The 72,089-nt window shown below is 41.0% G+C and overlaps 3 protein-coding genes across 3 annotated transcripts in view; all 3 read left to right on the forward strand.

Annotated features, from left to right (window-relative positions):
- Window positions 1-2,176: 2,176 nt before the first annotated feature.
- On the forward strand, window positions 2,177-55,939 carry galnt2 (UDP-N-acetyl-alpha-D-galactosamine:polypeptide N-acetylgalactosaminyltransferase 2). The gene is made up of 16 exons (XM_056379378.1): window positions 2,177-3,005; window positions 31,236-31,323; window positions 35,277-35,430; window positions 37,711-37,809; window positions 37,932-37,999; window positions 38,115-38,180; window positions 38,335-38,456; window positions 40,874-40,961; window positions 42,435-42,522; window positions 42,662-42,765; window positions 43,707-43,833; window positions 47,161-47,253; window positions 48,627-48,710; window positions 49,066-49,192; window positions 50,235-50,354; window positions 50,471-55,939. The coding sequence occupies exons 1-16, from the start codon at window positions 2,910-2,912 to the stop codon at window positions 50,624-50,626; spliced, it is 1,680 nt and encodes a 559-aa protein (XP_056235353.1). The 5' UTR covers window positions 2,177-2,909; the 3' UTR covers window positions 50,627-55,939.
- Window positions 55,940-57,673: 1,734 nt separating this feature from the next.
- smyd2a (SET and MYND domain containing 2a) lies at window positions 57,674-69,207 on the forward strand. The gene is made up of 12 exons (XM_056379865.1): window positions 57,674-57,964; window positions 59,558-59,621; window positions 60,382-60,492; window positions 61,146-61,206; window positions 62,212-62,339; window positions 63,343-63,410; window positions 63,875-63,977; window positions 64,515-64,625; window positions 65,006-65,126; window positions 65,316-65,490; window positions 66,112-66,220; window positions 66,470-69,207. Exons 1-12 carry the CDS (start codon window positions 57,792-57,794, stop codon window positions 66,551-66,553), a joined length of 1,308 nt encoding a protein of 435 aa, XP_056235840.1. The 5' UTR covers window positions 57,674-57,791; the 3' UTR covers window positions 66,554-69,207.
- A 1,621-nt stretch (window positions 69,208-70,828) lies between these two features.
- The window catches only part of cenpf (centromere protein F), a 19,173-nt gene continuing 17,912 nt past the window's right edge, over window positions 70,829-72,089 (forward strand). Inside the window, exons 1-3 of the mRNA XM_056382261.1 lie at window positions 70,829-70,859; window positions 71,569-71,743; window positions 71,907-72,032. Of these exons, the coding sequence (XP_056238236.1) occupies window positions 71,582-71,743; window positions 71,907-72,032 (288 nt within the window). The 5' untranslated portion in view covers window positions 70,829-70,859; window positions 71,569-71,581. The remainder of the gene's footprint in view (window positions 70,860-71,568; window positions 71,744-71,906; window positions 72,033-72,089) is intronic.

A 72,089-nucleotide genomic window follows, 5' to 3' on the forward strand; every position in this document is an offset into this window, starting at 1 on the left:
TATTCAAGTCTCAGGCCTCCTGCCTCGCAGCTTCTTCAGACCATGTGACCAGTTTTTTCTCTGCTCTATTAAGAATACTTCTGTGTACGCTACATATTTATACAGTGATAGTAAACCTGCACATTAACCATCATTTACCAAAAAGTTGATTAAAAGGGGATTTTAATGAAAGACACTGTTGGCAGTTTATTGATTTGGTCATGTTTTGGTACCATTACCTCCATAATTGGCACTACTTATTTCAGATTATTGCAGTGATATCTTTGATTATGTACCTATAATATACAGCATTTATATAATGAAACACACGTTAACTTCATTTAAAGTAACTCTTTACAGCTCCTGCAGCTGAAAAGTTCACAGCCAATAGACAGACTTGTTGCCTCTGCTCTCTATTTCTGGAAGACGAGTTGAATTCTTGAAAGCCTAACTGATCCTCTTCAGGGGTAATTTGAGACCCTCATAACAGTTGTTCAGGACATCCAAGGCTAAGGGCAAAAGATGAAAACCTCTTTTACCTCTGTGCACCTAAATTTGCACATCTGCTTCTCTCTGCTTCTTACTCCTCCACCTCTCTCTCTCTCTCTGACTTCCATCCATCCATGCTCTAACACTACTGTGGGTAACATAAACACACTGAGTGTCTCCTCAGACCACCGTAGTGGTAGCAGCAATGAATAAGTGTGTGTGTGTGTGTGTGTGTGTGTGTGTGTGTGTGTGTGTGTAATACTACTAGAACACTCTTTGAGGAACAGCACAAAGTGTGTATTGACAGCATTTTTTTTTTTTTACTTGGACTGCAGGGCACTTTGCTTTCCAGTCAAAATCACATTTTGTCACCATTAAAATGAAAGATTTCAGAGGCCGACTGAAGCAAGCTGAACATGAACTGGACCTTTTAGTTTAGTCAGAGGTGTTTCAGCTGAGAGAGAGAGTCGATCTGAGTGCTACAGACCGTAGAAAAATCTATTTGAACTGTGCTTTCAAATGGTTTAACAATGGCAGGTTGACTTGCTCCAAAACGTCTCACTGAATATTTAAAGGTTTTCAAAAGATGATCCATAAACTACAAGATTAGGCGACACAAAATGTTCCTTTTATGTGGAAGTTACTGAATGTTATAGATTTCTGCTGCTTTTAATGGCCCGAAAGCACTTTTATTCTCAATCGGCTTCTTACTACAAGCAATGAGGTCCCACATAAACATATGACTTTATGCCAGAGTAAGGACCGTTTTCGTTTTTCATGACAGAGTGTCGCAGTCTTTTTGGTTTGTTTTTTTTAGTCTGTGGACCTGAAAAAGGTGTTATCACACTTTTCTCTGCACCAATTACGATTTAACAACATCTGAAAGTTGTGGGGTTGTTTGCTCATGTTCCCGTGAAAATGCCAATCAAACCGATCTAAACCCACACAGTCCTGGTGAAGCAGATTAGCAATCTTTGTTTTTGTTTCGTCATGACTATCACTATAAAACCACATTTTCAGTTACCACAACCTAACTTCTTCATAATTTTGATTACTATGTGTTCTCTTCCTCATAATTAAGACACATCATCAACTGTATAGTATGTCATTGTCACGTGTGGTTTGACATTTTACTTAAAACTGTTGACTAACATTTAATGTCATTATTTTCTAGATGAATTATTCAAATAGTGAAAAACACCCATACCTTCTCCCGGAACCACAGGGTAATGTCATCAAATCACTCGTTTTGTCTGCAGTCGTAAAAACAAAAGATGGTGGTTGTGAGATCGTTTGGTCAACTCTTGTTTCCGAGAAGTAACTTATGGTCTAAATTTTAAAGCCAACATTGATGAGAAGTGCTCAAAGTGCTGAGAGACATGGACAAGTGAGCATCATGACTCTATCTGCTAATAGAGATGGTGCGATATGATCGAGAGCTCCAGAACAGCTACTAAATGGACCATTTGTCCGGTCAACTATCGATGTTCGGTTTATTTCCCACATATGACAAAGAAAAGCTGCAAACCATCACAACTGAGCCGCAAAGGAGTTTTTTGCATTTTTACTTCAAAATGATGTAAAGAAGTTTTTGATTATCAAAATAGCTGCAGATGTTTCTGTCAATCGACTAATCGACTGATCACTTTAACTGTAATCACTATTTCCAATATGTATAAAATACAACACACTATACTATGTTCGGAACAGAATGATAAAGTCTTAGGCTGATTTCTATTATTGCCCCAGATGTGTTCACCAGAATAACTTTCTTTTGCAACATGCCGACCACGGGACTGAGCTTCAGGACAGGAGAAGGAGGAAGGGGGAAGGAAACTAAAATATTCCAAGTCTTTCGCGCAGTGTCTTTAAATGTTCTGGGTTGGTTCTTTATGAGGCCAAGGAAGAACCAGAGAAATTAAGGGGAAACGCTTTTGTTTTCTCCCATTTAACCCAGTTCAAACTGTGTCTGGCGCCCCCAGTGTCTGCTCGGAGCACGTGCAGCTCCACACGGACTGAAATCATGGAGCTAGATGATCACAGAGCCTCTCTCTCAGCCCTCAGAGCTACATAACTAACATTTTACAACAATCCTTTCCTACAGGGCTGTCCCCACCCCTGTACTCAGCTTTAGCACGGAGCCGCACGGCACTGCACAGCTCGATTTGCAGCCAGCCCCGGCCCTCCTCCAGGGCTGCGTGAGCCGGTGTTTGATTGGATTAGAGTCGGCTAGCCTTTGCCCTCTAACCTCGCTGATGTTGGCTGGCTGCTTCCTGCTCCCTCCGCTCCCCCTGACCGACTGACGAAGCCTGCCGAAGCCGCACGGCGAAGCGCCCTGCACGGACACAGCCGACCGGGACGAGCCGCTACAGCCAGACTAGAGCCGAGCCGAGCCGAGCCACGATACACACAGGCAAGCGGGCGAAAAAAAACAGGCAGTCATGCGGAGGAAATCGAGGATATTGTTATGTTTTGCGGTGCTGTGGGTGCTGGGGATAGCCTACTACTTCTACTCGGGGACAGCGCTGAGTCGAAAGGTAGGTTTCCCGTTCCTCGACTGCTTTTTCTGGCCACACGGTCCGTCCTCTGGTCCGTGTGGATGTTTCCTTCCAGGACAAAGCGAAGATGGAGCGGGGAGACTCGCCGCTGTTAATGGCTCTTTCCCTTCTTTTTCTGGGTCTCGGTTTTGCGGTTTCACCGATGCTGTGAGGAATGTGATAAAGGGCCTGCTAGTATCAGTGGGCAGGCATTGATTTGGTGGAGATGAGTGTAGACAAGGGCAGCAGGGTAGCGGGGCTGGCCGGTCGGCGTGCACAGACCTCCCGCTGTGCCGGTGATTGCCTACCCGTGGCAGTGGGAGCGGAGCACGTCCACACCGGGCAGCCTGTTAACCACTGTATCGCGGCGGCGCCGGTTAATGAATAAAGGTGAAAAGCATTCAGAGTGATTGTTATTAATATTAGGCTGCTGGCCTGACTCACGGGGGTGGGTCGGTGGGTGGTGGGGGGTGTTTAGCCTATAGAGCACGTCAGCATAAGCTGCTGCTGCTGCTGCTGCCGCCCAGAAATGAGCAGAGATCAGGAAGTGTGCAGATACACACCGGGTTAAATCACTGATACACCATGCTGTCAGGATGAATGGTGGCTTTAAACATCTGTCTGTTTTTTCTACTGTGAGAACAACCTTGATCCAGTTTTAATTCACTGCTGTGGTGTGTAGGATTTCTGTCAGCTGATGTCCCTGTTGGGAAGAAACACATATAACATTGTTATTTGATAAACAGTCAAACGAATTCAGCCCAATCCAAGAGCCCTGCAATAAATCCTCTAATGTTAGGCTTGTGTTGAAACTGTTTTAGAGATTCAACTTTATGTTTTAAATATTTTACCTGTCCCATTTATATCAGTAAGACTAGATACTAGATATTAAAAACTAGAGCTGAAACAATTAATCGATTAGTCGATTGACAGAAAATGTGATCATCAGTTAAGTTATTTCTCAAGCAGCAATGCCAATCATTTGATGCTTCAAACTTCTCAAATGTGCTTTTCCTTTTTGTAACGTGTAGTAATTTGAATATCTTTGGGTTCAACAAACAGCCATAAGTATTTTTCATTGTTTTCTGATTTTTTTTTTTTTTTAATTATAGACAAAAAGATTAATCAAGAAATGCCTGACAGATTAATCAATAACCAAAATAATTGTAAATTGCATCCCTGTTTGTAACATCTGTCAGTATAACACAATACAATTAAACAGCATCACAACCTGCAGCCGTCAAAATGATCATACAGTTGAATCAACACTTCTCTCAAACAGTTTCAACAACAACTGAACATCATAACCTTCGTGACGGGAAGACAGGACTGTTGTGTTGGACCGCGTTAGTTTCAGCTGAGTGTACCTAATGAACTGGACAATAAGTGTGAGTTGTTGCCTTGACAACACAATATTCATCAGTTTACAATATGTAGTTGGTTTACAGGATCTTCTTCAACTGGTAGATCTTTAGGGTCATGTGACAGGACTCTGGAAACATCAGTAGTAGTATAATAGTAGTAATAATGAAAATAGCCAATGTGATTGGCTTGATGTATGTGGAGGCATGGATTCCATTCATAATATACCAGGCCCGTGCATGTGATAGCATGTCATGTGTGAAATGTTGCTGGTGTACACATATCTATATTCTGTGTGAGTGAGTGAGAGCGAAGGAGGGAGGGAGAGAGAGAGTCACTATTTTGTGTTGGGGGAGCATCCAGCTTGTGTTAACTCTGTCTGTGTCTTGCCTGAGCTAATGTAGGCCAGTGTATCCTGCTGTGTGTCTGTATGAAGTGTTCTGCGTGGGGGGTTGTGTGCACAGTACACTGCCTCTATAACCTCCTTATTTTTGGGTGTGTGTGTGTTTGCTTTTGTGCAGGTCCTGTGTGTATTCCACCTGTCTTTTATTTTGTCCTATCTGTCTCTCTTTGTTTGCTTTGCTCCAGTCAACCAGAGCAGCCCTTTTACTTTTCCATTAGGCTGATAAGTGTGTGTGTGTGTGTGTGTGTGTGTGTGTGTGTGTATGTGTGTGTATGTGTATGTGTGTGTGTGTGTGTGTGTGTGTGTGTGTGTGTGTGTGTGTGTGTGTGTGGTTGTTAAGAGGGTCAAAGTGACACTCCATGATAAGCAACTTTCCCGGGAGTTGTGTTGTGGGCAGTGTTAATATGGAGCCTGTATGATCGGCTGCACCTGGCCGGGGTTTTTACACAGAGAGAGATTTACTGTGTTTAAACAAAGGTGGTGCTGCATAAGCAAAGTGTTGTTTCCCATCTCATCTTTCTCCGCTTTGAAAGACACAAGGCATTTAATAATTTCTCTCTGCCGTCATGCAACTAACTTTGTAGCCGTACTTCAAAAGCACCCAAGGCTTAACATAGGTGGACTAAATTTCCCGGATCTTGGCTCTATGAAACTAATGCAAAACCAAAGGTTTTAATCCACCTCCAAGGCTGCTTCTCTGCATCTTTTTAAGTACATCCGAAATGCAAAATCTTGAATTTGTTACTAGTTGCGCTGGTGCTTTTTAGGCCTGCAATTAACTTTTTTTCGCAGCTAATTTTGTCCAGTTAATGCTTCAGTCGATAAAATGTGAGAGAAAAATATGAGAAAAATACAATGTTATAAAAAAGAGAAAAACGGCAAATCTCTATATTTGAGAAGCTGGGATAGTAGTTATTATAAACATTTTTAGTGGCACTGTCACTTTCAGTGTGCGTGCCCTCACCATCAACTCCTAATAATGCTGTAAAGGGCTCCACAGTGGTTCCCTGTTGTTCCTTTTCATCTCGTTTATTCCCATGGCAAAGGATAGGAGAATTAGAAAGGATGTGAATCTAATTACGTTACAATGTTGAAAGGTTTGAAAATATGGACAAATACTCCCCTTTGGGAGTTATGTTCAAAGTGTGATCACAAGTTTGCATGTTCATTCATTCATTAGCCATACTTGAGATAAGATTGACTTACCTAGTGTTTAGTGGGGCAAAGAAAATCAGACAAGTCATCTCTGTTCACAAGCACTGTGGTGAATTCAGAAGCAGCTCGGAGCTTGCCAGCGTGAGCTGGACTCTCACTATTATGGTAGCTAATTCAAATTCCCAGTTGTGAATACTCTGAAGGACAGTGTCCCTGCCAGAGGAATTAGTTCTGTCACACACACACACACACACACACACACACACACACACACACACACACACACACACACACCCATGATACTGTGGCTCTTAAGATCAAAGCGCTCTCCAAATAGCATTATCTGTTCAAAAGTATCCCATTTGGGAGAATGTCCCTCTTGTTGGAGTCTGTATGCCAGTTCAGAGACACTTCTTGAGCACAGTATCAGTGCCTGTAAGCTATCATCTGTTCCTGTGCAAAAATGAACGTTGCCATTTCTGACAAATTCCTTTGTAATCTTTTTAGGTAAGGCAATAGAATAAGGACTGAAAAGTGTTCCTCACATCTCATATCTTCATATCTGGTCATGAATCTCGAGATGCATTAGTTGGAGTTGAAAAGTTTGTCTTGCTTTAATTAGTTTTCACAGTGATGCAGCGAGTGTTCAGGAGCATCTCTGAGGTTTACTAGTTCCACTGACTTGCAGTGTAAAAATATGAAATTCTTTCACATGATACTCTAGAAATATGGATCATTTATAAATTCATTGACATGCTTTAAATCTTTGCAGCAAAGGCTCACAGTTTCTCTTGAAACCATTCATACTTTCAGTCCCCTGGCATCAGTTGGAAATTGAAAATACCTTTCTACATTTTTATGATGATAACTGTGAAGAATCCACTCCTTTTTTATGTAATTACATAATGTATAGTTGAAGTTTCCCCTCTTCTCCTTTCCCACACACAGTACACAGTAAGCATGTGAAATGACAGGAAACTTTGGCAGCTGGACTCCATACAGACCCACGTATCTCTAAGTGCATTGTTGTACACAGGAGGATAATGTTGCAACCATGAGCCTGCGCCTCACCAGGATGCCCCATTAAAGTCTTCCTTGTTGGACAAACCTCAGAGGGTTTTTCCTGTCGGCTCTTGAGAAGCCAGTGTCCCTCTTTTAAGTCTACTTTTCCTGCTAATCAGTGGTGTGAGAGGGGAGCTAGAGAGGAAGATAAAGGAGCAATGAAGCACAGGAAAGACCAACAAACACAGACTTGATTAAGAAAGTTATCAGCTGTTTGAGTCAAGCTCTAGATAGGCGGTAATTGGATTTATCAAAGCAGTGAGCAGTGTGAGTGTTTTTTTTTTCCTGCTCAGATGAGATGTGTTCCTCCTCGACCCATGTCACACACATGTCTCTCTTATAACAATACAGGTCAGAACAGATTTAATGAAATAATATCCTTAAATTCAGTTTGACAAAGAATAGCGGCAAGGAAAATAAATGCCACTCATGCCAGTTCCACTCGTCCATACATTGGTCCACAGCTGATATGTCTGTCAGCTTTGTTTGTTCCTGACACATTGTGTCTCAGCTCGGTTCTTACCCAAAGGTGGATCACAGTGTTGAATTGCAACTATTTCTCAGTGTGTTGTTATTAGCCAGAGGTTTGGATTAGTTTCTAGTCGGTGGCAGAGGATTCAGAAGTGAGTCTGGTGATTTTCCTCCAGCAAACTGAAGAGAGGAGAGGAGCAGACATGAACAGTCTCCGTAGGGATTCAGAGAGTTTGTAACGCTGGCTGGTCCAGAACTCATGAGTGAAAGTTGCTGTCTGTTATCTGAAGCTCTAGGCGCTCAGCCTCTGCCTGTCCATGCATGTCTCAAACTTTGGCTTTATCAATACATCTGTCTCTCATCATAGGCAGCGAGACTTCAGTGGCTCAAAGCATTTTGCTGTTGTAAAAGCAGAGCATGTTGATGTATGATGTATTTTTCAAGCATGTTGAAAAATGGAGCAGTTCAGTGACGGAAGATGAGGATGTTGCATTATGGGTGTAGATTGGAGCATGCTTTGTCTTTGGCCTGTTATCTGGTGTGCAGTGCAGGACAAGGTGGATGCTGATCTCTGCACTGTCTGCTGTCACCCTCATGTGTCTGTAATGTACGTCTTGTTTGTATATGCATCCTTCTTCACACACACACACACACACACAAACACACACACACACACACACACACACACACACACACACACACACACACACACACACACACACACACACACACAGAGCTTTACTCATTATACTGATTGCATGTGTGTGAGTTCCTGCTGTTGTGTAACTACAGCACAGTCATGTAGCTAATAGACCTGTGGCTTTGAAACCCCTTGAGGCCTCAGCAGGTCAATATGTTTGTAATGCCAGAATAAAATGTAATTTTAGACAGCAGGCAGATCCCTTGTTACTAACTAAATGCGGTTCTGGAGCAAACACTGAATCAATAAAAGGCTTAAATGAAGCTGGGGATCCCCAGATACTGAATCTTTCTCAGACATAGAGTTTTTGTTTGGAAGTATTGACTCTGTGTGCGTGTTGCTCCCGACAGATGTTCGACTGATTCATAGAGTAAGTAGAGTTACCAAAGAAGAAATCGTGTCACTGCTGTTTTTAAGGGTTTATTTTCTGAGGGTATGGTTAAATGAAAATCCTCCTTTGAACCAGGGAACAGCTTCACAGTCACTTTAGAGTCACACAAATTCACAGCTGGGAGTCCCAGGAGAGAGACGGTGTTGTTCCAGTAGAGCCACCCTGCTGATGGTTGGGGTGAGGGAGTGCCTTGCTCAAAGTACGCGTGGGAGGAGGGAAACTTTTCCTACTGTTTCATCTGTCACTAAACTCCTCCCCCAAACAGAGATTGCCCAATTGTAGCTTAGTAACCACATGCATGGGGATGTAGAAAGAGCGATACTCAGAACTTAAAGAGTTTGGACAGCCTTGTTTTTGTTAGCCTCTCGAAATCGATGGACTAAACTGTAAGGAGCCGGTTAAACGACACAGTAGTAATCCAGCTAGTGCTTCAACTAATGATTATTTTCATTATTGAAAGTTATTGAACTGTTTACAGTTTCACTAGTTTTTGCCACTGTCTGGATCCCAGTCCTCAATGCTATATCAGAGTTTAGGCTAACCTTAGCTGCCCTGTGCCGCTCTTCATTGAATTTAGGAAAGTTTATGCTTCAGCAAACCCAGCCAAACTTATTATCCAAGATAACGTTAGTCATCATCCTCAAAGCCTTTTTTTGCCACAAATACCAACGCTGAAGCACAGATCTTACCACTGTCATGCTTGTGCATATTTGTGGAGAACATGAAGCTCAACAGGCCTAGCAACAGTAACTAAGGAAGCCAGGCTTAGTGAGCAGATATAAATCAATTCGGAAAAAAAGAAAGAAAAAGGACAAAAGAATGAGAGACTGACGATGGAAAGTTAGAAAATGATGTGACGATGGGAAAAAGAGTGTCTGGATTCAAAACAGGAGAACATGGGTTGTGTCAGGTCTGGTAGATTTCACTTCCGCCAGTCAGAAGGAGTGGGTTCTGATCTACCAGCCTTGAAACCAAATGATTGACAGCTGTGGAGATAACAGGAAATATAGACTGAAACATCGGCAATAAAGAAGACGGATAGTTTAGGTAGACCTTTAAAAGCACAGTTCATAACCTTTGATATCTAACTGTCATCCTACTGCTAGCAGGTGGTTTCACAACATGCTGATCTGTGGCAAAGTGAGCTCCAGTTTGTACTTACTTTAATTTTATTCTGTCTTTCTCTCTTTTATACCCACCTCTCTCGATCATTATTAGGTTCCTTGTGCTTAAACACAAGAGCATGCTGCATCTGTGCGTGTGCTGTAAACTGGATTATTTTCTTCTTATGAAGATTTTGTTCCCTGGCAGACGACGGGTATTCATGGATTCATGGAAAAGTTGAAAGGGATGAAGACATATCCATTGTTCATGGGATCAGTACTGAGACAAGAGCATTTCAAAGAACTGCATTTTCATTCAAACACGAAGAGAAAACAGAGCAGCCCTCCTTTTATTCTATTTGTTACTGAGAAAACTATTGTAGCTGCATCACAACATTGAAGTTGACGTGTGCAGAGCTTCACAGTCGGGCCAGCCGTAATCTGTGTTCCTGTTATCAGGCTGAAATATTTAAATAGGCCTGATATGGAGTGGAGGTGGTCATGGTGTTTTGACTGCCCTATTTGCGGCAAGGACATTCAAATCGCCAAACAAATGACATGTATTATACATCTAATTGCAGCAACCACCTGTGTAATTTAGTCGGTGCTCTTCCAGTCACTTGCACTGGGCTTTGATAAGACTTTAGTGGAGGTGATGTACTCTGTTTTATGTGTGACTGGAATAATGAAAATGATGTGCACAATTTTTGAGAATAAATGATCAAATCTTTTATTCTTTTACATGAATTCACAATTTGAATATATTTTTATATTATTCTTTTTTAAATCAGGAGAAAAGTTGAGCTGTACTTTTGCCACTGATGACTGGCCTGTCAAGAGTAAAGGTGCGTGAGCTATATTGTGAAGTTGATATGGCTTTATGTTTTTATCTTTCACATATTTAAAAATCCAGAAGACTTACAGCCTGCACCATGACATGTATCAGTTCTGCATAGGGTTTTTTTTAGCTCAACCTGTTTTTTTGAATGATACAAAATCTCTGTCTGGATGCTCCATCTGCCCCGCTCTTAGCTTTTTGTTATTGCCGATTAACGAAGCAAATATAACGCAGAGCGGATTGAGGCACATGCAAACAGGCATCCTGGCCAACCACCTCATCCTCCTCCAGAAACATTCACAGTAGACGTGTACAGATCTGTCACATTCAGGTCACAGAATCCTGTTGCCGACTTTGTGCGTTGGCCTCGACCTCGAATGAAGAGCAAATCTTTGTTTAATCTTTCTTTTCTGAACAGTATGTTTTGACATTTCTCTCTGGGCTGGGTGAAAAATTAAAATCGTAGTAGATAGTCGTAAGAAATTGCTTTGATATGTAATGACATCTGCTGACATGGAAAATCAAGTCAAATATCGAAATACAATGATCATTGCAAGAAATGATATTCTCAAATTTATTTCAGATGTTAAGTATTATTTCATAACAACACGATTCATTGAAGATAATACTGAAATATTATGCAGTGATGGCTTCTCTCGCATTAATCAATCAGTTAACACTGTAGAGAGAAGGTATGGACCAGGGCCAGTCCATTAGACATGCAGCACAGAAAAATCCCCTCTGTGATGAAACTCAGTAGCTTAAGTAAAAAAATTTAAAATAATGTCTGGCTATCTGCCAAAGTAGTGGGTAGATAGATGTTTTAACACTGGTCTGGTGGGAGGTGTTAGTTTCTCACCCTGCATCTCATCATGGCCATTCAATAACAAACTGGTATTTGTTGCAGTTATCCTGTGAGACACATCCACTAAAATCACTCATAGTGCCCCAGATATATGTGATGCACTTTGTCTTTCAGATGTTTCTTACATTGATTCTTTATGCTTATATTGTCTTATGACTGTTTAAGTCTTAGTTTCAGTTAGTCCTGGTTTTTCATTGATGCAAGTGCGATTGAAGGCTGCACAAACTTGGCCTGACTCCTCGGCCCTTTGTTATTTGGTGCTATTAATCATAAACTTCAGCCTGTCGGAAAAAATGAGCAAAGTTTTCTTTCTTGTCATTTTGCAACATTGTCAACAGCTGTGCAGGAAGAAGATGCAGATATTGTGCAACCAAATGGAATATATTGATTAAACTAAATTTAAACCCTTTATCTACATACATGACATGGACCCTTACTTCACTGCTACTCCCTGTGACCTCTCCACCCTCATAAGCCTGTCAGGCACATTGCTGCACGACTGAAATGAACGCACTACTACACACAAACACCCATAAAAAGTCCAAAATCCACAGTTAAGTTTGTAATTTTACTGGCCAGTACTAGTAAAGAAGAAGCTTGTAAAGTGTCTTTTCTTGCAGTCTGTTGAAATGGGTTTCAGGAAGCAGAGGTGTTGACTCAGCTCAACCGTCTTTTTCTTGTTTAAAATGAGGAAGAATCAGAGCGAATGGCTGATGAAACAGGTGGCTGTCAAGCTGTTTGAAACACTTACTGACTGTCTAAAGTCAAACCCATCACTGGAAACTAAAGCAGCGATTTACATCCTTTCAGAGCTTAATGTGTATATGAGTGTATGAAGAGTCACGACACAATTGATAGAACTGGATAAAATTAATAGAGAGCCTTTTTGTGTCTGTGTGTGTGTGTGTGTGTGTGTGTGTGTGTGTGTGTGTGTGTGTGTGTGTGTGTGTGTGTGTGTGTGTGTGTGTGTGTGTGTGTGTGTGTGTGACCACAGCATGTACTCTCATTTTGCCAGCTTTTCCTGTGGGCTCGTCTCTCCTCTCAGGGACACGTCAGCAGATTTAGGACAGACTGCTACTGTATGGCATATTCCTCTGGTGACGGGAACCTTGCTTGGCCTGTTCCGTAAAAATAGACACATGCATTAACACATTTAACATAACAGTAAAGTATGCCTCTGTTTTACATTAACCCTCCATTTTAACATAAACTCTTTCCAAAGTGCCAATCAGCAGAGGTTTATGTGTAACAGGGTTCCTGCAATGCCAGACTAGTTCTGCTGCCGGAGGACTGTACAGCCTGTGCCAGTTGTAATTGTATGAGTTCATGTACAGTGATTTATGGTAGGAAATTCTTTGTTACTCCAAATAAGCAGCTGTACCCATCAGTTCCAGTCAGGAATACCAATGCTGCCAACAAGCAGTTTATAGCTTAGTGGCAAATACTGAAACGTATTTTAGCCTGACTTCTTTGCTGTAGTGGCATTATTTGTCAAGGGAACTGACTGAGGTTCCCTGTACAGACCGTACATTAAATTATAAGAAATGGAGTAAATGGTGCGTTTGTCTGCTCTAAGGTAAGCTACAAAGTTAGCATGATCAGTTAACCACTTTATGCACCGCCCTCGCTTACATCACCCATCTCTATTTACACCATAGTTGGTTTTGTAGTTGGGTCATTTTGAGACAAGACAGAGTTTATATCCTGCATCGCTCTTTGATGCCGCCAAAAAAAAAAGTTCAGAGTTTCGACCCAGACACTTCTTGACTGAGGATTAGAATCACTGACAGTGCCTGGTGCTACTTTATCAGAGTTTATGCGATAATGTTTGCAGTTCTTTCCTGCATGGTTTTAGTGAAGTTCACACTCAAGCAACCCCACCCAAACTCTGCGTCTGAGAGTTATGTTTGCAGAACACATTAGTTAGTGCTAATCTACAAGCATTTTCAAGTGAAAACGCACTGTTTGAAAATATAAGGGATAAAGCATAAGTCATGTAAGCTAAGCAGCTAAAATACAGGGTTAATATTATTTAAGATAAAAATAAAATTGAAATTATTTTTTTATTTGTTTTTTTAACATTTTTCTTTATCATACTTATAAAACTAGAACTTAATAGCTTTACACTGCAGTACAACAACATTGCTGTTGTTGTGAACAATCTGCTCTTGTAGCTTGCTATCACATGATCATTTAAGACCCCTTTAAGGCCTCCATTATACTCGCTTGCGGAAGCTATGGACACCATGGATGTGTGGTTGTTCTCATTATACTTCTTTCTAGTCTGCTTGGGGTCCTCTTGGAGGAGTGTATCAGCAGTTGGTGCCATTGTAGTGTAGCGGTAGCCAGTCAACAAAAACAAATTGGTGGGTACACGGACCCTCGTGGATGCAGAAAGTATTACATGAACTTAACTGTTAAAACCAGTCAGCTGGGAACATTAAAAAGCGAGCTGGGGACTGTGTTTTCAGCCCACTCCTGGAGCTAGCATTAGCCTAATTAGCTATCTAGCCCCAGCTGATAAAATGCTTGTTCCCCTGACTCAGGCTGTATTTACTTTAAACTTGCCTGTTTCTCCGTCTCTCCAACAGGCCATATGGTAATGCACTTTTTTCCATTCCTCTCTCCCACCTCCTCTTTTCCTACTATATATTGTTTCTCCCCTGCTTATATGCTTTTTTGTGTTCCTTTCACAAGCACATTTCTCTGTTCCCATGCATACTTGCTTTCTCGTACTATTTGTTTTTTATTTTTTTATTTATCTTGTTTCTTGTTTTATAAGTAGGGCAGAAATTCAGTTGGTCACCCAGGGACCCAATTATGAAAACACAATAATGAAAAAGCAGTATTCCTGTCATGTACAGATCCACCAGATACAGGGTTTGTGACCCACTTTGGGGCCCTAACCCACAGTTTTAGAAACCACAGACATAAAGAGAGTAACAGGATATCATGAGGTCTTGGGGCCAGCAGGGCCTCATGGCTTTTTTTGCATCTCTGTGCATTTCTGCCTTAAAAGGTAGGTTTGATTTATCTGTACTTTCAGCTCGGTGGGGGTGGAGCAGATGTGATTGTGTCAGACCCCATGAAGACAGTCTAAGAATAGCTAAAACCATCTAACACCTTAGCTTGGATTGGTTTGAAATAGTGTTTTTTTTCACACCCTCTCTGCTGCATGTCATTATGCTCTGGAGCCTAACGTCATGTTGGAGACGAGGCCAAGTCTGCTGCTGACGCAGGTACAGCTGGAGCCGACTTTGCGAAGGAATAGTAGTACAGTATGTTAGACTTCTAGACGATGTGTACGCGTTGCCCTCCCTACTTGCGAATACATAGACTGTTTGATTATAACAGTACCGTCTGCTGTCTGTCAGCTTTGTTTGTTCCTGACACACTGCATCTCACCTCAGCCTCCATCGTCACTCTTCCTTCTGCTGCCATCCATTAACAACATGGCAGCTGCAGAGTGTGTGATGTCCTCATAGGTCAGGGTTCACTGTCCCATCCTGCCTATGAATGAATTACCCAACAGAGTGTAACTACAGCAGCACAGGGATCTGCAGCCATAAACAGCAAGCAGAGATGGCCGTATGCATGGCTCATGTCAGCTGACTGATAAAAATGTATGAACACAGCTAAATGAAATTACACTTTCAGGACCGAGATAAATTGTGGCACCAGAGAATTTGTATTCTGGCTGGGTTGTTTCTGTTTCTGTTGTTGGCAGATAACTGAGCTCTCACACTCTATTACTCACAGTTCTCACGTTTCCGAAAACAGCAGCATGCTAGAAATGAAATCAAACTTAGTTATTGTACTGCTGTCGAATGTGGTGCCGAAAGTAAATGTATATTCACTGCGACCTGGTCTGTGTGTTTGTTATGACACGTTGTGGCAAGATTTCAGTTACGACTGTATACATACAATACAGCTGTATTGTTGTAGATAGATTTCAGTTCAAATTTCTCAGTGATGATCAAAATGATGACGGTCAAGAAAAAACATGACACGATATGACATTAAATGTGATTAAGTAATAAAAGAATAACACATTATACTCTGCTGGAGATTATTAATTAAAAGTCAAGTGTAAAGCATTTTTAAAAAGTATATCACTGCTGACTGAAAGGAAACATGTAGCTAACAATCCTCACACTCAGGCTTAAATTATACTTTACTCATTGCAAAAGCTTAAATTTGTCATTTTCCCATGTCTGCACGGGTCCACCAAGTCAAACATTTTGGGCTATATGCGGACCTTTGCAGACAACGTGACCACATTGCGTGCCCACATCTGTATGTGGACACACCCAGTGTAGTATAGTATGTCTATATCTGCTGCCCCTTTTTTGGAGCGTATGTACTCCTGTACTGGCACAGTTTGGACGGGGGGAAAGAAGACAGATCCAATGCTTTTGATTTACATTGTTGAGTATTACTCTTTCATAACCTGACAGATGAACAGGAGATGCACAGTGTTCATCAGTTATGCAGATGGATTTACACTTTGGGTGTCAATAGCCTGGCCTTTCTCAGAGTACCAGTTGTGTTGCAGTTGATCTGTGTGTGCATGGTTGTCCATTTTACTTGCAGTTTGCTTGTCACAGGTTTGATATACTAGTAAGGACTCTTTCAGCAGCCTTTTGTGATGAGCCATCAGCCAATTATTTATGGTAACTTAATACAAGTGTGTAGAGAACACCCTGAAACCAGGACACACCCCATACACTGTCAGACCAGTTTGTAAAAATAGGTTGATAAATACCTGTAACATGTCACTGTCAGATTAATGAAACTATTGGTCATAATTCAAAATGAGACGCATCTCTCTGGCGGAGCCGCATGATGAGCGCGGCAGTTTGTTTCGCAGGGCCTGTATCCCATTACAAAAGAAATATTTCTTTGTGCCAGAAAAGTTGCAGAACAAGAGTGTGTAATTAGCCTTCATTAAAAGTTTAACATCTGCTCCCCTTCTGTTACTGGATGATCTGACCTGATGAGCACGTCTGGGAATTCTAACGTAATACGAGCTGAGATGATGACTGAGGCAGTGTTGTAACACACACACATAAACATGACACACACACACATCAAAGTGGGCCTATTGGGAAAAAGGGACTACAAGTGCCATTTAACACACAACACTAGTATTTACAATCAATAGTGTGACGTGCGAGCAATCCATCAAACACACAGAGCTCAGTTCACTCGTTGTGGGCAGCACTACTGTAAAACAGTTGTATAATGGCTTCTTCCGCTCCAGTGGAGTTTTGTCAGTGTTGTCAGGGTTATCTCAGATCAGGCTCGGAGAGAAAGCCAGAGTTACAAAGCATTAAAGACGTGGGTGTCTGCCAGACGGAAAGGGTGTATAACAAAAGAAACTTTTGTGTTGAATCATGGGAAGTGTAGGATCCAGTGTTTTTATAGCTTTACCCAAATTAGGAAGTATAAGTCAGGGTATCTCAGTCTCCACTGCTTTGATTTGACCATTGTTTTTCTTCCATCTGTCTCTTGTGAGTCCCTCAAACTTATCGCAAGTGCAACAGTAAATCCCTGCGCTGCCCCTTTGATGAGTGAGCGACTGTGATATAGCAGTGTTGCTGAGAGAGGGATAACTGAAGGACTCTGGCTGAATTTTATTTGAGTTCAAGTCTCGATCTTGTCACCCATACTGTGCATTATTGTTGGAATAACTTCTACTGGACCTGCTGATCTATAGCATTGTGTACTAGCTCTATGTAATGACAGAAAGTCTCCTGTGGTGCTTTTACAGGATGTCATTGGTGCCAGGCATAGAACGAGCTTGGTTTATGTGCAAACAGGAGTTTGTTGACATCCATTAGTACAGTGGGAGTAGGAATCAAGCTCTTGCATGTGTGCTTTATTTAGCAACTGATGATTATAAGACGTAATTAAGTGTATGGAGAGTTTTTTTTTTTTTAAATGTAGACCAAAGGTTATATGTGCATATTTCAACATTTGGTCATGGTGCATTAGTGATGCAACACACGTATAACATAGTCATGTAGAGGAAACTCGTGGCGTAAATCTTGGCTTTGGTTCAGCCTCAACACACACACACACACACACACACACACACACACACACACACACACACACACACACACACACACACACACACTCACAGCAACTTACATGTATTACACACCACTACTGCTCACATCCATATGTGATACCCATTCATGAAAAACCACACCCTCCTCTCACCCTCCTTTCAGAAAACCTTTCTCCTTGTATGGGAATGAAAATATTTATAGACTTAAAGCTCTTTCCCGTTCCATCCAAAAAAAACACACACACACACACACACACACACACACACACACACACACACACACACACACACACACACACACACACACACACACACACACACATACATACACACACTCACTCCTGTGGTATGAGGTAACACGTGCTGTGTTGTGATTTCAGTGGCTATCAGTCCTGTAACATTGATGACCTCAGTGTCGTTTGGAGGTCTTATTGTAAATCTATCCACATCTTGTCAAAGCTATTTGCAATTCTAATCTTTCTGCCTTGTTTTTTTTAGTGCACACCCCGTCATTATTCTCTTTGAAAAAACACCAGGAGATGTAATTTTCACAAATCACCATAATTTTCATATAATAAACAATTGAATGAAAGCACTTCCCATCATCCAGGTTGTCTTAAGGCAAGCAGGAACATTTTTGGTGGAAGTAATCACAGACCACCCCTGTGGGCGAGGAGGGACAATCCTTTACTGTTAGCAGGGAGGAGGAGGAGGGGGGTATCAAAGAAGGCAGGGAGGAAAAGCGGGGTGCAGGGAAAGAAAAGAGAGGAAGCAAGTGGTTGATGAAAGAGTTTGTACAAGTGCATTGGGGATTCTAACTTCCCCACCATTTGCACCCCGCCACCCTGACCTACTTTTTGCCTCTGCTGACACACTTAGATGATTCAGCACTTCACTCCATCTCCCTCCCTGCTTCATCTTTCACCCTCACACTCCCGACATTTCTCTCCTGCTCCTCCTCTCTCCTTCTCCCCTCTTGCCTCGTCTTGTTTTCCCTCTTTCGGTGTCTCCAGCAGCGCCTTCCCTCCTTTCTGAAAATTGAATCTGAACTTGCCCATTATCAGGAGTCATTTGTTCAAATTAATTCTCAAACTCCCGCCGACTAACAGCGGGGAATAAGCAGCTTTCACAATGCTGAATAATCATTACCGCCACGTGAAAATCTGACAAAAGATTTCAGAAACTGAAATTTAACATTTTTGTTTTTTAGACTGATGATTGTCGGACTCTCTTGAGTGCGACTCCACCAGCACATAAAGGAGCATCTTTAAATGCAGCAAGAAGGATGAAAACCACATAGTTTTACATGATAACAGTGAAGGCTCACTGGGCTGTGTCCCATCCCCCTTTCTTCCCCACTCTTGTTTCTCACTCTCACAGATCTCCTCAGCGCTTCTGTCAACAACCGTGAATTCAGCTGCACTCTCCTGCGCTTTCATGTGCTTCTGCACAGAAACACAAGCGGTCCTGTCTCTGACCCCTCTGACTGAACATAAAAGACCTGTGTGTGTGTGTGTGTGTGTGTGTGTGTGTGTGTGTGTGTGTGTGTGTCTTCACTATGGCATCACTACAGTGCTACAACAATAGATGTAACAGACACCATGAAACCGAGCTCTGTTTATTGTGTCTGTTGAAGCGTCACTGACGGCAGGACGGCAGCAGGTCAACCTAAAAGGAGTACAGTTGACGAGTGTCATTAATGAGTCAAAGACAATGTCACCACTGTGTGTTTCCTCTCCGTACTGATACGTGAGCGTTCACCATGTGGGCTGATAGCAGGCAATTTGCATTATCTCATAGATGAGAAAATAAGACTTGGTGGAATTTGGTAATGTTTATGCAGAATTTCATGCAAAATATTAATGCGTACGGGACCTGTGTTGTCATGGTTACAATAATAAACACACAGTTAAGGTTGTGGAACGGTCACAGTTCGGTTAATTTTAGGCACAAAGGCTAACTGGTTAGCCTTAGGAAAATATCATGGTTTGGGTTCAAATAAATTCTTCCTTAAGGTTAGGGAACCGTCTTCGTCATGGTTACCATAATAAACATGTGGTTAAGGTTGTGGAACGGTCTTAGATAAAAAAACTAAAAAACAATGATGACTGTTGGTTTTATAGAGGAAATGAACAGCAGTCTTCTGTGTCAAAGTCCTGTGTTTTGCAGACTCATCCCTTCGTCCCCACCACCACCTAACCACTTTCTTTACTACATCACTTCCTGACTTCCTGCATATTGTTGCGGCAATAAAAGGCAAAAATAAAAGGGAAAAAAATCATTAATTAATTCATCGTTTGATCTGTAAAATGTCAGACAATTAATCTGCTCTAACAATCCTGTACTCAAAGATTTACTCTGACATTAATCAAAGAACATCTGTGAATCCTTACAGGAAGCTGCAACTGTGAAACGTTTGGCCTGAAAAATGGCTTAAACAATGACTCGATTATCAGAAAAGTTGCAACTAATTGTTTTACCTTCAGTGAAAATATACTCTGCTTGTGTAGCCAGTGTTCCTCCCTGTCTGACCTGAAGCTGTGGAGAATCACTGCAGCAGACAGCTCAAATGTTTAAAGCTTGATGTTTCCTCTGGGAAAGATGTTCCATTCTGCAGATTTTTGCGCTTACTTATGTTAAGTCACATGACATTTCTCATCCAATAAACGACAAAATAGTGGAAGATACAGAATTGTGTGTTTCCAGCAAACACTCCTTTGTAAGAGCAACAGGTCTACAGGAGATAGTGGATACGTATGATCCATCCTAAATGCTTGTGCTGCGATGTGATGAATGTTTACCAGTTCTCTAGCTTGTTTCTGGACGGCAGGTTGAGAGAGTTAACTCACTTATTGCACATCTTCATTTGGCTGATTCAGACGTCACCAACCTCAGCCGGCGTTGAACAAGAACACAGGAACTGAGAGTGATCAGTTACATTTTTGCTGTGTGTGTGTGTGTGTGTGTGTGTGTGTGTGTGTGTGTGTGTGTGTGTGTGTGTGTGTGTGTGTGTAGGATGCAGATGGGGTTTTGGGAAGGGGGCCAGCACACACAATTGCTCCATTGAGCCGTCTTACACCCCCTGAGCCTCTCTCTCTCCCTCTCTCCCCCACTCTCTCTCTCTGTCTCTCTCCCTCTCTCCCCCACTCTCTCTCTCTGTCTCTCTCTCTCTCTCCCCCACTCTCTCTCTCTGTCTCTCTCCCTCTCTCCCCCACTCTCTCTCTCTCTGTCTCTCTCTCTCTCTCCCTCTCTCTGGTGTGCACACACAGACTCACACACATGCATTCACACACACACACACACACACACACACACACACACACACACACACACCCTGGTGCGACTTGTCACAGTTTGCTCAGTGCAGTCTGAACTCTCGAGCGAGTGAAGTTGAAGGGGCTTTCAGGGTTGAAGTCTTGTGGATTTTACAAACAGCCCCACTCCCATCTTTGTTGTCCTCTCCCCTTCTCTCTCTCTCTCTCTCTCTCTCTCTCTCTCTCTCTCTCTCTCTCTCTCTCTCTCTTTCTCTCTAGTTCAGAGGTTTTATTATGGACTGACGTTATTTTAAAGTTACACAGCAGCCTAATGAGCTGCTCCACGTGTTTGAAGCAGAGCAGGCATCTCCTAAAGCCATGCATCAGCAGGGGCTTGTGTGTGTCTGTGTGTGTCTGTGTGTGTGTGTGTGTGTCTGTGTGTGTCTGTGTCTGTCTGTGTCTGTCTGTCTGTCTGACACACTTCTGATACTTCTGTGATGTTTTGGATAACTTTCTCCCTCTGTCATGCCTTATTAGATGTCAGACAGACAGAGAGCCGTACTGTGTGTTTTTTCATCCAGGGCTGGTAGACTGAGCAACTTGAAGACTTGAAGAAAATCTGCATAGATGTATTTTCTCCTCTTTCTTTTTCTTTGGGAGTACTGTAGTTTACATTTGTGTGTAGACAAGTGTGCCCTTCCAGCCAACTAAGATGAGCAGGTTATGGAAAGATACTTGTATTCTAAATAACTGATTGATTTATTTCCTCTGGAGGAATTAGTTGCAAGTGGAACAGAAAAGATGTCTTTAAATGTGATCTCTAACAGCCTTGAAAGAAAGTCCTGTTGTTTCACTACTTTGTGGAGCTTGAGTATTTAGTTTGATGTATGTGAATATATTCCTGATCTGACCAGGAGGAGGTTAACAACAGCTCTGATTGTGACGACCTGTCCCTGTACTTTGTCTGTGCACTGGAGAGACCACTAAAGGAGCTTTTACAAACACAAGCATGAAGACTAATGTCTTCCTCTGCATGTGTGGGAAAATGCACTGCAGTGTCGTGTGTGTGTGCGTGCAAGTCAAAGCCATCTTCCAGTGACTGTTCTCATCAGTGTGTCTTATCTGCCTGCTCAACGTCAGAGAGAAAGCGTCCTGTCTTAACTCCAGTGTGGATGGTGGCTTAAAGTGGTTTTACACCTAAGCTCCTGTCTTTGTTTATGTTGGCAGACTCGTAGGAAATTGTAGAAAACTGGTCCGGGGACATCATCCACCATCATCCACCTTCCTCTCTCAGTCACTCACCCTGGCCAGCATTGCTCAGATTGTGTAGCAGGTGAAGGACAGATCATATGTTCGACTAAAAGTGTATGACTTAATGGACGTGGATAAATCTCCCATTGGCTGACTATTGCATCATTTTGCTGTGCTGTCTTGTCATTTTCAATTTTCCTGTCACTCTTTATCTGCCTTGCTCTCAGAAGGAGATGATCTAAGACGTCTGCTAACCATTAAGGGCGAGAGTTTAATCAGCCATGTGCATAACGTTCTGCTGTAATATTTCCCTTCAGCAGTATTTAGCAGGAGAAGTCAGATAAATTAAAACATTAAGAGTTCAAGCAGAGTCTCGAACAGAGTTTCTGAAAAGCTGGCATGTCGAAGACGAGATGTTTCCACTTCATTTAGAGACTTTAAGCCAAAGCAGCGTACTCTGATTTGTCGGAGAGTAGAAAGTGAGTTTGTATCCTGCAGCATCTTGAGGAAGTAACAAGCTAAAATTCATTATGTCACTTTAGTGAGTAAGGAAAAGCAGAGTGAAAAGTATGAGACGAGGGCTGATCAGTGGAGGTGGCATATCGAGAGAAGAAAAAATGAGAGAGAAGCAGAATCAGCAAGACGAGAGGAGACGCCACCACATGACAAAGAGCTGCAGGGAGTCGAGTCGAGGAAGAGGGAGATGAGAGGCATTACAATGAGATGAAGTTTGGAGAAACTGGGGGGGGGGGGTGCTCGCAGGTGAAAGGTTCAGCCATATGTAATTTGACAGTTTTATTCCAAAGTTTGCTGCTATGCAGGCACAAAATCAGTTAGTCTCAGCAGGTTGAACTTCAACAACATACTGCTGGAAAGCTTTGCTGGGAGGCACAACAAAACGACCACAAACGCCAAAACACATTCTCGTACATCAGTCTACATCCTCCCACCTCAGCTGTGTGTAACTACATCCTGGTTATGGCTGTTTTTTTAGGACTTGTTTTCAGCAACAAGCTTCTTTCATCCTTTCATGTTGAACTACTGCCAGAAGATACTGTGTGTGTGAGTGTGTGCCTGCGTGCGCGCGTGTGTGTGTGTGTGTGTGTGTGTGTGTGTGTGTGCGCGCGCGCGCGTGTGTGTGTGTGTGTGTGTGTGTGGCCCGAGGACACCGAGCTGTGATTAAAGAAGAGGGAAAAAAATGTGACTTGTTCTAGATTCTTTCTTCTCCTGGATAAACAACTTGCAGTGCCAGCCGGAGAGGACAGCATCACCGCAGGGAGCCTGAATCAGGGATATTAACACGGTCACAGTGGGAACGTGTGCAGTCTCACTGTCTCATGCGGATGAAGATGTCACACTTTTGTGCAAAACACACCATGTCCCCAATTTAGTTTTCCTGCTAATAAAGCGTATATGTTGGGGAGGGGGTATTGCATCGGAGACGTGGGTTGGTGGTGGTAGTTGCAATCTAATTGTTGTTTTCCAGTTTGTTTGTCTTCCAGCAAACAAAACTCTCCTTGTTTTTAGTGACGGACCATGTGACACTTAGTCACATCTACACAGGCCCGCTCTATAAACTCTCTGAACTAGAGTTCAGGAGAAGCAGAAGTTCCTTGAGTAAGTCTGCCTCTCTACTGCTTTTCATGAACTGTGAAGATTAGGAAAATTATAGGAGCTGATTTAAAAGTTGGGTTTCTGTGGTCTATAATGTTTGAATAATCCCGTTTCAGTTTCTTAACTATCTTCTGTCGGTCTTTGGTGAACTGCATGTCCTTGTTCTGAGGTTGTTAGCTGTGCTAATGGCTTTAGGAATGGAAATGTCATTTGGTTCAGACTTTGAAGCACCCACCCTCCCTTATTAATAAGAGTGAAATGTGTCCTTCCAGGCTTCACAGTGACACATAAATGAAGTGTATGTCTTTGTTCCTCTATGTGGTGATTTGTTGGTTGCCTCCAGTTTTCCCTTGCTTCTTGAAGTTCAGCGAGTTCATCCCAGAGTCAAGTCTGGAGAAGAGAAATGGCTTCAGGTGATGATAAAATCTTTTGTCTATGCTTTAAATTAAAGTGTAGACGGTGCTTAATTAGAATTAATATTTTATAATCAGCCTTCTTTCAGAAATATTCTTACCATGCAGTTATATGCTACGTTTGGGTTTATTTTACATTAATATTTAAGACATTTAACGTGGTGTGATTTCCATAGGAGGCGAGACCACAGTGCATCGATGGTAACCCTGTTGAGGAAAAGGGGAGTGTGTTTTTAGACGTAGGTTTCAGTAGATTTGTCTCGAGTCGAGAGAGGAGAGGAGGAGATGTGATCCGGAGGGGTTCGGGTGACGTAAGATGAGTTCTTCTGCCATTTTTGATATTTATCTGAACAGGAAGTGATGTGGAAGTAAAATGATGGTTGTAACATTTTGTTTTTAAAGCCTTTTTTTGATTGTGGTTTGATTCTCTCCGGGACGACCAGTGTGTGTGTTTATGCAATTACTATGAACCTCCCCCCGGGGACAGTTCTCTTTTCTCTCCTCCGGGAGGTCAAAGGTCAGGCGCAGCTCACCGAGCACCAGGGCTGGAGCTTATCTGGATTCAGTGTCTTGCTTAAGGACACTTCAGCAGGACAGACGCTGGCTGTCACAGGGGCTTGAACCTGAGCCATCCACATGAAGGACGTTTTCTCTAATCACTAACAGCACTCGCTGCTGTACGCCGCGCTGTGGGGGCGAGCGCCTGCACCGAACAGCATGTGTTACATACAACAACATACTTAACTGGAAACCAGCAACATTGCTTTCTGGGTTTGGGGGACATTAACACACGGGACACATTAAATATAATTATGCATTTCTGGACTGAATTAAAGTGGGGGGTGAGGCACATAATATGTGCATTTTGTTTCTCTTCAGATTTATTTTTGGACATGCAGCGTGGTCCAATCCACCACTTTACTGAAATATTTCAACAACTATTGGATTCTCATGTAATTTCATCCAGACATTTTCCTCTTGTATCACAGTTATGTTTGAACAAATACCGGATTGATTTTCATGAAGTTCTTTACAGATATTCATGTCCACATGAATGATCCTCTGACTGACTCTGCATCATCATCATCAGTTTAATTTTAATTTGCCCAGTTCTCTGGTTTATGACCAAATACATACAAAACTGATGCACAGTACAGTATGTGAATACAGCCTCACATATTTTTAGTGTTAATTTGGTCAATAATTTAATTTAGCACGGATCTTTCACAGTTGAAAAACAAAGGCATCAGCCCTGTTTTCAACACAGCATGGAACAAATACAAGACGTGCTAGTCTAACACTAAAGAGAGTAACAAACTGTAATTTCAGCGGGGATTTCAGTAAGCACCGTCTTGTATCATCACTGTGTGCTGCTGTCCATCAGTGTGTTTTATTACTTCATCTCCCTGCTGCAGTTATGCCTGATGTCCTCTGCTGTACTGTTGTCTCTTGGGGGGATTTTGTTATGAATTTAGCCTGCAAAGCAAATCAGATCATTGGCACTGCATGTTGTATCAGAAACATGGTTTAATCTGGATTTACACTGTGAAATCAAAACCAGTTTTGGCCTGAGTTTGAATGTAGTACTGTAGAAATTCCATCATAACGTATATTTTGCCCGTAATTGACTGGTGTAAAGATGTTCTCTCCATGCACTGTTAAAATGTGTGGCTTTATAATAATGTGTGTAGCGTTTGTGGGTTTGTGCATGTCATGCATTTATGTATGTGTGTCGCTCATGCCCAGGAGTACTTGTGTTGTGTGTTGGTGAACCCTTGGCTCGTATCTGAGTTAATCTATCAGTGGATATGATCAGATTACTGTGGATTATACTCGGACTATTAGAGTCTCATCCAACACTAGATAAAACACACAAACACACACACACACATTTAGTCGCAGACAGTCAGATAAGTGCTCAAAGTGTGCGGGTAAACCGGAGTGACACACTAATGCATGTGAGCTCTCAAACCCCCGACATACACAAATATGAGCTGACACTTGTTAACACACACACGCATGCTTGGTCTGATCTGTTGAGGGCTTAAAGTCCATCCCATTATCAGGGAAGCAGGTGTGAGAGCTCTGTTGTGCCCCGCGGAGATCCTTCAGTTGGCAGAGAGAAAACGCCTGTTAGGACTGGGAATCGCTCCTAAAACAAAACATTGAGTATGAATTGACCAAAAATGGACCAAAACAACCCGAACTGAGATTTATTTATTTATTTATTTTAAAATTAGGGCTGAAGGATATCCCAAAAAAAATCATATTGCAATTATTTTGTAAGATATTGTGACATGAGTCACAATTTCAGTTGGATTGGTCATTTTTGCATTTAATTTTCACTGAAAAAATATATAAATGATGTTTATTTTTGGGTTTGTATGTAATAGCATGTTCCTTTACATCCGGAGAATATGATTTGTAGGCTGGTGCGTCTCTGTAGCATCACTTTGTTTATAGTGTGTTGTGACACATTTTACCTTTATCAAACAAATTGCAGCTCTTGCGATTTGGATTTTGCACTTTTGCGATTTTGATAATATTTGGATTGATTGTTCAGCCCTTGTTAAAAATGTACAAGAAAAAATCTTAAATGTGACATAAAGCAGAAGTGAAGAGGAGCAGTACTCTCATTTGTCTTCACAGTTTATATGAAGGAGCCAGAAATGCATTCAGTACAGTCAGCCCTTAAATAGAAGATAGAGACTGCTGTTTTTGACGTGTGCAACAGGCGGATTCAGTCTCTAATTCGTTCTGCTCTTTTGACGTCCGACTGAAATTTAAATATTGGAATTCATTTTGACAGCCTCAGTGTGTTAATTAATTTAAAGTGGCATATAGCATGTACTTGTCATACTGTGAGACTCTTCCTCGTGACCTGTCAAGTGTCATTTTTTCACTGCCCCATTTAACTTCCTGTCACCCTGCGCTGCAGCGTGACACCAAAAACCCACAAAACTGTCCTTCTTCTCTTGGTGGCACAGCGGGGCTCGTACGGCCATAACAAAAAGTGGGAGACACACCGTTCTCAGCAGCCAAACAGAAATTGTTTGTTTAACAAACTGAGGATATCTAAATGCAAAACTCAATAATTCATGAAGTGTGAATGTCAGAAGACCCGGCAGTGTAGGAAGTGCATGAGTGTGACGAGTGTGAGCAAGTGTTGTAAGTGCATGAAAACAAAGTACAAGGAAAGAACAAAAGCTGAAAACATCCCCACTAAGTGGCTGCCCGCAGGGAAGGTGAGAGAGGGACTGGCAGCATCAAGCCAGAGCTTTTATAGACTTGTAACATGGGCCCAGGTGATAAGATGATCCCCTGCCCCACCCATAAGGCAGCCCAAACAGTTTGACAGGAAAGGACAGGGGTCGTCACATTAGCGAATATAAATGCTTTGTCTCCGTGTGTGCATTAAGATGCTTGATGCTGCCCTTCAAGAACCGGCAACAAAGCAAAGCAACAAACACACACCGCAGGGACACGTTCACCCTCGAGGGTTGTTAGGTGGCTCAAACCAGGAAAACAGACCAACAGTAATTCATTAAAAGGCAGATTAAACTAGAGAGAGAGAGAGATAACCAATCAAAACAAAAGGAGCTATTACTCAAGCAGATATTTAAAACAAAACCCTGCCCGCCCGTCTTTTCTCGATAGAGCCGTTCTAAGATGCACTTCTGCTCTTCTCTCGCTGACCAGAGAGCTGCCAAGAAACTGGCTGTACACCGCCACTTAAATGTGCTCCACTGAAGTGTGCGTATGTGTTTTGAAATTCAGCGTGCGTATGAAGTGTGTCGTTGTGCCCCTATGTGTCATGGCCATCTGCAAGATGGCAGACTAAGTAAAAGGCTGCCTAAGTGACGCAGCAGAGGAGGGAAAAATAAAGTGAGAGACGTACAGACCTGAGAGACAGAAAGAAGGAGGAAGAGAGGATGCAGACCGGAGAAGGAGTAAACATCACTGACCTGTTGACGAGTCAGTCATTACAAACTCATGCTGTGCAGCCAAGTTTGCTTCAAACGATGATTTTTAATTGTAGTGTAGATCACAAATTTTGGCGGAAATGGTTATAAAATGATGCACTAGACGTCTAGAATATTTCCATTTCATGAAATGGTGAGAGTCTTCAGTTTGAACATGACTCTGTAAATATCGACAGAAGCTTCAATTAAGTGTTAGAAAAAGCTGATACCATGTGTGTACATATATAATATTGTCAGACGGTAGAATTAAATTATCTTTTCATATCTACATGAAAAGTAAAACAAAGGGAGGAGGACTGGGTGTTAAAGGGTTATTAACATTCAGTCAGAACAATTTTCTCTGTTTTGAATATTTCTGGTTGCAGCTGGTAGACCAAGGTATGTGTTTGTGTGTGTGCGTGCAGTTCTAATCAGTCATGTTTGTGTTTTGTAGGGGAGGCAGATACAGGCTGAAGCCATTTTCACAAAGAGGTTTTCAAAGCCATTCATGTGATGTGAGTTGTAAAAATAGCTCTCCCAACATCTGCTCCCTACTTGCCCTTTTTTAAATCACGTTTCGATCAGCAATAAGTCATATTTATAGCAGCCATTTGCTGATAAATCACGCAAACTGGCCCTTAAAGCACTGCATTGTTCTCATCATCTCCTAATGCCTTCTGTCTTAGTGCGATTTGTGATGGGCGATTCCCATAAATCACAGGGGGCTTGGATGGGAATCAGGCAGCACACAGATGGAGGATTTCACTTTGTCTCTGATCACTTGTGTCTGGTCGACTCTTTTTTCCTTCTGTTTATTTCAAATTTGGTTTTGCCTGCTTTTTGTTTTTCTCTGTTTCACTCACTCTTATCTCCCATTTCATTTTCAGCTGCCTGTTTGTTTAAAAGGAAAAAAGTAAACTGGTGATTTTCTGCAGCTACAACAAGTGAAAGTGGAACTTACAACTCTGCAGCCATTTGGCTTTCACAAGCACAGCAGGGGAAATGACTCGCTGCTCTGTTCCCCTCACTCGCTCCTCAGGAGCACGAGGATGCAGAAACTCACCTTTTTTTATTCCCAGATGTAATTTAACACGTTAAGATTCCTAACATTAAGAAAGATGTTTTCTCGCCTCTCGACAGTCGATGTTCAACAGGCTGTTCGCAATATTCGTTTTTTTTTAATTGCTTGTTCAGCCAGATGTGTTTCATTGAAGTACTCTTCCTGTAAACTGATTGTAAATTGAGAACAGCTGCTCAAACTATCAGATCTATCAAAAGTCGTTTGGTAGATTGTCAGCAGGTTGGAGTTGTGTAGCACTGACACGATGGAAGTCAATGTTGGAGGCTGAGATCTACCGTATAACAGTATTTTTGAGAGAATGTGATGATATTATGGCTCTACCATTATCTTACACCGAGACTGCACATTTAGCGAACATGCTTCTAACAGACCTTTGTCCCTGCCGACCTCCTGATTCATCTAGCACATGTGCAACTAATAACATGACTCTACAGTATGTTTAATACAACTTTGTCTGGATGAGACTCAGAAGAGCCCGAGGACATGACAGATATAATCAACTTGATCTGACAGAGAGCAAGACACACCTCAGCCGACTTCATTAGGTCTCTGTCGGTGCTTAACGTTCTTAAAATCACATCACGGTGGTGTCTAACCCGCAACAGCTGACAAAATTTGACAAAATCACACCAGCTTGTTTACTGATACCCAAAAGCAGGGAAAACACAAGTTCCTCACTTTGTAATCTCTGCTCCATCAGCTATAACGGTGGAGGATTTTGTAACCAGCTCAGAGTTCGGAGCCATGGCACGGTCTGAAGGGTTGACTGTAAAACATTAGCTTGAAAGCCTTTTCTACAAAGAAAAAACCACCCAAAAAAGCCAAGTCCAAAAGCAATTTGGAGATCTATTTTACCTGAAATTTGTGTCCTGTTTTCCCTCAGAGCCTGTCAATCTGTATTTCTACAGCAAGCATGTAGACAGCTTCAGTTTTCATCCTACACTGAGCATTACTATGTGACTGTGCACACACTCAGCTGTTGTGAACACGCACAGAAATTGATGTAGGATTGTTTATAGTGGTCGTGGGTGTTCGAGAGTCTAATCTTATTGCAGTCACTGGAAAATGGGTGTAGTTTTAGAACAGATTGACGAGCCGTCCGCTGCAGATGAATGGAGATGTTGGCGTGGAGTGGAACGATCTGTGAAAGTCGGGGGGAAAACAGCAGCAGTTATTTTGCTGCTAGGAATGCAAAGGCATAAAAAGCATTAAAAAAAAAAAAAATAAAATAGTGTGAAAATCCCTTTTCCACGTCCCTCAGGTGTAGAAATGAATTGTTTAATATCGTCTATGATGGTCTCGAACTGTCTTTAGGTCTCCTGTGGCAGTAAAGAAAACAGATCAATAAAGCATTTTGGAGAAGCTGAAGGTGAAAGAGACCTAGAGAGCAAATACAAGCGCTGGGCAATAGTTTTCTGAAGTCGAGGGCAGCGGTCTGGACGGGGAGTGAAGGGCACTAATTGCCGTGCCTGCCAGTGTATTGATCCAGTGGGTTTTAATGCTAACATAGATGGACAAGGAGGCAGGGATTGGTCATCTGTCCCTTTGTGTAAATGGTGAGGGCATGACTGTTTTTCTCAGTTCACTGATGACGTCCGGAGGGATGGGTAGAAATGAGTGAACGAGATAATGAATGGACAGGAGGAAATGAAAGGAACGGATGAGTGAATGGGTGAATGAAGGAGTGGATGACTTAGCCCGGTTGAGATCTCCGAATCACTGCACATATGGTGATTTAAATGCTGAATGATGTGAAACAAAACAGGCATTCGGTCTAATTATCAGGCCACGGATGAATGAAGGACCAGATAAGTGAACTGATGATTTAATGAGATGAGGCGTGGATGTGAATTGGTTTACTTATTAAGTGCAATGCCATAAAAGACAGCTTTGATTGATCAGCATCTCGGGCTAATAGGATCACAAATCACTCTTACTCTGAATTTGGTCTCATCGGTTAAGTGTTTTATTGGATAAAGTGCTCAAACGTTTCGTTTTCTCTTTAGGGTTTGGAATAAAATGTTGGTGCAGATTCACACCTGCATTAAAAGCTTTAATTACAAGCTCACACGCCAGCTTTACTCTCACATTTCTCCTAACTGTCTTCACAGTTTTACAAAATTTACAGACCGAATTCTCTAATTTCTTAAAAAAAAAATGTCTTTAATGAGGTGTGTCTCATTCACTCTACTCCGATGTATGTCTTACTGTTTGCCTTGTTTCTTTCAGGATGATTGGGGCTCCAGTGACTCGTCTAGTAGGAGTAAAGCTCGCAGCTCTGATGACAAGGCTCAAGGCCTGGAGACTCTGCCGCCAGGTAGGAAACTTCACTTCCCATCATGCACTACCACCACCACACCACAACTTAGTCTGGAAATAATAAAATACTGTTAATAATTACAATTATTTGCATATATTAAGGGGACAAACTAATTTTTTTCCTGTCTTAAGAAAAAAAAAAAACAAGATTTTTTTTTGTCATTTATAAGCAGGATGTTTGAGCAGGATCTCCCTCTGATCTCATGAGAGTTCACCCTCTCATTGTTTGTGCTTGTGATTGTACTAAAGGGAAAGGCAGGACAAATTTAAACCATGTGCATGGTAGACATTGTACACCACAGTCGAAAAAACCATTTCCTTTTTGACATGTCGTAACACAGTGGTATAGTTTCAGTTTTATTACCAGGAGAACATGAACATCCGTAGCTTCTCTAACCCTACCATGTTCAGATAACCACAGAGAAAGAGACAGACGACAATTCAATGCAGCCAGCAGTGTGATAACATACGTCAGAAGTTGGAGCCACTAATTTATCCAGAATAATTCAGTGATCCATTTTAATCTTCCCGCAAACCCAACTATGCATCTCCACCCAGACTTTGAGAAACATTGTTTCAGAGTCTAACAGAGTCGAGCAGAGCAGAGGAGTCACAGCAGAAAGAGCATCAGAGCAGTGATTTTTCATTCAGCTCTCATCCTCAGCTTGGCTCAAAGCAGCTGCCGCCGCCGCCCCTCCTTCACAAGACTGTGGCCTGCGAACGCTGAACACACACTCTTATCTGATCCGGCAGGAGAAACGGAATCCAATTTGAATGTTGAAGTGGGGGCATTTCAACTTCAGGGTGACTTTAAACTCAACGATGGCAGCGTATCACAACATCACACACACACACACACACACACACACACACACACACACACACACACACACACAAGAAGAGGAGAAGGAAGAAGGAGTGAGAATTAGGTGAAAAGTAGGAGGTGGTAGAGAAGAAGGAGACTGAGATAAAAAAGATGGATGATAAAGTCATGAAAGAACATCTCTCATCACTAATGGAGACTGTCTGATGTGATTTAAAGCCACAGAAAAAGGAAGCGAATGGATCTTGTTATTTAGGATTGAAACTAACGTGTCTTCTTTTCATGAATGGATTAATCTGCAGATTATTTTCTTGATTGATCAATAATCGTTTGGTCTATAAAACGTGAAAAATTTCAAAAACTATTTTAGAGACCAAGGTGACGTCTTCAAATTGCTTGTTCTTTTTGGCCAACAGTGTAAAACCTGAGGACACGCACGTTCAAGTGATATCAAAGTAGGATAGGCAGCACATTTGAGAAGCTGGAAGAATGGATACTTGCTGATTAATTTTCTGTCAGTTGATTAATTGATTAATCAACTAATTGTTGCAGTTTTACTCAAATTTATTATATTTTTTTGTGGTTTAACTTCTCACCTTGCTGCAGTGATGTAGAAGTGTACTGCAGGAGCCTGTGACATCACTGTAGGTCGTGGTTACAGGTACAGCAAAGCTCTCCTTTGACACACCTGACCACATCCATCAATGATGCTTGTGTGTGAAGGTAGTATCAATCATTTGTTTATCATTATTCTTTGTTTCATAGTTTTTAATAGTGTGCTTTCAGGACAAACTCTGCACCTATGGTAGTTGTATTGAAATGTGGCTAACTGAAGAAAATGAAAACATCATGCTAATGCAATCCAGATGTTCTGTGTTGAGGCATCTTTTCCCTGGCAACGGTAACCAGTCCTGTGTTCATCCCGATTGGTTTATATTAGTGACTGTTGCTCGTGGACAGTTCATGGCTCCTTGTGAATTGGTTAATATTATGCTGTTTATGGGCAAAAGGCCAATCATGGCCTTCAGCTTTGTTTTAAAGAAAGCTATACATTAGCTACTTTTGTTGGAGGAGATTATCTCCTTGGTTTTAAGGTTGTAGGGGCCTGTATGCAACACATTTAATTTTCCTCAACCATCAGTGGTTTGTGTGTTTATTTCTGTCCACAGTGTTTATTTCTCTAAACAGAGCAACTTTTTCCACAACAGTGTGAAACACTGCTTTCCAGCCTGGTTTTATTTGAGTATTTGAGTAAGACACATTCGTCTGAGCTGGTAGGTGGAGGTTTCATGGTTCAGTACAGATGGAAGGAAGGATACAGCGTCCTGCCTGCCAGCCACCATCAGTTGGAGACACGACAGCATCAAGGGATTTACAGAAAATGTTGCAACAAACAAAAGCAACCAGTCACCAGCTGTGGGTGGAAACAGCTCAGTGACGAGAGGGAAACAGAAAACCGTAAAGGCAAACAACAGACCACACCATTCACCAGTACAGACTCTGAGGGTCTAGATCAACAAACCACCAGCTGGGTCTCAATGGGTGTACCTGGTAAGGTGGTCTGAGAGAGTATTGGAAAAATGTCGACTGAATGAGTAAACCCAGTGAGAAAAAGGACAGTTAATCTGCTCTGAGTGGTTCGGCGTATAAAGGAATTGGTGAAAGAATGAGTCTGAGTTAGAGACTCCCAGAGTGAGAGGTTGAAACATTAATTTCACCACATTAATTACTCGCTGCCACTTAACATAGATATCAGCAAGGACATCAAGCACTCTGACACATGCACTGTCTCAGAGGCACTGTTGTATAGGCGCAGGCAGATCATCGCAAGCTTCAGCTAATTAGCATGCCAGACACATTCACATGCCGTCAGGGTAGACACACACACACACACACACACACACACACACACACACACACACACACACACACACACACTGGCTCTTTCCTCCTCGTCAGGCTCGGTTTCTGTCTGTCTGTCTGTCTGTCTCTGTCTGCCTGTCATACACACACTCATCCATACTGAGAGATAGTGTAATCTCACACTACCATATGTTTAACACAAGCCATTAGCATAGCAGCTGCACCCGTATAATTAGTTGCATTATTATTCGCATGTGTCTGTATCTCAGTAGTCAGTGATAAACTGTGAAATTAAACATGACAACTTTCTCTTTTTAGTGCACAATGATCTCACTAATCTGGTCAGACAGACGCGACATGCTCTGAGTGTGTGCCTTTCTAAACTTATATTTTTGGCGCCGGTAAATCAGTAAATACTAAAATTTATGCATTTTTTCCCCTGATTGATTCTTTTGTGTTTTTTAGCTTTGCTAAAATAGGCTCGCCTTGTCTCCTGAATTGTGTTCTGCATTTTTTTCAATATATAAGAAGCAGCATAAATTTCATGTTAGCTTTCCTCAGTGCCATGTCGCTGCCTTGACGAGCAGCAACTTGAAGCGCCAAGGTTTCCTTCCTGTCAGTCGTGAAGAATTCTTGCATCAGCCAGGCTGCTGCCTACATTTCATATTCCCACTGATGTATAATCCCATTCAATCCTGAGACACATTTTCAGCCTTTGTGAAGGTTTAAACATCATCTTTGGTGAAATACATGTTAAATTAACACAGCATATCCAAAAATAAAAGCCTCTGCCAGAGAGTTGCATTGAGAATATGTTAGTTATTAAATCCTGGATTGCAATTTGTTTTCTAGTGGTTTCATCTAAAAGTTGAAACATAAAGAACAAATGGGAAAGGGAAATTACTCATGTCATAATTTATAACTATTTAACAAAACAGGCTAAAAACACGTAGATTAAAATCCGGAAACAAACCTGTCAACTTGAGGGTTGTCAGTATGGTACAGCTGCGTGTTTCAGTTCACCTAACACCCTGTTTGCTTTTACCGGCGGACTTCATTTTAAGTTTTGAAATATCTGCAACTGAATGGAAACTGAATGTTTTTTTGTTTTGTTTTTTTAGCCTTTCCCACCATCCATGCAACCCACCATTTCTGCTTAACTACAAGCAAAAAAACACAGAAGTAGTGTGTCCTTCAACTTCTATGGATGTTTATTGGCTGTGAGCTTCATATGTTTGTGTGTTTGTGTGTGTGTGTGTGTCCAGGTAAAGTGCGCTGGCAGGATTTTGACCAGGATTTATACGTTGGAGCCACGGTGGTCCGACCAGGTCAGGATCCATACGCCAGGAACAAGTTCAACCAGGTGGAGAGCGACAAACTCCGTATGGACAGAGCCGTGCCTGACACAAGACATGACCAGTACGTACCTCTGCTGAGTGCCCACGTCATTAACTCATGCACGCCCTACAGTTGATACGATTGTGACTGTGTGTGACGTTGTCCCTCTTAACCTGTTACTGTTGCATGTGTGTGTGCAGGGATTTTGTGTGTACATGCTGTTCTTTGCTATCTGTCTATTTGACTAATTGGAAGCAGACGGGATAAGATCTCTTGGAAACTCCCTCTATTGTGGTCTATCAGATGGAACCAGGAAGTAGCAGCAGAGCAGACACACACTGCACACTGTCTGCTCTGTTCATAAAACAAACCCCTGCTAATAGCTGTTGATTGTTCTGCTTGTTAAATGGATGAGGAGACAGAAATAAATCACGACTTAATATCTTGTCATTACTTTTTAGTAAGCTTGATTCACATGTTCGCCAAATGTTCTTGAAATACTTTTCATTCACCTTTTTTAAAAATGATATGTGAAGGTTTTAAACAGTACAAGCTATATGACTTCTGTAGGCTTTCTTGAAATAACAAGAACAAAATTACCTGGGTGTTACCTGATTTTGAGTCTTACCCCAAGCATTGTCATATTTCATCAAAGCAAAATTTGAAAGTCTTAAGGGACTGAATTTGATGTGTGAGTCAGTGAATGAACCCCCGTCTGACTGTGTTTGATTCCTGTGGTACAGTGACTGTTTTACACTTGACTAGTTTCAAGTGAGAGATCACGCTCCGCCAGCCAGGATGCTCAAAGACACAGTGAACGAACCTGTTCTCAGAGAACAGAGGGATATTATTTTCACACCCTGGCTGAGAGGAACACGTCTGCACTGTAACAGGCTTTCTGTTTTCTGGCCGTGCCTCAACTCGCGCTACAGAAGGACAGCAACGTTGTGGAAAACTGGACTCATTGTGGTCTAGGATATTTTGGCCTGTATTTCACATCATTATTTTCATTACAACAACTGGACACATCACAAATTAATATTAATCATTTTGTGCTGCGTTTCCATCTTTGAATTTATGCTGAACTTGCTTTTAAAATCTATTTAACAAACAGTGACTTCTAAGTTTAGCTGTAAATCAGCTCGAGACACAAATAAGCGAAACTGCTGCCATCGTTGTCATCTGTCTAGATGCACACTGGGTGATTCAAAGACAATTTTTTATGAAGGCAGTGGTCTGGCCCCCCTGATGTATCGACCTAACTCAGACAGCTCGAGCCATTAGCCTACTAAAAGAACAGGGATGTGTCTCCTATTGATCTAGTAGTGATGTGTCATTTGCGCAGCATGTGGCTGCACTGACTGTGACTGTTTCCCAGAAAGAAGAAGAAGCGTAGCTGGGTCAGTGGCACAGTGGTTTCAACGCACGATCAAAAGCACTTGTAAACCTATTAAACAGCTCTACACACACTGAACACCTTTGCACCTGCTTATTTGTGAAGTTATCCAATCAGCCAATCATGTGGCAGCAGTGCAATGCATAAAATCATGCAGGTTCAGTTAACAACAAGGGAGACATTACCTGGTATTAGTATAGGGATCCTAATTAAGGTTTTTTTTCATCAGTATAAATGTAGAGGAGGGTGTCAACTCGAGATAAATGCACATCCATATTGCCTTCTTTAGGGTTTTATAGCCAATGCTGACAGATGTGTAACAGGGACAAAAGGACACACACATCATTCACACAGACGATTCAATGACGGCCTGTACTGTACATTCAGCGTGTACTGTACGTTTTATATTGTACATACATAGTATATACTTTACATACAACGCCACGCTGGGAAAACATCTGTGTTGGCACAAAATGAAGGTTAATTTCTTGAAACGCACCATGTGAGATATACACATACACACACACACACACACACACACACACACACACACACACACACACATACACACACATACATCCTGTCTTCTCACTCTGCTCTCATGTTGTGTCCTATCACCGATGCTCCTCGCTTTTCAGTCAGGGCAGGATTTGTCTCTGTTGGACACACACACACACACACACACACACACACACACACACACACACACACACTTATACACAGTCTCATGGGATTTTTGTCCTGCGGTCCGCAAAACCAATGTCAGTGCTGGCTTCAGCAGAACATAACTCTAGTGTCGCTGTGTACTGAATCCTTTTATTGTGTTCATGTATTGAGGATCTGTTTAGCGAGCGATTAGCTTGGCTCGCACCTTCGGCTGCGTGCTTATGCGCGTAGGAGTGTTTGTACATTTTGTATTTTTCTGTCTTTTTATTCCTAATTTCTATGATTTCTTGTGCTTGTAGTTGCAGACATAAACAATGGAAATCGGACCTACCAGCCTCCAGTGTGGTCATCACCTTCCACAATGAAGCTCGCTCTGCTCTGCTGCGGACTGTGGTCAGGTAGGTGAATGGTGTATGTGCTGTCCACTCAAAAAACTTTTCTATTTTTATTTGTAGGCTGAGATTCTCTCTTCTTTATTACTTCTCTTCGTCCCCTATTTTACCTCTTTCTCTCTTTGTAGTGTCTTGAAGAAAAGCCCTCCTCACTTGGTCAAAGAGATCATTCTGGTTGACGACTACAGCGATAACTGTGAGGAAAGCACGAAAACACATTATACACAAACTCTGACTTATTGAATTCAGCGTGTAAATGCAAATGTAATGCGTGTCTCACCTGTGTGACACCTGTTTTGTGTGTGTTTCAGCGGAGGACGGAGCATTGCTGGGGAAGATTGAGAAAGTGCGTGTGTTGAGGAACGACCGCAGAGAAGGTAATTAGAAAGTTGTTTATTTTTATCCCCCAAAAAATATCCCAGTGCTGTTAAATGACCTGTGGGATGAAACTGTTACATTTTGTAGCAGGAAGGATCTTTTTAATCAAAGTTTTTTTTTTTTTTCTTCTTCTGTAATTGATGTTTCCCTCAGGACTGATGCGATCGAGGGTTCGTGGTGCAGATGCTGCCACAGCACCAGTCCTCACATTTTTGGATTCTCACTGTGAATGTAATGACCATTGGCTAGAGCCGCTACTGGAGAGAGTCGCTGAGGTACACACACACACACACACACACACACACACACACACACACACACACACACACATACAGAGGTTCACAGATATTAATATTGGTATTTAGTAGTACTAGAGGGGTACTGTATGTCTGAATGGTCAACACACACCCGGTAGAGCAGCTTGTCACTTCATGAGGTCACTCTGGTTTGGCTGCTAAAGGCTGCTTGTAATGAAAAAAAGTTCTCAGGCTTCCTTTAAAAATGACAGTGAGGGGAAAAAATATATAATATATAAATAATATCACTATCAATTAGTTGTAACTAATACAGTTCCAGTTTTTTGGTATATTCACTCAACGTCTGTGAAGTTTGTGCACTTCACATTTGGAAGAAGAACGGCACTGTAACTGCTTTAAGTGGATGTGATGTCATCTCAATTTGTTATTACACCAACACCATAAAAAAATGCCCCAGAATCGTCATTAAGACAATGGAAATGTTTTCAGGGAGGATTGTTCCCTAAGACTTGATCTGAATTGCTTCACAATAGTGATAAAGTTATTTTCTGTCTGTCAGGGAATTTGTTTTTTACTTCCCTCTTTCACACAGAGGTCAGATGTCGGCTCCAAAGCAGAACCCCTGGAGGTGGTAGTCAGTCGGTGTCTTATTAACGAAGAAAAACAAAGAACGCATGACGTCGCTTCAATAACACAGGAGTGTTTGGACTCATTATAAAACCACAGCTGCAGATTTTCACATTTCATTTTCTGACCTGAAATATTTGAAAAAATAAATCTTTTTATATTAAGAGTAAAATAAGACCAGTAGTTCTGTCAGAGCGCAGAATGTAATCACTTTGTCATGCAGTGAGATGATTTTTATCTTCTGCGACCATAATAGTCAAGTTTTATCTCGATATTATTTCATTTTAGAGAGACCGACCTCTCAAGGGTCTATGAGTCTTTCTTTCCTAATCACAGCAAGCAAAAGGAAAATCCTGGAGCATAATAAACCCAAACTGATTGCCATAAAAGATTTACAGTGACGCCTTTAAATAATGACTAGAGAAGGAGCAAGGGATTTCACCACTGCAGAAATTTGGTAGTCGGTGTCAATACTAGCAAATTCCATGATTCTCAATACCACAGCAAAAAACAGAAAACAACACAAATGCACACACAGCCATATTGTCCCTGTGCAAGCAGTCGTTTAAATTGACTAACATGGTGAGAGACCCATGTGTGAAAATATTCATTTAAAAAGAATCAGCGTTTTATTTTGACAGACTGAACTGTAATGACTGTAGCCTGCTAGCGTTGTGAAGGCCTAGCTCACATTATGAGCTGCCACTACGTTAGCCTAAACAAGCTAACATTAGCCTTTGTGGACCGTCCGTTGCTACAACAGATGCCAGACATCACGATTCACAAACACTGACAGTAACACGAACAGTTTGACAACATGTTAATATGAAGTTAGCAACTGAAACTCACCCTGAATTCTGTGTACAGATCCAGAGGCTTGTCTTTGAGGTGCCTAGATAACTTTGAGGTGTTTCCTCCTTTCATTTAAAATGCTCTGTGGCACCGCTTGCATACTGGCTTTTGGTTGTCTAGAGCTTGTCACTGATGATCCGTGTCAAATGTAAAATACACCAGTATTTTTTTTCCCCACAAGTCACCGCTGACCTGTTGCTGCACTTACATATGCTGATGCCAGCGGTTGTTGTGACATCCTGAGAAGGAGCTTCTTGATTGAACTTATCTGAAGTGGGACATTGTAAATGGAGGTTGTTTTTGAAATATACCTGATATAACAGAATAGTCTGATTGTATTGTTTGGTTTTTCATTCCTAAAACCAAATCTAAGACATTTTGCTGTCAGACTAATTGACTTTTCTTTTCTTTGCTTTAGTTGCTCTTCTCAATAATAAATCACTCAAATAAAAAAAATAAATTAATTAAAAAAAAAAGAGAGGGAAATGCAGTCTGTGTGGGTGAAGTGTCGTCTGTCATATCAAAATGTCTCAGCCCAAGATAAATAAACTCTCAGTACCTGGAAGCCTGTTCCTGTTGTTGTCATTCAGACCACTGGAGCGGCCCTTTCTCTAAACTACTGTATGATGGAGCTCTGCGGCTTTCAGCTGATTTGATGTGAAAAGACAGGGCTGCTTTACTTTCTGTTCTACTTCATAAACACAGTGATAAACTAAATATAGACCATAGACTAAACATATGAATCATTGGCTTTGAGGGAGATGTTTACTTCTGCTCTAAAATTCCACAAAACATGAAGTGAAGTTCTCGGTGTCATCGGTAGCTTTGCTTAGTTTGGTCCTTTTTATTTGTAAATATTTATGTATGAGCTGGATCTCCTGTGATTCCCATTTGGACTTTGCCTAGAGCTGAAAAAGTTTTCATTCATTTTATTTTATTCTCTGCCCTTTCTTCAGGATAAGACCAGAGTAGTTTCTCCTATTATTGATGTCATCAACATGGACAACTTCCAGTATGTAGGAGCCTCAGCCGATCTGAAAGGAGGTAAAGTACCCAAGTAGAGAGGTACATGAACACACACACACACACACACACACACACACACACACACACACACACACACACACACACTCAGCAACAAGGCAGTTTGTTAGTTACATTTTTAAGGAATTACAAGAAAATAAGTTTTAGATTTTTTATTTATTTTTATTTAGCTTTTTCACAATACTCAGTTACAGTGTGTTTATGTTATGTTTTCTTACTAGCAGCGCTGATACTTGCTGTTTTGGCATCCAGTGTTTCATTGTTTTCACTTAAGGCCGCCGTTGTTATGTCTCACACACAACACAAGCACGTCTGCCAAGTCCATACCCAGCATATTTAGTTTAACGACTTAACACACATAAACTCTGTCTTCCAAACTGCATACTATTTACATTTTTACATTTCCAGTTCCAAAGCAATTTACAAGTGGGGGACATCACTAAAGCTTCAACTGGATTTTAAGTACAGTACCAGTCAAAAGTTTGTAGTATATAGTGCTCTCATACTAATAAAGTCACTAAATAAGTACACTCAAATATTATCCGTGTACTTCATAAATTTGCTTGTTTTTTGAATTTGGTGTTGATGGCCGCTGCCCCACAATGCAGTGTACACTGGAAATGAAACAGCTTAAGTAGATTATAAAACTATTACAGCGGTGACACAGCTCACCACATGTAGTCTGTTTAACCTCTGAATCAATATTATTTACTTAATCTTTAAACGTGCACTAATCAATATTTCTATATTAAAATGGATCAGATGACTGTGTGTAATTGGGAAAGGGATCACTCATAGAGATAAACCCACAAAGAATTTGGTTCAGTCTCTCTGCTCTTATCGCCATAGTTTTTAGCTGCAGCTGGTTTCAGCAAAAGAAGCTCTAAAAACTCACTGTACACCACTTGCACAGCAGCAAACAGCAGACACACACAGTTAGCCACTAGCTGGTGAACATAATGGAGCGTTTAGCAGCTAAAGATCCAGTTATTTCCCTCAGGAATTGGTGGAGACCATTAGCACAACTAATAAGAGATTGAATATTGGATCTAAATTCAGAAGGACGACTCCAAATAAAAGGTAATGTTGCTCGATGTTTGGTGGACGTGTAAATAGGCAAAAATATGCTAACAAGTTCATCATATCAGCTTAAAAGATTATGATATGTCGGTAAATTGTTGACGGATGGTTTTCTCTGCCCCCAAGTGGCCAAAAAAATCAATTAATGCAGGTTTAAGTTTCCAAATTTGAAATGTCAGTTGTTTTTCAAATTTGGTTTGATTGATCTGTTGACAAGTGTTGTACAATTTATTTAATGACTGCTACTTAATCCAAACTAATGGTCATAATGGTGTTGGTCTTTTGTCCTCTGTGTGTGTGTGTGTGTGTGTGTGTGTGTGTGTGTGTGTGTGTGTGTGTGTGTGTGTGTGTGTGTGTGTGTGTGCGTGTGCGTGTGTGTGTGTGTGTCGGCAGGCTTCGACTGGAATTTGGTGTTCAAATGGGATTACATGACTCTGGACCAGAGACGGGCGAGACAAGGCAACCCCATCGCACCCATAAAGTAAGACAGACATTCACACACAATCTCTAAGTGTTCACACAGCACTGACGCATTTTTGGTTGCCAGTTGCCATCAATAACTAATCTCACTCTCTACCTCGCTCCATCCACCTGGCCTCTTTCTCTCTCTGCCCCCGCAGGACTCCAATGATAGCAGGAGGTCTATTCGTCATGGATAAGGAATACTTTGAGCAGCTCGGAAAGTATGACATGATGATGGATGTATGGGGAGGAGAGAACCTGGGTGAGTGCCACTGCAGTGCAAATGCAGCTTCAGCAGAGCCACAGTGGAGAATGAAATCAGTAGAATCACAGTAGAGCGGATGAGGGTATGACTCAGGAATGGATGCCAGAGGAATAGAAAGTCTTGGTTAAAAAATTCAACTATAGGAACGTGATTGAGAGCAGGGAAAATGAACTACTGTCACTGTTTACCATCAACACACTTGGCTGCTGTTAAGTGTTGTCTCACACCCTGACTATCTAACTCTAAAGGTGACAGATGTGTCAGGAGTTTTTCCAGACATGTTTAAGATTAGTTTGATATTTTGGGAACTGGCAAACTGTTTGTTTAGGTCTTCAAGAGGCACATAACTGCAATTTCTTTCCATCACAAATGCTGTTCTTTTGGCTCAAAAGCTAAATATGAAATCTCCTCTTTCCCATGAGACTTGGTTCTGAAGTAGCTCCAGGGATGTGTCTCAGGCTGTGATCAACTCATGAGATCATCTGGGTTTATGATAAAAAAAAACAAAAAAACAGAAAACGCCTCAGTAATTTGGTGGTCAGATATGGAGTAATGCGTCTTCCAGAGTGCAGTTGATCTTAGAAAATTACAGTGTTAATGTGATAATGATTAGAGTCAGTATTGAGTGAGAATCACCGTAGTGTACACAATAGAGCTCATTTTTCAAACAGTACAATGATATAATAACAGCTGCGTCTCCTTGCTGCCTTTGTCTGTATTCAGTTGGGATATTGTTAAGAATAAACAGCTGACAGAATGATCCATGCTTCTCTCAAGGCGGTTAACTGTGAATTAATTGTGATATTTTTATGGAAACAGTGTTGGAACAAGTGTGGGAAAGGAAAACTGTTTTTGACCTGTGTGTTTGTCTGTGTCTGTGTGTCTGTGTGTCTGTGTGTGTGTGTTTCTGTGTGTGTGTGTCTGTGTGTGTGTTTCAGAGATCTCATTTCGCGTGTGGCAGTGTGGTGGCAGTCTGGAGATTATCCCCTGCAGCAGAGTTGGCCATGTCTTCAGAAAGCAACATCCATACACCTTCCCTGGTGGCAGCGGGACCGTGTTTGCGAGGTGACACACACATACACACAGACACACACACACGCCAAGACTATAAAACACTCATTAACCTCTGAGCCTCCACCCATCATTTACTTATTAACTCAAGTGCAACATTTCCCATCCACACCCGTCAGATTCCCACCATTGTATAGCCTCTCCTTGATAGTTGTTATTCAGTTGAACAATTCAATGTCAACTGGGTAAAATCCAGCTGCTGATGAAGTTCATGTGACATGATCAAAAGCACCAGATCAGATCATTAAAAAAAAAAAGAGAGATTTTCTCCTCATTTAAGATCCATCATAATATTAAGATAACAATAGCCTCAATGTGTATTTAATCTCTATGTCATGTCAATTATTTCAAGTTATTTGATGTACTGAAGTACTGGCCTAACCAACATTATTTAGTTTTACTACAGGTGTGAGAAGAAAACCTGTGTTAGATTATGAAAACCAACAACAATTAAAAGCCAATTAATCACAGGGAAAATTGGCTTCAGATTAGGAATAAATGCTCTAGTGAATATGGAAGATCTGTTTTGACTTGTGCTGCCATTTAGAGCTCTGAAAAATGTGACAACATAATCACTGCGCATCGGTAATCGGGAACATCATACATGGAAAGATATGGATCTCTTGCTTTGAAACAGTGTCACAAGGAACCACCCCTGGAAACCAGCCCAGAAAACCCTCATGGCCCAGATTTAAGAAAGTAAGGGTGGATCAACAATCAGATAAAAGGATTTTAAAGTGGCTGTGGTTTCCCTGGTCCTCCCAGTGATGAACATAGCATAGGAAAAAAACACAAAATGAAGGGCGTTATAGACCAAGATGTGGAGCATCTTTGGACTTAGCTCATCACTCTCTTAAATTGGTGCCTGTGAGATTTTTAGTGATATCTGTGACTGATCTTCTGTGGTAAATGCAGTCTTTCAGCGACAGGAGAAAATGACTTCACAGCTCCTACAGCTACACAACATGGCGGACAAGCTTCTGACACACAGGGATTCTCAAGATGTAGAAATTAATCCAGCAACACACAAAATGCACCCATGTTAAAACACTTGGTTAATACTTATAAACCGTGAAGTAGAGCCTCCTGATCCTGAACCCTGACGCGAATGAAACCAGAAAGAAAAGGCTCCAGTGGATATGAACAGCAGCAGTAGATCAATCAGTTTCAGAGCTTATTATGAAAATGTTTTCTATGGGTTTGACTCTGCCACTCCAACTAAGACACCTCCTGTGGACTACAATGCCAGTATGTTTTTGTTACATAAAAGTGAACACAGTGTCATATGTTGCGGCATAACCCTTTCCAACATTTCAAGATATCATTTATTAATCGACGGGTGCAGTGGTGTTCTCATGTATCAGCCTTAACAATGGAGAACAGCTTCATCTGTGCTTTGAGGCTGCCTCAGCTCAACATCTTGCCCTTTAGTCTGAATAAAACACCAGAGTCTGTCCCATATGGCTGCCGGCAGTGACCCTGGGGAGTGACCAGAGAGCACCTGTTTTGTTTACCTGGACAGCATTATAATTATTCTTCCTAAAGCAGCATTTCTGAGAGAAACGGAGACAAGGCCAACTCACAATCAGTGAGAAGAAAAGCCCCTCTAAACCCCACATAAAGTTCCCCAGTGAGCATTGTCCTTGTTACTGGTGGATCAGGATGAAATGGAGGTTTCTTCATGTTGAAAATAGTTGATTCTGAACATCTGATGATCTTGGGGCGTTTAGACCAGTAAATGGTAGTCTGGAAACAAGCTAACAGAAGCCTCATCAGGACATAACTGTTTAGACATTCACTGCGCCAGAAGATCAGTTATATTTATTTGTAAGAATTTTCTATGAAAAACAAAAAGGCTAAATGCAACACTGTAGGCAGTTACGTGTCCAGTGCTCGTGATGAAAGCGCTGAAGGCAGCTTTCCCTAAACAAGTGTCCCTTTACAGCGTCACAGGCACATGTCCTGTACCTGTGTAGAACAGAGCATGGCTGTAGTTGGTGGGTCATAAGACCTATTATCACTCTGTCCAGTCACGACCTTTTCAGCCGTTCTACGACGGTCAACTGGGAACTATCTCATGATGCAAGATTAATAAAGAATCAAGGATAAAAATCTGACATTACTTTCTGCTCAGAATAAAAGACGTTCCTCATAACTCCACAACTTGAGAATCATCTCGTTTTAAACTTTACTTCAGTATCCAGTCATAGTTATCTGTACATCCATTAGTGTAATGCAATAATAATTGTTAATTCAGCACACCTTTAATGGTGCCAACTTTAAACAAACATATTCTTAAAATATAACAGGGCTTAAGTTGTAGCCAAGACTGGCACAATTACACTCTCTGTCTACATCCTCCAAAGTATTATGGGAATTGCAGCTCTGAAACTTAGAGCATGATTATCCCCAAATAGAAATAAGACAAAGAATAATAGAAGGTGTGACAAAATCCATTAATATTTATAGTTACTAAGGCTACTAATGTCCCATCCGTCAACATGGTTCTTATATTCCTGGGACACTGACGCTTTCCTCTATCTATTTATATGCTGATGTTTGTGTTGAAATCCTGTGTACAAACGGACACAAAACTCAAACAGCTGTGGGGGAGTGATTGTCTTGAGTTAGTCTGAGGGGAGGGCGACAGTGTAAAAATATTGAAAAACCCCATTTCTAGAAAGAATGCAGATATGATCAAGTCGAGCTGTGACTGCTGCTGACACATAGTCTGACAGTTCTGTGTCAGACAGAATGAACATTTGACAAAATGTCATTGCACATCATGTCAACACACACACTGATGATCCATGAACGCATTAAGTGGAAAAATAAGCAAATGTTCACAGTTGTCTCTTCAACCAGTGAAACGTATAAATGAAAAACAAAGACATGAGAGCAGGACAGTGTGTACGTGTCCATGTGTTTGTCTGTCTAGTGCCACGTTTCTTGGACACTAAACACACACATGCACACACACACACATGCACACACACACACACACACACACACACACACACACACACACACGCACGCAGCATGTCCAATTTGCAGATGACTGGTCATGTCTGGGCATAGCTCCCATGCAACACTGGTACAGTCTGCCACATACCTCTGTCCTTAATCTGTCTCTGTCCCTGTTTTTCTCTTTCTCTGTCACTGCCACGCTCGGTCTCACTTTGTTTGTCACTTATCACAAAACAGACACACATTTTTTCCGTCCTTCTCCATCCTTATTTTTCCTCATCTGCTCTCGGTCTTTCTTTTACCCTGTTTGATGTCTCATGTCTCTTTTTGCCTGTCTTCTGTCACATCTCTCAGGAACACAAGGAGAGCAGCAGAAGTGTGGATGGATGAGTATAAAAACTTCTACTATGCTGCTGTCCCCTCAGCGAGAAATGTCCCCTACGGAAAGTAAGTACCCTAAAGTGTAAACCTTACCGGAGTTTAACAGAATGATGTTGCTAAATCAGAAAATAACAAAGGCAGCCACATTCAGGGGCATATTAATGAGTTTGCCAATTAGCATTATGTCAGCTGTAAAAGGAGTCGGTAACCCCTTTTATGGAGCTGACATGAGGCAGTTAATGTGGCTTAAAAGAGGGCGAAAAGTCGGTGCCTGATTTGCACTGATCAAAAGACTCTCATATTATTTGATGTGCTGAAGGGATTAGTGTGAAATTATAACGGCATAGGGCAAAGAAAAAGAACATGATGGACACAAACGGCTTTAGTAAAAAGGATCAAGGATCAGATGGCAGAGCTCCATGAAAACGGTAGATGGATATTAAAACAGGATTGTTTTAGAGTTTTTAGCCATGCGAGCGACTTGGCTCTAGGGATGGTAATGTCAGGTGGACTTCTCTTTGAGATATTAGACTGGAATATCTCAACAACTACTGGATGGATTGACATTAAATTTTGTGCAGATATTTATGGTTCCCAGAGGATGACACCTGCTGACTCTTGGGATCCTTTGATTCTTTGTCTAGCGCCACCAGCAGGTCAAATTTTTCACTAATCTACTGAAATATTTTACCATCTAAAAGATGGTAAAATATTGGCACAAAACCACAATGCTGACATTTGAGGTTTTGTCCTGACAACTGCTGGATGGATTGATATGAAATTTGTGTCACACATTCATATCCCCCTCAGGATGAAGGGTAATAACTTCAGTGATTCCCTGGCAATTCATTTACCACCATCGTGTGGTCAATATTTAAATGTGTCCAGTACTTTGGTTCATTGCCAAACACCTGCAAAACTAATGACATTCCCATCACTCAGCCTTAGCTGTACCTTTAGTACTATGTAATATCTATTAGCATGCTAACACACTGAACTGAAAGATGTTGAACATGGCAAACATTATACTTGTTAAACATGAGCATGTTACCATTATTATTGTTCTGTGTGACTTCCTGTTGTTGTGTTGTCTGTTCCCTTCTTTTCCACCTTATCTGCAACCTAGCTTACTGCGTCTTTGTTCCTCGTCCCGCCTCCAGAAGAGTCTTATGTACTCTCACATTCATGCGGTGTAGAGAGACAAAGATAAAAAGGCTTCTTGTGTGACCTTGTGGGAACACTCTGGGCATCTTCCTCCAGTGTCAGCCTAATCAGTTATTTTCCCCAAAGGATGCCGCCTCAGATGTGCCCTGGGCCTCCACCCCCTGCCCTTACAGAATGACTGAGCAGGGCTTTAATTCAGTCAAACTTTAGAGATGTATTGGACACCACAAGTGATCAATGCTTTAATTCTCTCACTGTCTCTTCCTTTCACCCAGTATCCAGAGCCGTTTGGAGATGAAGAAGAGATTAGGCTGTAAGCCATTTAAATGGTACCTGGAGAATGTCTACCCTGAACTGAGGTAAGACAATGAGAGCATTTTATATAATGTGATGGAGTGCAAATGGCTGCAATGACACTAATGACTAACCATTATCTGCAATTATGATTCAAACACATTATTACATTTTGGCAGGTTTGCAGTTTGTCTTATATGAATGAGATAAATAATGCATAAATGTGAAAAGTTCTAAATTGTTATTGTTTCAGATGTAATAACTTAAATACTATACTGTCCCATTGGCACTTTCCTTTTCTGTCACCATACTTACATCACTTTCTGCTATTAACAGTCAAATTATAAAGCCTTAATATCTTGATACAAGCACGATACAGTTAATATGCAATCTAACAACACTGTGTTTGTGTTTGTTTAGGGTCCCAGATCACCAGGACATAGCGTTTGGAGCCTTGCAGCAGGGAGGAAACTGTCTGGACACCCTGGGTCATTTTGCTGATGGGGTGGTGGGCGTCTATGAATGCCACAACGCTGGGGGAAACCAGGTAGCGTTACCACGAGGACACACACAGGTCAGCTTGTCAAATCTTTGCTCTAGAAACACCTGGGTGGCAGCTGGTGGCACTTGTGGTGAGAATACAGAGGATATGTTAAAGGATTCAGCTATTTTAGCATTCAGGGTTGACTAATTTATTTTTTTTCGGCTTGACTTGTGACATATGCGCTGAACTTACAGAGTTTCTGTTCACTGAAGTATTGTACATTGCTCTTAGAGGACGTGGTAATTTCTTGGAGCACTTTTTTTTCACACTATTTGTGTGTGAGTGAGAGTGTGTGTGTGAGTGTGAGTGTGCGCATGAGCTTACACCAGTGTGTTTATGTCGGCAGTTTCTCAAATAGTTTTTTCCTGAAATAGAACGACAGGTGTAGAGGGGGGAAACTGCTGCTCCAGACGTCGACTTTACATATCTGGTTTACTCTCATCATTTTGCTGTTCTTGCCACATAAGTAGTTTTCAAAACTTTTCAAACTTGTGCTGTATCAAATCTAGCTTGAAATTAACCGCAGCTCCGACCAGCAAAGACGGCCTGTTCAATTAGACGTGAATGACAATGTGGTTCTTTAGACAACGTGTTTTGAGGGGAAATTAATGTCTCTATGGATACTAGCAGTTCCTCCTTTGGGTGTCAGCTTTAGAGGAAGAGTATAATATAACACAGATACATTATTATCTATTGCTGCGATTGTTTGTTAAATCAGAGCAGCACATACCATTATAGATCGAAAATTTTCCTTTTTATGTGTTCATGTAAACAGGGTAAAACTGGTCTTACTTTCATCGTCACTTGATCAACCAATTTGCAGTAATGCCAGACATTTGTTCAGTGTAATATGTCAAACTCAGTGTGTGCCACTTGTTGTAAGTAAATGGGACTTTTTGTTCAAATAACCACTAATAGATTTTTTGTGCAGCACCGTAACATGTATTGTGCAGCCATATTATGTTATATAATAGAACATCAGGTTTATTGGAAAAAGCTCAGAGCATTTATACTAATATTTTTACATCTATGTATTTTTGTAAAGGAGTGGGCCCTGACCAAGGATAAATCGGTTAAACACATGGACTTGTGTCTGACTGTGGTGGACAGAACAGCCGGCTCCCTCATTAAATTACAAGGCTGTCGAGAGAATGACAGCAGACAGGTAAAGACACTGCGTTTGGTCAGCAGCTTCACTCTCGTCTCGAGGGACATTTGTAACATTTCTGCACAGTACGTGTTTTGTATGTGTGTCTCATATTGTCGATTTCTTCTCGACAGAAATGGGAGCAGATTGAGTCCAACTCGAAGCTTCGTCACGTGGGCAGTAACCTCTGTCTGGACAGCCGCAGTGCCAGGATGGGCGGACTCACTGTGGAGGTCTGCAGCCCCAGCCTCAACCAGCAGTGGAAGTTCACCCTCAATTTACAATCATAGGGGGCGCTACAGAGTTGGATCTTGGATAGAGACACCAACGGACTCTGAAACGCTGGTAAGAAGATGGACTCCAGGAGAAAGACAAACTCAATGGATAAATGGATGCTTTTAGCTCCTCCTCCTCCTCCTCAGAGGTGCAGCCAGTCATGTCTACACCCCTCTCCCCCACCTCACCCCACCTAAAAGAAAAACAACAACAACAAAAAAAAACAACAAAAAAACACAACGAGCCACGCCCCCTGGGGGGAGGGGCTTGCAGACCATACTGGAGTAAGCAGAAACTTGACTGTATTTGATGGATGGGTGGCGACAGTGATGATCGTGATGAGGATAAAAGCGATGAAGAGGCTTTCCATCCAAACTACATACCTCAGTGTTTTTTCATTGATGGTTCCAGAGGCAAATGACGAATGAATTCTTTTTGTTCTTTTACTTTCTTCAATGCTGGTGAAATAGAACTCTCTGATGTTTTTATTTTGTAATTATTTTATTTTCTTATTAATATTTTTTATTTCTTGGTCTTAATTCTGTATGGGGGTTCACAGGAGCTTTTTTGTTTGTTTTTGAAAGAATCAGATGTTGGATGTTGGTGTTGTTGCTCCACTCCAGTGCTCTCTCATTGGTTTTCCACACCGAGCTAGAGCCTGTAACAGCAGACGGAGGCTTCGGGTTGCGGTTTCCATAAAGGTTCAGGTGTAGAGTAATGTGAAGAGAGGAAATGGACTCAATTTCATGAGCTTCTCCTCTTCTTTACTTTCATTGGTTTACAGGATCAACAGAGATAAAGAGAGATGAGGTGGAGAGAAGAATGCTGTGTGTACTTCCTTGTTTTCTGTACGGTTTTTCCTGCAGAATGTGTGTTGCGGAGGGGGAAGGGGTTCAGGGAGGAGCTTCTGTACTTTGGACGGGGCCTAACACCGGTTTGGCCTGGAAGAACAGTTCCTGAAGCAGGAAGTGTCCTGAGGCCCAATCTGAAGATTTACTGTTTGTCTTCAGGCTGTAGCACTGGCTGTTACAGCATCTTCACTTCCACACCGTTATGTCTCTAAAGAAAATACACAGAAAATAAATCTCTTACCAGTCTTTTTTTTGTTTACTTTTGTCAAAAAAATTGAACCAAATTTCAAATTGATGTTTTGTGTTTCGGGAATACCAGGGGAGCGATTGAAATCATTTTTCTTTACATACTCTCGCTGTTCTCTATCAGCTCCTTTGGAGCAGTTCCGTTTATACATCTTCCTTTTCCTGCACAGATAATGGTCTTTGCCTTTGTCTATATTGCCATTGTAGGCGGGTTACTGTCTAAGAAACATGACCAAACTGGATTTGATGTTGCAGCTTCTTCTCTAGAGAAACAGGTGTTTGCTGCAAATGGATAACAGTGACTTTTTAATATCACCGTGATGAGATGCCCAATATTTTACACTTTAACAGACATGATTAAGATGACAGTTTATCCACTTTCAACACTACCCAGCATGCACTGGCATATGAAATTTATTGGTGTCCATGTGTGGCAAATTCCTCAAATGACTAATAATGAAGGTCTGTGACAAAGTCAAGTTGTTTTTGTTTTTTTTATTTATAGAGACCTCACAGATCCCTCGGTTTTGTTGACAAAGTAAAACCTTGCTTATTCCAGCCTGAGAACAGATGTCAGTGTTTCCAAAGTCCTGACTGTAGACAAACTGTATGAAATGTCCGTGCACATGTGTTCTTAGCTCCTGCAAGCTGCACGCATCACCAACAAGTTCCTACAATTACACTGAGACAGGAGTGTTTTGCATGAACATATTTGTTTTGCTCATTGTGGCTCTTAGATGAGCCATCTGTTCAGAAGTTTGAAAGTGCAGTAAACAAGGTTTTGCCGTTTGTCCTCACTCTGTTTCTGCTGGAGGTGGGCAGGTTGTTATGATTGCACAAACAGGACTGCTTAGCCTGTGCTGTGCTGATACAAATAAGAACTCTTTTCTCTTTTATTTTGGTGAGCTGTTTTATTCAGTGCAACAATATTTTGGTGCCACCAAAAAGAATTGTGCCACTTGTTAGTTTCTTGTCACCTGGCTGTGTTACTGATGTCCTTTACAGTACATGTATCTGTTGTATCTCTGTTGCAACACTAGTCTCCCCTGTGCTTCATCATCACTTCATCTTCACTGCTGTGATCCTCTGTACTGTTAGTCACTGATGAGTAATCAGGGTGGATTTTAGTGGGAATTGGTTTTGATTAAATTTGGAGCGACTCGTCACTTGGCAGCTTTAAGGCAAATACATAAACACAAAACATCTCTAACATATATAATGTACAGAAGAAATGACCAATAGAAATCACATTTCCTAGTTTATTCTAGAAAGAAGTTGCAGCCTCAAGTGTTTTTAATGAGAAATATCCTCTCTGTTTCTCATTATTTCTCTCCCTCTCTCTCTCACACACAATCACACTTACTTGTGAATGCTCCATAGATTTTTTTTTTTTTTTATCCAAAACTGACAAAGACAGCTGGTTGTGTTTGCTGTGTTGTCTGATACTCTTGTATCCCTTTCTTGTTTTCTGCCATTCTGTTTCCTTGTACCTGATGCTTTGCCTTGTCCTACAAGTTCATCCATGTGTAAGCAGAGTGAGTGGAGTGAGAGGGGTCAGCGGAAACTGCAGCTGGTTGAAAAGTCTATCCTTTGACTTGATAGGTTTCTTCATTGTGCTTTGAGGCATAGGACCTGTGGGTATGAGGCCGGAGTGAGACTCACCCTGAAGGGGGGGTGTGAGGAAGGTTTTGTGTTTCCATGGTGACCAGACTCAAGGGCCCAAATCTGGTTTAGGGTTTCAGTTAGATTCAAAGCTAATCAAGAGGTGGATTTACTGTTAAAGTTTTTTTTTTTTTTTTTTTTTTTTTGCCATTCTGTTTGGAAAATGTAAAATAATATGAAACATTTTCAGTTGTGTCTTAATTTAAGATTATTGCAATTCACAAGAGGAGTTTTTATTCATATTCCTCAAATGTGCATCTAAACCTGTGTCTGCAGTCAAATCAGAGGCTTTGGTGGGGTACATGACACTAAAGACATGTTACAATAGAAATCCCATTTCCCCCCAGTCTACTACATGGTGCAGCGTACACACAAACACACACACACACACACACACACACACACACACACACACACACACACACACACACACACACACACACACACACACACACACACATAAACACAGTCCTTCAAAATGGCTGGAGTTAATTTTAAAAATTAAAACAACATGGTGTTTATTCTTTATTTTACCTGTGTTGCAGGAATCGTGCCATCTTTATGTTATAGTGTTATAGATGATCAGTTCTCTGCTAATTCTGAATTTGCAACCCTAACAGCTGGTTGACCCTGATGAGATCATTTATAGGGCAGGTCTGAGTCTGGGTTAGTTATTCCTTTACTTTTCATGTATATGTGCAAGGGTCATGTCTAGAACTGTAAACGGGCTAGATATATAATTAATTTGCTATCAATCTGAGATCCATCTATGTGGCAACAATTCTCAAGTTTTAATGTGTGTCATCAAACGTTGATGCTGTTCACTGTGAGATAGTTACAGACCCCAAACAAGGAGGTTTTCATTTTCAAGTCCACTGTGTTTGTCCATGAGGGTGACATGCTGATATTTTAATGGCCTATAGCGCCCTCTATTGGAAAAAAAAAGGGACTGAATGTAGTAAACTTCTCATGCAAAATGCACAACCAGAGAGTTCCAGACTTTTTTCTTTTTTTTTCACATTTTCTTTGTCTTTGGTTCCTTTTCTTTTTTCTGTATAAACTGTTAATTCAGCCCCGCTCACCCAACTATTCAGTGGAAGCGAGCTTCATTACACCTCAGAACAGGCGTGTGAACCACACTGCACACACCTGAGTGACCATGGCATTACTGTCCGCTTACGACGGGAAAGATGTGTTGTTTAAAGCCTTTTCTTTTTAAACTAGTCTTATTCTTGTTTATATTATTTTTTATGTTATACACAGAGGAAACGGCTGTAAAAGTCCAGCACCTCATTTTGATTGGATGATAAAATGTTTACATCTTTCGCACAATGTGCCAAAGTTCCTTCAAGAAAGAATGAAAATGAGTAAAAGCCTTTGGAAATACAGAATAAGTTGCGGTGAACTCCTTATGTGTTGGGTGCACGTTTGCCTACAGTATGTTGTGTATGTCATTGTTCTTTCTTTCGAGTCTCAGTCCAGCGGGCAGGAACAGCCAGGGGGAAGATGGCTCTTAGCTGCTGATCTGGTGTCAGTTTTTATAACAGACCGGGGGTATAAATTTGGCTGCCTCCTGGTTTCATGTCTTTAAGTTTTTTACAAACACCAGCTGTGCAATGGATCTAAACTTAAATGTCTGTAAGACGTTTGTTGAGGCATTCAGCCGTGTGTGTGTGTGCATGTGAATGTGCGTGTGTGTGCTACACTTTGGAAATAGCTAAAAGCTTCATCCAAAGATAGGAAGGATATTGTCAATCTTACAGATAGACATCTTTATTTGCATTAAAAGTATAACTGAACACCAGTCGGTGAAGAAGAGCATCTTCCCCACTGAGCCAGTAGGAGTTTATTCTTACTCTCTCTGTTTTGGAGGGAAACAATCAACAGTTTATTGGAGTTTAACGGGAGAAGGTGTAATGTTTTTGGTCTTCTCTCAGTTATGCGGTAAAACAGGGAGAAGAGTTTTGTCACATTTTGTCCTAAAGAAGGACGTCTTCCCCTCTCAGCCCACCCCAAATCCCCTTTTAGGATTAACAGAAGAGAAGCCCTCTCTGATAGGTGAAAAGCCCTGCTGAGACATCCAGCTCAGGACTGCTTAAGCTTGTCCATGAGTCACTGTAAGAGTGTATCTCAGTTAGGGTGTAAGAGGGGCTTAACATGCACATAAGACAATATACTGTAAAAGTCTCATCAATCAGTAATGACCGATAACTAAAACATGCAATGGTAATCAGGAGGGAGGGACGCGAACTGATGGACTGATAAATGTGTTTTCTACTAGGAATGTGGCTTCATTGAATGACAGCAGTGTTATAATTATGAGGTGGGTGATATGGCATGAGGGGGTCACACATGTAAAAGTGTATATTTTTGTATATACCTACATCAGTGTGTGTACAGTATGTACATATATACACAGTGTACTCAGCCGCAGTTCCTAGTTTTGTTGTCGGACTGTACAGCGCTTCTAACTGTTCCCTGTTTTATAGATTCTGCAGAAATTCAACTTTGAATGAGGAGAAATGATTAACTTAAATAAATGCATTTATATATATAAATGAAACAATGTGGAGTCTTTTGATCTGCTTCTGTGATTGATGGTGCAAGCTCATGATAAAAACCCACCACAAACATACCCAGATATAAAGTGTGTTGTTGCTCTATTGCAGATTTCAGTCATGCAGCCGTCAATCAGGACTGCTGAGCTAAAACCTCCATATCCTACTGCTGCTTTGCTTCTTGGATTTTTTCAATGTCACTGAGTCAGTCAGTGGTTTTTTAGTTGATGAAATCATTTCTGAAATTTCTCTGGTGTTCTGATCCAAGGAAGGACGTGGTGAAAACTAAACATGAATTTTACATGTATTCTGAATGATTATTATTTAATGAAGGAGTATTCAAATGTTATTTTGGTTTGGATTTTAAAATGTGCAAATGCAATGCCAGCCAGATCATCAACAACCCACTGATTTGTGTTGTCCCATGGGGAAACTTTTTGTCCTGAACTATATATAAACCAAGTATCAAATTTCAGTGCAAATGGGTTATATTTCTTCTGGGTAAGATGGGTTAGTAGGACAAAGGCAATATGGTTAGTGCAATGGACTCCAAGAGACACATTCATAATGTATAAACACTATGTTTATAACATCTGTCACACTGAATAGCCTCTAATCGTTTGAAGGAATTCCAACTTTTATACCCAAATTGAGGAGATGCGTCCTGAGCTGAATTATTTGGTTCTTATGCGATTTCTCAACATTAAAAACAAAGGTTTGTGAACACCACTATATGTGATTGTTGAACATCTCATTCCAATACCATGGGCATCAGTGTGCTCCACGCTGCCTCCATTCCTCTGGGAAGGTTTTCTATAAGATTTTGGGACCTGGCTGTTGCCTTAAGGTTTTCTGATATATCCATGTGTGGTGGAGCATTAAGAGTAACTGGAATTTAAAACAGCCATAGACTAACTCTACACAAAATATGGCATAATATTTTGACCATATGGTGTAATATATAGGGCATCACTGTATGTTATCTTGCTGGGGTCTGCATATCTGTCTATCTGCCAAATAATTCTGGTAACCTGATGCTTTAAAATTTATCAAGCAAATGCTCTGGTTGGACCTTGGAGCACCTTGACACATACATCTGCATTATAATGAAGTTTTTTTTCTTTAAACCAATTTAAACATTAATGGCCTCTGTTCTTACTAAGGAATTAGAATCAACTTTATTCTCCAAGTATGTTTAGACATGCAAGTGTATTGACTCTCAATTTTCAGTAGCTCTGAGTGCGGCCTGTTTGCACACAGTGCAAGGAACAATTACACAGAAAGATATAGAGACATACGAGTAAAACAAGGACAACAAAGAAAAACAAAGGTAGCACACATAAAAAGGCTAACTATGACAAACAAGTATAAACAAAACAGATACACTCCAGTGGCAGTTTATTAGGTACATGTAGCTAAAACTAATGCAGTCTAACACAAAAGTCCTGCAAGAAATCCTACCGTCATCTTCAGTTTTTGTTGAAACTTGAGGAGAGGTGCTGATTGCTTTGCTTTATACTGACAGGTGTTTATATTATTTTGTCCACCACATTTATGTCAATGAAGGTAGGTCTAGTCTAAATAACAGCCTCTCTGTTAAATATAATACAATTCAACACCACAAACTGCAGCCTCCAATACCAATATTTGATATAGACCGAGTTTATGTCAGGGCATTAGTTACTGTGTGGGTGCATGTCCGCCGTGTCTCCTCTCCAGCAGGGGGCGGTTAGAGCCACACCGGACACACAGAGCACCGGAGAGGAAGAAGGGGCTCAGCCTGAGGGTGATTAAAGCACTCGACAGACACAGGTGGTGCTCGGTGCTAGTCTCTGAGCGAAGAACCGCAGACAGAACAAGCCATGAAGAACGAAGGTATAGAGGGGACGGAGAGGTTTGAGAGCCCGGACAAAGGCAGAGGCCTGCGGGCAGTGAGGCACTTCGCGGTGGGGGAGCTGGTGTTCGCCTGCCCTGCTTACTCCTTCGTGTTGACAGTGAATGAGAGGGGAGCGCACTGTGAGCACTGCTTCACCAGGTAACATCTTACCTCTCTGAAACAGCTGAAGAGCAACATCTGTGGGACACTTAGCTACGAGCTGGTAGCATGTCCACGTTGTTTAAAACAGAGCAAAGCGGCCAGTAACGTGTCCAGTTCAGCGCTGGCTAACCTCATCACCTAGCTAGGTTAGCTATTAAACCTCTGGGTATCTACCTAGCTGGCGCTGACTAATATGGGTCAGTGCAGTGAGGCAGCTCACCTGACCTCACACTGCACCATTTGTTTGTAGCACTGCAGAGTCAAGAGAGTCTAAAATACAAGCACAGCATCCTTACTGATGTTTTTAAAGTCAAAAGCTAAAAAGCTTGCTTTTCTATGAGCATATTAATATGCTAGTGCATAGACCTAAACAGGCCAGACACACTGACAGGTAGTATACACAGAGAAACGAGCACGTCACTCATTTTCAGCCTTTTCTTAATGTCATAATATGACATTACATGTGATCATCAGTTGATGATTATGATTTTGGGTTCTACCTTAATTATTCTGGTTAAATCAGGTTTAAATGTTTCACTTATTTACCAATAGATGAGAATTATAACATACTTTCCATTGCATCAGTAAGGATGTTGGAAGTGGAGGGGTTAGAAAGGTTAGCCTACATGAGGTTGTGCGTGTAGGCATACTGTGTCAAAAACATAAAGGAAGGTTAAACTGCAGTGCACTGGTCTATTTAAGGTTCAGCTCTACAGTTCCCTTGCTTGTCTTACTGAGATCTGATGCACTATGACACCCTTTGTGACAGCCTTTAGAGTTACATTAACTCTAGTCCCTCTCTCACATTCTCACCCATGTCACCCCCACCCCCACACACCCACACACACACACACACACACACACACACACCTCCTCCCCAAGCTGCCATTAAGGTTTGTAGAGCAGTAAAAGGTTAGGGTGCTAAATATAGGTGACCATGTGTCCCAGGAGAGGAGGAGCCAAGAGATGAGAAGGCCAGGTGTGTGTGTGTGTGTGTGTGTGTGTGTGTGTGTGTGTGTGTGTGTGTGTGTTGTGTGTGTGTGTGTGTGTGTGTGTGTGTGTGTACACATTTGCTCCTATACAGTCAGAAACACCCAGTTCAACTTTATGTATATGTGTCTTGCTGTAATTAATCAGATATTTAAAACACAGTAATATATTTTACACATGTTCTTTTTTGTTGTTGTATGAAAATAAACTGGATATGTTGGTAGAATTGATAAGAATTTAATTCTAACTTCTTACTCTAATGGAGCACTTATGAATAAAATTAAAGATTTGGTAACTAACTAAATTCTGTTGATCTCTGAGCTCCGGTGTTTTGAATGAAGTGATCCACCTTTTTGTCACAGGACTGAAACAAACCTGCAAGACCAGCTCATTCACCATCAAATTAACAATTAGTATGTAAATATCTTACATGTAAGAAGTATGGGAGAACATAAATATTACATGTTAAAAGAAAAGCTCAGGTAAAGTTGTCTCATCAGCTGAAGGAGCACCATGTGTTATTACTTATAAAGTGTCAGCACTGGTCTCCTTTATCACAGATGTAGCGAACTAATGTGTTGTGTCTTCGTGTCATTACAGGAGAGAAGACCTTTTCAAGTGTGGCAAATGTAAGCAGGCCTACTACTGCAATGTGGACTGTCAGGTAAGAGCGCTTTCCATGTCTTTGTCTTGTGTGTGAGCTTGTTTTCCAGTTTTCACTATTAACTAAAGGAACTGACCATGAATGAATTTTAGTGCAAACAGTAACATATTTTTAAAATGTATATAACAAAATATGTGTGTGTGTCCTACAGATATCTGCTGTAGTCTTCATTTGTTTTGGACTTATTACTGCTCTTTTCAAATAGAAGTACAAAGAGAATGAGAATAGACACATATCAAGCCCTGTGATTGGTGTTCAGTCAGTCTGAGCCCTCCGTGTGCATCCACACAAGCCTTTTGCTTCATCAGAACCAGCACAGAGTAAATTAAAGGAACTTTTTTTAGTGTTCTTGTGACCCACCTTGGCACCTTGGTCCACACACTGAGAACCACTTCAGCAGAGCTCCAGGCAGCGAGAGAGCACCCGCACTGTTCACACTGTTGTTGCTATGACGATTCAGTCTGCCTCCCTTCTGCCTCTGTCTACTTTTAGTTTCAAGGCACAGAACACTATCGATGCACTGCAGCAAAATTGAGTTGTTTTGTGTGTGTGTGTGTGTGTGTGTGTGTGTGGGGTGCATTTGCCATGGATGATCATTTAATGGTGATTAACTTTGTAGTGATAAAATCATTCTTTCAATCATCATTTCACCGTCTTGCTGTCAATCCTTTCAGGTATCCCATCAAACAGATAATTTAACGTGGATTGTTAAATCATTTCTTATTTCTTTCTTCTTCTGTGTGTTTGCGTATTTATGCAGAGAGGTGATTGGCCCATGCATAAGCTGGAGTGTGTAGCCATGTGTGCCTATGGGGAGAACTGGTGTCCATCAGAGACTGTCAGACTGGTGGCCAGAATTATCATGAAACAGGTAATGTTATAAAAAGAAGGAGAAGAAATGTTTTAACATTCAAAGATGTCTGTTTTTATTGTGAACAACATGTATATCTATGCAGGAAAAGTTTTCACAAACGGCAAGCGGGAAGCAAAAAAAGGGGGATAAGTGGATGTTTTCACTGGGCATACATAGATTCAACTGATAACATAAATAATGGCTTTCATTCATTTCATTTACTGTAGATGTGCTTGTTTTAGGACCCAGATATTGTTCCTGCTTTGTGATAGCTGCTGTAGTTGTCTCACTGGCTGTTTGTAATATTTCTTTGTTACACCTGTAATTTTACTGCTAATGGCAAGTGCTAGGAAAACTGAAATTGACCAGTTTGTATATGAAAAGCGTAATAACTGAAGGTGGAATGGGAGCATGTTGCTACAAACTCAACAGAGTTTAGAGCCTTTAAGAAGATAAAGATCCAAATAGAATAAGTGGCTAAGGCTTGATGATAAGTTACATTTATGAGCTAGACCATAGCAATGACTGAAATCATCTCAGTTCCATTTGTATACTTTTGCATGAGTAGTATCATGGGTGTCATGTCAATTTGGAGGAGCGACATTCAGTTTTGCTTCGCTTTGCCAACTTTATTTTTTGACTAAAATGATCATGTGTCTTCCATGTTTCAGAGAGTCACAACAGAGCGCACCCCTTCAGAAAGGCTGCTACTGCTCAGAGAGTTTGAAGCCCGTAAGTGTGTGTGTGTGTGTGTGTGTGTGTGTGTATATATGAATATATGAGCGTGTGTTTAGTTACACATGTGTGCACTTTTAGTTACATGGTGCAGTGTGTGTGTGATCTTCCTGAGTCTCTGCAGTTGTAGCAGCATGTCTATTAATATCCTCTGCTGTAGCCTCCAGTCCTGGTTTTGTCTCTTTCATTCACTAAGGCTGCAGCAGCACTGGGACTTAAATCCCAAGCTTCTGCATACTGTAATTTCATGTTCTCTCCCCTCCTTTTAACAACTACTGTCACTGTGCTCTTGAGCAAGGCACATTGTACGTTGATAAACCTGTGTGTTTGCCAAAACACACAAAAAACAAGACGGTGTCCCATCTCAGCATCCACTAAGTGTTTTCCCTGGTCCAGTTAGTGTTATCAGTTAGTGTGAGCTGTTGTTGAAGGCTCAGATGTGTCATCAGAGGATTGTCACAGAATTAACCTTCACACCTGTCTCTCATGCACACAAAGCAAATCAGTGGCCAGCTGCTGCCTGCTGCCGCCAGTCTGTGTCGGTGTGTGTGAGTTTGTGTGACTGACAGTGACACATGGCCTATAGCATTGATATATTCTACTCTTACTAACACCGAGTGGTTCTTCTGTGCACTGGAATATGGTAGATGGTTATGGAGGTGGTAACAAACAACAACAACAAATATACAATTCTGGATGAATAGCCAACTTTGTTTTATTCCTTATTTTTATCAGTTGCCTCATCCTTTAAACCTTGTATTTCTTATTATCAGAGAAAGCCAGAGTCAAATTTCATTACTGCTGATAGATACCCTTGTGACATGTTTTGTTTTTTTTCTTTACTTGGCAGTAATTTTTAGGGTGTTCCTTTTTGAAAGAGCTAAAAAACACACAACCTTCAGGATACAAGGTGGTCTATTTGTGGTGGCTTATGTTATTGACTTTTCTCTCCCTGTCTTTTTCTCATCCCCTCTTCTGCCTGTGTTTCATTGCCTCTTCCAGATTTAGATAAGATGGACAGTGAAAAAGAGGAGATGAACCAGGCAGATTTAGCAGCGCTGCATCATTTCTACTCCAGACACATCAGTGACCTCCCCAATGAACAGGCTCTAACAGAGCTCTTTGCACAGGTAAAATTGGATATAATATTTTTACTGGAACACTGAAGAAACAGTGCAGTAAGTCGTATGTATTGCAACATGAGGATGTTTCAGTCTTGTTTGGAGTCACTCTGTATGAGGTTTCTATAGAATAAGCAGCTGCCTGTGTGACCTATGCCCACCGCTGTTACTGCAAAGAGAGATGTTGAGGCTTTTTAATAGAAGCACAACATTCTGAAAATTGATTGTGTCACTAGTAATTAGTCTGAGGTTTTTATTCAAACTAATTCAAGCCATCTCTTCAATGTGAAACAGAATTTCTAATTATTAAAATTCTTACATTTTTGAGAAAAAAGGAATAGATGAATTCCTAAATTTGGAGCAGTACCTTTTTTAACTGCTGACATGCTGTAATAAATCCACCGAATAAAAACTTTCTGTTCCCAGAAGTATCCAGGATCCTAGGTTGGGTGTGTTTTGTTACTGGCATGTGATTGGTTAGGAGAGCGTCAGAGGTTTTGGCTGACACACAGACAGGTGTTGACCTTTCTTGCTCTATGGAAGAACATGCTGGTTTGCCTTGGTCCGACTTGTAATATGTTTTCGTTCACACATCTTTTCATCTTTCTCTCCTCTTACCATGCTCATCCCACACTTGTTCGTAGATACACACACTGGAGCACATGTTGAGTTGAACCAGGATCTGTATCACACACACCCACTGTTCCTGCCTTTTAAACTCGACAGCGTTTAGCTCTTTAATTTGACCTGCCCCCCCTTTCTCTCCACACTACACCAGTGGAAATGGCCTCTTTGGCTTCTTATCTCAGGCTACATTTAATCTGCACAACTGGATTTCCTGCCTCTCTGTGGAGGGGGGTGTTACAGCACAGTAGAGCAGGGGGGTGATGCCTTTTGTATTATACTATTCACCCTGTTGTTCTCTGTCCCTGTCTTCACCTGTTTGTTTGTGTTTTCCCTTCTCTCTTGCTCTGTCCCTCCTTCTCTCTCTTGTTTTTCTTTGTGTCTCCAGGTAAACTGTAATGGCTTTACCATAGAGGATGAGGAACTCTCCCATCTGGGATCAGCTGTTTTTCCTGAGTAAGTAGTCCATATCATGACCATCATTCACGAGTTCATCCAGTCATCAGTTTAGTTACTGTGCCAATAAAACTGGAGAGACAGTATATACAGCATGTTAATACATTTGATTAAAATGATAATTTCTCTCCTCTGTTTGTCTCCTTACATCGATACTCAGCCTCTTCATCATTGCCACTTTGTTTTTCTGTTTCTCACTGTTTTGAGAACAATAATGTGATTTCACACAATTAGTGTTTTTATTATATTATATCATTATATTATGTATTTATATCCCAGATGCTTCTGGTTATTATTTTAGTCTTTTTTATGTCTTTTTATATTCAGTGTAGCATATACATGAACCACCATGTAGTTCAAACATCTTAAAGCTGCTAAAGGTAATGCTTTTATCTCCATTCTCTGATTTCACACTAATTTATTTAACCTTTTTGTGCTTCTCATTCTTCCCTTTGTCCTTTCAGTGTAGCACTGATGAATCACAGCTGTAGTCCTAATGTCATCGTGACCTATAAAGGCACAATGGCTGAGGTCAGAGCTGTTAAAGAGATAAACCCCGGAGATGAGGTAAGAAAAGATAGGACTCATTTAGCAACAATTCCTAAAAGCAATTTTGAGACAAAATACAATTACAGAAATAGAAATGTTTCTCAAAGAATATTTATATTGAATTTTGAACAAATGGACAATGTGTAGAGTTTACACCGGGTATGTCAGTGTAACGAGCTTGAAGATCAAATCCCTTTAGTTATTCAGCTGTGAAAGGTTTAGGTCTTGCTCCTAAGCAGATTGAAATTTGTCAAGAGGGGCAGAAATACAGATGTTTAGATGTTTATTAGTGTTTATTTTTGATTGATGCAAAATGGCCACGTATTTTTATCTCTTTATCCCTTGAACTATTTCTCTCTCTCTCTCTCTCTCTCTCTCTCTCTCTCTCTCTCTCTCTCTCTCTCTCTCTCTCTCTCTCTCTCTCTCTCTCTCTCTCTCTCTCTCTCTCTCTCTCTCTCTCTCTCTCTCTCTCTCTCTCTCTCTCTCTCTCTCTCTCTCTCTCTCTCTCTCTCTCTCTCTCTCTCTCTCTCTCTCTCTCTCTCTCTCTCTGTGTAGATCTTTAACAGTTACATAGACCTGCTCTATCCAACAGAGGACAGGAAAGAGAGGTTGTTAGATTCCTACTTCTTCACATGCCAATGCACTGAGTGCACCACCAAGTCTAAGGTACTGCTGACTTATCTTTCTGAAACTCGTACATTTGTATACAGTTTTTTTTAATTTTGATATATAGAATGTAGGGGTGGTGAAAACTTTTCATTTGTTGATTTGAGAAATATACTAGAAAGTATCTCAACAGCATCAGTGTCCTGTCTGTTGGAAAGTGCAGCAGGTTCACTGCAGGCGTTGTCACTAGTGTGAACCCACAACATACTTGAAAGCTGTTGAGGATTAGTGTGAAATTAGGACACAGCTAGTTATGCCCTATAGTAGTTTTAGTCTCTGTGGTGTCATAGTACTTTTACATGATCAGCTTTATAGTATCTCTTGTAAAATATGTTAAGGAACAACTGTTTCTTATGTCATGTCTTTTCATCTCCCTCTAGGACAAAGCAAAAATGGAGATCAGGAAGCTGAGTTCTCCACCAAAGCAGGAGGAAATACAATCCATGGTCCATTACGCTAAGAATGTCATCGAGGAGTTTAGGAGAGCCAAACACTACAAGAATATCCTCTTCCTGTGATTATAAATGTATTTCCCATTCTTGCACTCTTTTTCTTTCACTCTCTTTTTCCTGTTTTTTTTCCCCCTCTGTCTTTCAATTTGTCTACTCTTTTTATTACAACAAACTTTCACTTCCCTGCCTCTTCTTCTTTCGCTTCATTCTCTGTCATTATTCCTTGACACTCTGGCACCCCCCAGTGAGCTGCTGGAGATGTGTGAGCTCAGCCAGGAGAAAATGGGGGGTATATTTGCAGACACCAACGTCTACATGCTGCATATGATGTATCAGGCCATGGGCGTCTGTCTCTACATGCAGGACTGGGACGGCGCTATGAGCTATGGAGAGAAGATCGTTCAGCCATATAGGTAAATTGATCTGTAAGGCAGACAATGGATCAATCAATTGTACAACAACAGTTTTGCCCTGTAGACAAATTCTGTGGCTGATTGGGCAGGCAGTCCATCAGTTAGAATTTAATGTCACTTGTTAAGATCTCTGTCTCATACAGTGTTTGGAAGTCTAGAGAAATTTAAGGACATAGGTTCAGTTCTCCAGACCTCTGTAAGTTTGTCAAGTAAGAGTTCTCATAGGAATGGTGATTTAATTCTTATTGTAGTCTTTTAATAATTAGTTTTAACCATACTTTACAGCTCAGAATAATGTTATTAATGTTTTCTTTACAAATACAGCATGGCTTATATCTCCTATGAAGTATACTTTACCCTACCAACAATATATACACTATACTACAGCACAGGTTAGATTGTACGCACGTGATAATTCTAAACATATTTTCCCTCTGTGGTATATAACTCTCAGCCACATCTTCTACAGTACATGTTTTAGTATTGTCCTCTCCCAGTTCATATGGTTTGAACTTTTGTAGCACTACAGCAAAACCAAATGTAACATTAATTATAGATTATATCTTGTTTCCTCTCGCATTCACTGCTTAGATTGATGTATAAATTATATTCTCTCTGCAGTGTGCACTATCCAGCCTACTCTCTGAACGTGGCGTCTATGTATCTGAAACTGGGACGTTTGTATTTGGGGCTGGAGAAGAAAACACAAGGAGTGAAAGCTCTGAAGAAGGTATAATTTACAGACATGTGGTCCATTGGTATATTGATTGGTGGCAAATTGAAGGTCTGTGAGGTAGAAAAGAATGTGTGCTCAGAAAAGGGCAAGAATAAGGATAGAACATCCAAGGATGAGTTAGCTGTAAAAAGCAGTGATTCCTAAGCTGCAATACTATCATACATTCAGATTGATCAGCCGTCAGGAATGGATGTGTCTGTTGTTTTAAAAAAAAAAAAAAAAAAAAAACATTTCTGTTTCCAGGCATTGGCCATCATGGAGGTGGCTCATGGGAAAGATCACCATTATGTAGCAGAAGTCAAACGAGAAATCGAGGAGCAGCAGTAACGAAGGTGCAGCCGAAGGAGCAGAAAGATTAAAGAGAGGCACTGGAGTGAGGAACCTCTCTCTAAAAGCAACAACAAAAATACACATCACAACTGCATGGCATGCATCTGACACCTCCCTGTTTTTAAAACCTTTCCATTTCCCACCCAATTGTTTTCCTGCCTCTCTTTAGGCAGAGTTTTTTGTTTTTCATGTCTACCGTGAACATATTGTGGCAGAGGATGACCACATTTTCTATCTGCAGCAGCAGCAGCCTACGTCCTGTCAGGCCTGGACTTGAAAGCAGACAAGTTAGGATTACCTTTTTGGAATGAAAAAATATGTCTGAAATACTTACAGTTCTAACCATGAACTTCATTTGAAAATGTTGGTTTCCGTGTGCCGAAGCTCATTAAACCCATTTAACACCCATACTGTTATTCAAAAAAAGACCACGTCAGCAGAAAACAGAAACTTTAATACTGCCTTTAAAGCTGCCTTTTGGAAGACACAAAGCTTTCATATAACAGCTACATGAGGTCCTTTGTCTGAAGTGAATTTTCCTCCAGCTTTTCTGTCCGTGGGAGTCTGAGGTCATTGACTGTGTTCTGTGGACCCATCAACAGACCATGTGGCAGCAGTTTTGGCTGCACAGCTTTGCTCCAGAGCAGTTGCTCATGTTTTGAAATTCTATACAAAATATTGGGTAGCTGTTAGAGGATATTACTACCCAGCCAATGCATTTTAATTCCATCAACTATTCAGCAACAGAGTTTATGGCTTCATCAATACTTGTCTAAACTGTGAAGAAAAAAAAAATGTCTGACCATGCATCTGGTACTCTGTAGCAATGGAGAAGAGAATGCAAAGAACTATTCCTGAATGAATAACCAGTGGTTTGATTGATTTGTCTTACAGTATGTTTTGCTTATTTTAAAGAACAAGAAGTGTTGCATGTGTTATTGTTTATGTTGTGTGTTTCTATGTGTTTTGTTTGTTTTTTGGTTTTTTTCCTATGAGGCTTGTTGACCAAAAGGGCCACGGGTTTAACTGACAAGGAACCAGCTATAATTCTCTATTCACAGTGTATCCTTAAAGGGGGTGCTGATCTGTGACCAGTTTGCCTCTTAAGTCACAGTGAAGACATTGGTACTATAACCTGACCAATGATCCTGGATCAGAGCCCCTTTGCTCTCAGGAAAAAAGGCGCAACACTGTAGCTTTTGTTGCCTTTTGCAAAGAGATACACCATTGTACCTTTTTAGTGTTCTCTCATAAGCACCATGATTGAATATTAATCTGTCATTACCCTAGATATAATATTAATGTGCCGCATGACTCGGTAGGATAAAGGATATACCTTTTGCATTTTATTAAAGTGATAACATGGGGGAATATGATCAACCTCATACGCGATAAACTTTATAGTCAGCATGAATTAATGAAATATTTCTTAAAAGGGAAACGCATCTTCCTTTAATCTCTACTTTAGTAATAAGTTCATTTTTGCACTCTTGTAAGTTAAATTGACAGATTATTTAACTACCATGATATATATTTATAAAACTATAGTACAAACATGGCAATTTTTGAAGGAAGCATTACCTTCGGCAGGAATAGGTATTCAAACCTCATAAAAATCTGTATCAGTGATACAATAGGCTGTGATTAAGAAAACCATGTTGACAGCAAGGTTTGTCATAAATGCTGGAAAAGTGTTGCTTGTATATTATGTTTTTAAAAACTCCAACCCTGAAATCATTAGAAGGACTGGTTGCAGATTGTAAAATTGTACTTTTCTCTCTGCTGTAAATTTGACTAAATCGGTATATAGAAATACCAAATTAAGAGCGACTTGTGTTAAAAACTTGAAAGTTAAGGCAATGCAAAGATCATCACCTGGACCTTACTAAGGATTCTTGCTCTCAAAATGATGTCAAGATGGCAAACCTGTAAGCACATTTTGTTTCAATCTATTAGTTTCTGTCGGTGGACATGCACTGCCAGAGGAACTAAAGTCACAGATCTAATTCTTTCTTTTTAATACCTGTAGCTTCTACCCTTTGTTTATTATAGATGCAGTTATATGCACCACATGAATGTGGGTTACTATGGGTTAGAAATAGCCCTCCAATTAGTTGCCTGTGGTCACATTTGTAGCAACTCCTGCACAGGTGACTCTTTTTGTCACCTGCAAAAATGCATCAAGCAGGTGCCTGCCTTACAGCTTTGCATAGGTAATCCAAAAGCACTATTTGAGCAGCTCTGTTTGACATTTTTACTTTTTTAATGTTTTGACTAAGGAAAGACTATATGGGGGGTTGTAGGTGGCACAAGCCAAAAACTATCTAAACCCTAATGCTGCCAGATTCAAGCATTACATTTCTGGTCAGACTCTAAGAAAATGCACGATTTATTTTCTTTTTCCTGGGATGTCATGAAAGACAGAACCTGTGGCACAGTGATTTAAACGTTTAAATCCATACTCTGCTGCACATATAAAACCAGATGAAGACGAGCTAAAACACCACCCATATGATGTTTTCTTCTATTTCTGTAATGAACTGTTATTTTATCAGGCATGGATGTTATCCTAAAGGAATGCATAACTAAAGTCTGAGCCTCTGATTCTTTCTGTACCATTTCAGTGGAACTCAATAAATGACAGTATGGCACTTGCTTCGCAGATGCTTATTTGTTCATCAGAAATGTCCTACAGTAATCTTGCTGCACTTGCAGTTTCTTATCAGAAGTTTTTCAGGAGTCCATGTCACATCTGCATTTCCTGATCATGTCAACAAGACACACATACATCATTAAGCACAGTGAAGCTCTCACATCCAAATGAAGTAACAATATGCAAAGCTCGTTTTCACGAGAGGGAGACTTCATCTTCAAGCTGTGGCAATTAAATAAGCTTTGATCCAGTGTGAAACGTATTCCGTTTAATTAGTCTGAAAAATGGGCGCACATATCACCACGCGCGTGCATGTGACAAGAGCACAGAACAGTATACGCGAAAACCTGCCCGCTCGGGAGGATTTCAGTTGTCAGGTGTGATGAGGAGTAACACGTACGCGCGTATGTGCGACGTAACGTATCCCACAAAAGAGACAGCAAAACATTTAGTATCTTTTAGGTACCACAGAAGACGCAGCAGAGTCAAGATCCCACAGAAGATAATACTATTTGGTTGAACACTGGTAATACCGTTCTTGAATCCTGATCCTTCTGCCCCGACAGACAGTGACCGGTCCCGATCATATGTTACCCTGCTGACGGTCAAAGTGTTGCGATGGAGGGACTCACTGTCCCCGATGGTTTCTGCCTGGACATTAAGGACACCAAGCATTTGTGCACGGCTGTGGTGGAAGACCTGCAGAGACAATTCGGCACTAGGCGCCATCTGAAGTCTAAGTTGATATTGCAGGGTCCAGTGGTGGACACCACCATCGTTCAGTCTTTGCTAGTCCAAGATTTGTACCTGTAAAATACCCCAGCAATCGAAAAACACACTGACTGCACAATAAAGAGAACAAACAAAGAAAATATGCCATAAACCTAAATCCAGTTCAGTCAACAAGTGTTCACATCACACACACAGGCCTAACAATAAAACAGTAATAAAAACATTGCCGAAATAAAATAGTCAGAAATTGATGATCGATTTATCGATTTAATGACTCCTTTTGGTACTGAACATTTTTCAATACCCAGTATACATTTTGTCTGTTACCAAAAAAGTATTTAAGTTTGACCTCTGGTGGCAACTGGCCTGTGTCTGGTTTTGATTTGCAGAAGCAAATTTTTCTGCCAAACAACAATGTTTTCAGTGCAAAAAACTACCAAATTTCCTAGACCATAGCATGTGAATCTAATGTTTAACTTGGCTCATGAGTTCATGAGAATTTTGACCCCATGTCATTTGCATGAATTTGAGTCCTGAACCATTTATGTTTTTGTCCCCCAAACAAACTTCTGACTGAACACCAGAAAGTCCTGTTATTTCTGTTCAGTCTATCTCTGCGCATATAGAAGACAAAAGTCTCTATTGCTGTGTGTTTTAGGCATGGGTGTATTATAAGACCATGGTGTTCGGAGGTTCATGGACATCCTGTCTGTGATCAATGTGATATTTACAAAGTCACACCACTTGGTGGCACTGCTGTGACGGAAGCAAACCAATCATCTGCGATCTTTGACTCTGACGTCACACGAGGTAGCCAATGGGCATGTAGCTGAGTGGATCGCGATTTCCTCCGGTGGAGTTTGAATTTTCCAACGAGCACCAACAGTTTGTGTCTGCAAGTGGAGCGTCGCGCCCAAAGTAAGTGTAGCTGCCTTCGTAAATTTTAGCTTTAAGTTAACGGCAACACGTCTTCTCACAACACATTTTATTATATATCTTTGATTAATACCAATATTAACGTTGGCTAACATTACTTGTTGTCATGTTTGCCAAAACCATGTTTCCCACAGCTCGATTAACGTTCAGTCTAACAGAAACGTTTATACATGTCGGTAACGGAACGTTTACGGTCCATTTCAGGTTCATAATTCATAAATATCTCAGCGTATCTAAGTAACATCAAAACTTACGTGGTAACATTAACGTTAGTTAACGTTTCGTTAGACACTTGAACTAGCTGGTATTTTTCTAACATCACAATGCCCCCACGTCGGTAAAAGGTAACGCTAAGGGTATAAACAACACGTTAAGGGTACTGTCAATCTTAAGGCATGACATTTTATTTGTAAATAAATTTGTAAACAACATCAGGCCAAGTCGTTAGTGATGTTGTCGTTTTCTTGTTACCATTAACTCGCTTAATTAGCAAACGCTAACTTGTGTTTAATAGCATTTCATTTTACGTGACTTTATAATTGAAGGAACAGAAGACGCTAATATTTGATCATTTTAACGTGTTTAACTATCCTATTATCTATTATCATCATAACATCTCTCACTGCTGAGTTTTCGTTAGGACAAAAACAGTGTGCAGATTTGCACCCTTTAAATAAATTTGTCTGTTCAGTCAGGTTATAAACATGAGCTGGGCGGTGGAGGAGTGGAAGGATGGACTTCCAGGGAAAGCCCTGCAGAAAATCCAGGAGATGGAAGTCCAGCTGGATAAACTGAAGAAGGAAAGGAGCCAGAAACAGTTTCAGCTTGACTCCTTAGAGGCTGCCCTGCAAAAGCAGAAACAAAAGGTCAGTGCTTGAGAGGAAAAGATTAATCAAATTTGATAAACTGATTTAGTATGGATAAATGAACTATATTGATTCCCCTGGCGGGAAATTACTGTTGTTGTGGTCAGAGGTTGAAATTCTTCCTAAACATACATCTGTTAATTTTCTGTTTCTTTCTGTCCAGGTGGACAGTGAACGTACAGAGACCTCTTCTTTGAAAAGAGAGAACCAGTGTTTAGTAGAGTCATGTGACTCTCTGGAGAAAAACCGTCAGAAGGTCGTTCATGACCTCGGAGTCAAAGAGCAACAGGTTAGTTACTAATGTAAAAGAGAAATATTTGCTGCAATTTATGGCTATTTAGTTTGA

Source organism: Seriola aureovittata, chromosome 1 (genome assembly GCF_021018895.1).
Source record: "Seriola aureovittata isolate HTS-2021-v1 ecotype China chromosome 1, ASM2101889v1, whole genome shotgun sequence".
Classification (NCBI taxonomy): domain Eukaryota; kingdom Metazoa; phylum Chordata; class Actinopteri; order Carangiformes; family Carangidae; genus Seriola; species Seriola aureovittata.

Coding starts and splice junctions, on each gene's coding strand:
- galnt2 (XM_056379378.1), top strand. CDS start 2,910: ATGCGGAGGAAATCGAGGATATTGTTATGTTTTGCGGTGCTGTGGGTG. Junction 40,962..42,434: donor CTCAGCCGATCTGAAAGGAG/GTAAAGTACCCA, acceptor GTGTGTCGGCAG/GCTTCGACTGGAATTTGGTG. Junction 42,523..42,661: donor AACCCCATCGCACCCATAAA/GTAAGACAGACA, acceptor CTGCCCCCGCAG/GACTCCAATGATAGCAGGAG.
- smyd2a (XM_056379865.1), top strand. CDS start 57,792: ATGAAGAACGAAGGTATAGAGGGGACGGAGAGGTTTGAGAGCCCGGAC. Junction 60,493..61,145: donor CCAGAATTATCATGAAACAG/GTAATGTTATAA, acceptor TCCATGTTTCAG/AGAGTCACAACAGAGCGCAC. Junction 61,207..62,211: donor GCTCAGAGAGTTTGAAGCCC/GTAAGTGTGTGT, acceptor TGCCTCTTCCAG/ATTTAGATAAGATGGACAGT.